The 64,213-nt window shown below is 31.7% G+C and overlaps 6 protein-coding genes and 2 long non-coding RNA genes across 13 annotated transcripts; 5 read left to right on the top strand and 3 right to left on the bottom strand.

Annotated features, from left to right (window-relative positions):
- Positions 1-3,425: 3,425 nt before the first annotated feature.
- On the top strand, positions 3,426-6,975 carry LOC107893288 (remodeling and spacing factor 1). 2 transcript variants are annotated; one of them, XM_041085554.1, is made up of 4 exons: positions 3,426-3,674; positions 4,090-5,277; positions 5,369-6,326; positions 6,496-6,975. In XM_041085554.1, exons 2-4 carry the CDS (start codon positions 4,096-4,098, stop codon positions 6,747-6,749), a joined length of 2,394 nt encoding a protein of 797 aa, XP_040941488.1. In that variant the 5' UTR covers positions 3,426-3,674; positions 4,090-4,095; the 3' UTR covers positions 6,750-6,975. The 2 variants fall into 2 exon arrangements, with proteins under 2 accessions (XP_040941488.1, XP_040941487.1); XM_041085553.1 differs by having other exon boundaries at positions 3,510-3,674; positions 4,019-5,277.
- Positions 6,976-17,008: 10,033 nt separating this feature from the next.
- LOC107893289 (protein DEHYDRATION-INDUCED 19 homolog 3) lies at positions 17,009-20,190 on the bottom strand. Its single transcript, XM_041085555.1, has 5 exons — positions 19,812-20,190; positions 19,493-19,635; positions 18,924-19,001; positions 18,320-18,573; positions 17,009-17,404 (listed from the first exon to the last, which is right to left on the bottom strand). The coding sequence occupies exons 1-5, from the start codon at positions 19,885-19,887 to the stop codon at positions 17,296-17,298; spliced, it is 660 nt and encodes a 219-aa protein (XP_040941489.1). The 5' UTR covers positions 19,888-20,190; the 3' UTR covers positions 17,009-17,295.
- Positions 20,191-20,862: 672 nt separating this feature from the next.
- LOC107893291 (GATA transcription factor 15) lies at positions 20,863-22,423 on the bottom strand. Its single transcript, XM_016818235.2, has 3 exons — positions 21,849-22,423; positions 21,657-21,761; positions 20,863-21,462 (listed from the first exon to the last, which is right to left on the bottom strand). The coding sequence occupies exons 1-3, from the start codon at positions 21,873-21,875 to the stop codon at positions 21,067-21,069; spliced, it is 528 nt and encodes a 175-aa protein (XP_016673724.1). The 5' UTR covers positions 21,876-22,423; the 3' UTR covers positions 20,863-21,066.
- A 698-nt stretch (positions 22,424-23,121) lies between these two features.
- On the bottom strand, positions 23,122-27,148 carry LOC107893290 (importin subunit alpha). The gene is made up of 10 exons (XM_016818234.2): positions 26,806-27,148; positions 26,097-26,193; positions 25,924-26,015; positions 25,709-25,840; positions 25,390-25,575; positions 24,913-25,076; positions 24,735-24,813; positions 24,439-24,567; positions 24,183-24,310; positions 23,122-24,085 (listed from the first exon to the last, which is right to left on the bottom strand). The coding sequence occupies exons 1-10, from the start codon at positions 27,013-27,015 to the stop codon at positions 23,713-23,715; spliced, it is 1,590 nt and encodes a 529-aa protein (XP_016673723.2). The 5' UTR covers positions 27,016-27,148; the 3' UTR covers positions 23,122-23,712.
- A 10,243-nt stretch (positions 27,149-37,391) lies between these two features.
- LOC107894445 (transmembrane emp24 domain-containing protein p24delta9) lies at positions 37,392-41,084 on the top strand. The gene is made up of 6 exons (XM_041085556.1): positions 37,392-37,619; positions 37,696-37,905; positions 38,059-38,135; positions 38,274-38,713; positions 38,811-39,473; positions 40,634-41,084. The coding sequence occupies exons 1-4, from the start codon at positions 37,407-37,409 to the stop codon at positions 38,461-38,463; spliced, it is 690 nt and encodes a 229-aa protein (XP_040941490.1). The 5' UTR covers positions 37,392-37,406; the 3' UTR covers positions 38,464-38,713; positions 38,811-39,473; positions 40,634-41,084.
- A 1,029-nt stretch (positions 41,085-42,113) lies between these two features.
- On the top strand, positions 42,114-43,982 carry LOC107920120 (uncharacterized). 4 transcript variants are annotated; one of them, XR_005907844.1, is made up of 5 exons: positions 42,114-42,295; positions 42,429-42,495; positions 43,184-43,280; positions 43,559-43,633; positions 43,721-43,982. It is a non-coding gene; the product is annotated as an uncharacterized lncRNA (long non-coding RNA). The 4 variants fall into 4 exon arrangements; XR_005907845.1 differs by lacking the exon at positions 42,114-42,295 and adding an exon at positions 42,301-42,360; XR_005907846.1 differs by lacking the exon at positions 43,184-43,280 and having other exon boundaries at positions 42,139-42,295.
- Positions 43,983-45,237: 1,255 nt separating this feature from the next.
- On the top strand, positions 45,238-48,214 carry LOC121212552 (uncharacterized). Of its 2 annotated transcripts, none has more exons than XR_005907848.1 (7): positions 45,238-45,565; positions 45,794-45,898; positions 46,191-46,279; positions 47,274-47,374; positions 47,483-47,656; positions 47,746-47,858; positions 47,969-48,214. It is a non-coding gene; the product is annotated as an uncharacterized lncRNA (long non-coding RNA). The 2 variants fall into 2 exon arrangements; XR_005907849.1 differs by having other exon boundaries at positions 45,238-45,500.
- An 11,182-nt stretch (positions 48,215-59,396) lies between these two features.
- On the top strand, positions 59,397-60,637 carry LOC107893234 (uncharacterized). The gene has a single exon (XM_016818171.2). It carries the CDS (start codon positions 59,510-59,512, stop codon positions 60,536-60,538), a length of 1,029 nt encoding a protein of 342 aa, XP_016673660.1. The 5' UTR covers positions 59,397-59,509; the 3' UTR covers positions 60,539-60,637.
- Positions 60,638-64,213: the final 3,576 nt, after the last annotated feature.

Below are 64,213 nucleotides of genomic sequence, written 5' to 3' on the forward strand. Positions count from 1 at the left end.
TGGATGAAATTTGTCGGCTCGTGTTAAAAACGGAACACCCTTCTAAAAACCGAAAAACTAAAATTTCTCGTCTTTTCAATCGAATCACGACTAAATGTTACATTGAACTCTTATTTTTGAAAATCAAGACGACACGTGTTTTACAAGATACCAATTTTGGGCGTTGCGAGGGTGCTAATACCTTCCTTGCGCGTAACTGACTCTCGAACCCTACTTTACTCTGATTTTCACGTAGACCTAAATTTAGCCTTCATTTTTGTTTGAGAATAAATTTTCTTTTCAAAAAGATGATTTATTAGGTGTCCGATCACACCTAAAAAAGGATCGGTGGCGACTCCTTCTTTTTATAAAATCGAAGGTTAGTTTTCAAATTTGCAAGAAATCGCCTCAACTAGCGACCCAAGCTAAAATTTTACGTCGCTACAACACTTATCATCACAAAGTCATACACAATTTCATTTAATCAATTTCCCAATTGAACTCTTCGGAATAATAACAGATACGCAATCGTATCGCACACAGCCCACCTTTAAAATCGAAGCTCTCTTGTACACATAATGGCCTTCACTTAGCACCACTCATGTGACCTAGCTTTATTGTACACATAATTTTGGCTCTCTTGTACACATGGTGAACACTTAGTACCACCCATGTGACTTAGCCAGTTTATCTCGTAGCTCTCTTGTCTACATGGTGTACACATAGTATCACCCATGCGACCTAGCTACATCATAATGTCTCGTAGCTCTCTTGTACACATGATGTGCACTCAGCACCATACATATGACCTAGCTACATACCATCTGTATCATCCAATCTTTCCGAAGGTTCAACCGAGATTTCTCTCTCTTTCTAATACTTGATTCCATACTTTCAATAGTTAATTATGATTCAAAAATCAGCTACAATACATAAAATATACTGAAATACAAAAACCTAATAAAGATAATGTATTATTTACATACAAACTTACATACTTTCTCATTTCCATATCGAATTAATATTGAACATTTAAATCATCATAATTATACTTACTTTCAACACCTCGGAAATCATAGTAAATATATCAATTTTACATTGAAACATGCATAAATTAATGCTTATTATACATATGAACTTACCTCGATACTAAAACGGCCATTTTACTAACTTTTCTGATTTTCGATTTTTCTCCCATTCTAGATTCTAATCTCATTTTCTGGGATCTAAAACATCATATTTTACTTAGTTAATTAATTTAATATTCAAAACAGTCCTTAACTCAAACTTTGTCAAAATTACAATTTTGCCCCTAAACTTTTGCATATTTACACTTTTGCCCCTAGGCTCGAGAATTAAACTTCATCCCTTATTCTTATTTTTTATGACATGATGATCATTTTTCCCTTCTATGGCAACATCAAATTCTTACTCTAACACATAGTTATGAACAATAACAACTTTTACCGATTAAGCCGTTTTACTATTTTTGCTTAAAACCGCTTAGCAAAAGTTGTGTAACATAATTTCAGCCTTCATATTCTACCATAAAACATCAAAATAAACAGATTTCACCTATGGGTATTTTTCCAAATATGAATCCTAGCTTAAATTATTGCTAGAATAAGCTTAATCAAGTTACTAGGATTCCAAAATCGTAAAGAACTTGAAAAATGAGGCTAGAACGGACTTACTATTGAGCTTGGAAAGCTTGGAAAGCTTGAAAACCCTAGCCATGGCTTCCCCTATGCTAATTTCGGCCTCCATGAAAAAAATGAGTCAATTTTGGCTTTATTTTCCCTTTTTATTTCTTTTAATTACCAAATGACTAAAATGCCCTTAAAGCTTTTCTTTAAAATTTTGTCCTATTCATGCCCATTTTTGTCCAAACGAAATATAATGGTCTAATTACCATTTAAGGACCTCCTCTTTAAACCCCCATTTCAATCAAGTACTTATGAATTAGAACACATATTTTGCAACTTTTGCAATTTAGTCCTAAAAGTCCAATTAAGCACTTTATCAGTAAAATTACTTAACGATATTTTTACACAATATTTTAATCAATAAATAAACCTTAAAGCTTAATCAGAATAAATTTTTAGACTTCGAATTCGTGGTTCTAAAACCATCGTTCCGTTTAGGCCCTAAATTGGGCTGTTACAACAACTTCTGCAAATAAGCCCTAATAGGCAAATTAAACATGCAATCTATAAAATTTCTTATCAATACTCTAACACATGCATCTAATCACTCGGTAAATCATAAAAATTAATTGAAATAAACTTTTCTATCTCAGATTTGTGGTTTCGCAAGCACTATTCCATTTAGGCCCTATTTCGAGATGTTACATTTTATTTTTTATTTTTTTGGAGTTTTGTAAAATAGGGAAGAAATTCTTGTACAAAGATGATGGTTTTTGGGTCTCGACTCGAAAGTTTGATAAAAATTTTAAGGTTTTTTAAAATATTTTATATTTTTTACATATATATTTTGAATTTTTAGAAATTTTTATTTTTAAAAATAATTTAATTTTTTTAGAATTATAGTTAATTTTTTTAAAAAAATTAAAATGATATTTTAGTTATAATTTAGGGACTAAATTAGTAATTAACCATTTAAATTAACATTCACATCATCACAGATAAAATTTAACAAAGGGTTTAATTTGCACGTTTTGAAATGTAATGATTAATTTATTCATTTTTTTCAATAGAGGAGTCAAAATGCAATTCATCCTTAAGTACAGGGGCTTCCTTAGTACTTTTACCATGTTTATATAATATATAAAGAAAATGGGTTTTATTCATGTGATAAAAAGGGAAAATATAAAATCATTTATTTCATTCCTTTCTTGTTAAAGTCCTCTACTTTTTCACAAATTGCTTTTCAAGAATATTTGTTGTAAGCTATTCTAAGATGATTTAGCAATTAATTGGTAAAGAAAAACTACCATAAAGGGACCAATAAGTTTTGAGGACAATTAGTGAATAGAAATGTGATGGCCCAAAAATAATTAAATAAGATGGGATTAGAATATACATACATACATACATACATGTATAGACGCAAACATAGTCCTATTAGAGGGACCCTATGACATGGCTATGCTCTTAAATGGGGAATGTAAATATTTTTTTATTTTAAAAAATTTAATTGATAACACAATTTTAAATTTAACAAAAAATAAATTAGGAATTGGATTTTTAAAATTAAAAGTAAATAAGTTTAATTTCATGAAGAGTACCCTAATTTAAATAAATTTATACTAATTATCTGTATAATATTTTATTTATTTATTTGATTCTTTTAATCAATTATTCCATTTCTACTTTTGTAATTACTTATTACTTATTTTATTATTGAAAATATTTATTTTATTTATTGGATTGCAAATTTATATTTGTATTTATTATAGATGTAAAGGGCATGACCGTAGCCTCGGCGATGCGGTGACGGAGTTGTGTATGCCATAATTGTTTACAAAAAAAGAAATTTACCAACGTTCATATTTCCATTTAATTTTGTTACTAAAAAGGAAATTACTACACGTAAAAAAGTAAAAAAAAAAATTATCTGTTTATATCATTATCAGACAACGAAACGCTACAGCTGAAAATTATTATCAGACATTGCAAAATCCAAAAAGAAATACACAATTTTCTTTGTTTTCAGTTTTGTCTTCCTCTTCCCAGGTAATTACTCTTTTTCTTTGTTATGAGTATTTGAATGCTTATTTTGGGTTTTAATTCTGATGGAAAAAAGGGTTGTTTAGATTTTTATGGGTGCTTTCTTTTTGATAAATTGGATGAATTTTGCTTGATTTTATGCTCCTGGAATCCTGATTTCAATGGTAAAAGTACTGTCTTTTTTTGCTTTTTTCTCGAGAAAAAAGTTTAATCTATAAGAAATGCTAACGGTAAAATTTTTTTGTTTTGTTTTTGGGTAAATTTTGAATAATTTTGTCAATTGGAGCTTTAGTTATTTGATTTTGTGATCTGGGTTTTTGCGGTTGTTTATGTTTTGTATGGTGATACAGATCGATGATGATAAAGAATATGCAAAACAGGTTGTCTTTGTTTAAGTTTTTTTTTTTGGTTTTGGGTACAGTAATAGATGGTAAGGGGAGGGAAGGTTGGTCAAAGAAGCAATTTTAAAAGAAGGGTCAGATCAAAAGATGAGGCTTCGGATGATTCAGATGAAGATTATGTAGTTTCACTGGAGGGAAATGATGAATCTGAGGACGATGTGGAAGATTATTGTTCTTCCTTAGATGAGTGTGCATCGGAAGAGGGTTTTGGGAGTTTTGTTGATGGCGAGGATGATGATGAGGAAGAGAAAGAGGTGAGGAAGGTTGTTTGGTTGAAAGCTAAACCGATGTCTTCAGCAAGGACGAGGAAGATTGTGGATAGAAAATCACAAAAGCGGAAAGTTGTATCCGATGAAGAAGATGACGATGAGGATTATGAGATGGAGGAGGAGGAGGAGCAAGAAGAGGAAGATGATGATGATTTGGAATTCACCCTGGATGAAGAAGATTGTTTGGATGAGGAAGAGGAGTTGACTATGACAAAGAAGAAGAAAAACAATAAGAAGGTTAGTAAGCAAGGTTTGCGGGAAAGGGTTCCTTCCAACCATAGGAAAAAGAGGAGAAAATCTGCTGTTTCTAAGAAGCCTTTGAGAAAAGGAGGAAAGAAGAAATGTCGGTTGAAAAGGAAAAGGAGAATTGAGGAGGAAGAAGAAGATGATGATGATTGTGATTTCATAGACAAAGCTCCAACTGTGAGAAAAAAGAGCAGAAAAAATGGAGGACTGAGGAAGAAAGCGTATGTTATATGTTCAGATTCAGATTTTGTTTCATCTGGATCATCTGATTATGAGTATACAATCTCGGAGGAAGAGAGGGAACAGGTGAAAGAAGCCAGCCATTTGTGTGGAAGTATAAAAACTAGTTTGAGGAGCTCATCATCCTCAAAGAGAATTCAGGAGGTTGAGGAGTTAGGCCAGTGTAAGAAACCTTCAGGAAAAAAGGGTAAGGAGAAGGTAGAGGAAACAAAGGCTGAAGTAATAAAGTCAGTCTGTGGCATTTGTCTCTCCGAGGAAGATAAGCGAAGATTGAGAGGCAAGCTAAACTGTTGCAGTCATTATTTTTGTTTCACCTGCATTATGGAGTGGTCAAAAGTGGAATCTCGATGCCCTTTGTGCAAGCAAAGGTTTGAAACAATCAGTAAGCCTGCAAGATCAACAGCAGGAGTTGATTTGAGAGATGTGGTGATTCAAGTCCCTAAACGGGATCAGGTATCTTATATTTGCCCTGACAATATTTTTATGTTGGGGTTTTCATTTTCCGTGCTTTTTATGGTTTTAAATGGCCATATTTGTTTTGCAGGTCTACCAACCATCTGAGGAAGAACTAAGAAGCTATCTTGATCCATATGAGAATGTGATTTGTTCTGAATGCAACCAAGGTGGGGATGATGAACTCATGTTACTGTGTGATCTTTGTGATTCATCAGCTCACACCTATTGTGTTGGTCTCGGGCGAGAAGTACCTGAAGGAAATTGGTACTGTTATGGTTGCAGGCCCGTTGCCCTCGGGTCCTCTAGTTCCCAAGTTCAAGATCCCTTACCTGATCAAAGGACAATAAACAATTTGTACAATCGATTCTCACCCATTGTAAATGTAGGAGAAAGTTTAGACTCCATTGTAGTGCCTTCACCTCGTACGCCATTACCTCCCGGTTTTGTTGGTCTTTCATCTCCTAGATTTCCTACTGCAGATTTTCCATCTGTTTCTCCAGTATCTGGAGTGGCAGCTCAAACTCTGACAGGAAGACGATGGTTACACCGCCAGATTCAAAATCTTCGTTCCATGAACAGGATGAGTCTTATGGTTGGTAGGACTGATGGGATATCAACTGCCAATATGGGCATTGATTTTGTGAACTCTCACGTTGATCAGAGTAGGCAAACAACAATTCAACAAGCAAGGACACAACAAATGGGTCAAACAGTAATCACAGAGGGGTTACACGATGATCCCTCTTCTTCACTGCAAAGTAGGGACTTCTTTTCACCGAGGTTGAGCCATTTGAGAAGGCAAGCAGTTCAGGATTCAACTACCACAACATTAAACACGTCTGTTAATTTGATGTTATGGCCTGAGCTTGCTGGTATCAATTCAGATGCTCAACTCTATCAGTGCCGCAATGGACCAAACATTGGGCCTGATGTTTTTGGTTCAGCATTTTCCGTCAGAAATGAGGACAATTCTTCCATGGCCAAGGAACAATTGCAAGTAATGGTTAGAAGCCAGTTGAAAGCCTTGTCCAGAGATAGTGATTTGGGTAAGTGAAACCCCATCTTTAATAAACTTTATGTAGGGTACATTTTCGTGTCTAGACTTTGTCGTTCGCAGTTCAGTTTGGTTTTTTGGTGACATTAATGTTAGTGAATGATTTGTAGTAGTGATTAATTGAGTTCTACCTTGTGTTCTTTATTTATAAATATATGCAGACAATGGTACTTTTACGGACATAGCAACAAGTTCCATGCACACCTTATTGGCTGCTTGTGGGCTTGAGCATAGGAGGAGTGAGGTTCACATGGTACCACCACCATCAAATTGTACACACATTGAAAGAGTGGCAGCCGGTCAGGCGAGCTTAATGAAAGGTTGTTGCTTAACTTGTTTCGATTCTTTTGTAAAAGATGTAGTGAAGAGGATCATGGATACAAGATCCAGGCAGTGGTTAAGTTTAGGTCTTTAGATATTTGATGTAGTTAATGCACCTTTCTGCATACTTCTTTTTTTGGTTAGGATTTAGTAACCAAATTTTTTGAACACCATATTTCCCCCCCTTATGTTGGTTTATACTTACAATTCAGACATTGAGCCTGCAAAAAGTGCTCTATTCTCTTTTGATCACCATAATAGATTATTGTTAATTGAAGACTTGAGCAATGTCAAAATTTTAGTACTGAATTTTCTTTTCACTGTGTTCCCCTGTTTTGACCTTTTGGTTTTGCTTTCAACTTTGTGCTTGGAACTATCAAAGCTTCAATAACCAATAGAGAGATTGCTTGTATGTATTGAATTAAATCATTGACTTTTATATTTTAGGTACACCTTGGATCCGTTTTTAATTTCTTACCTAGATTCGGATTTCGGACTCATTAAGCAACTATAATTTTATTTTATTATTTATACTTTTAGTTTTCATGAAATTATACTTTAGAGCATGGTCAAATCATCACAAAATCTTACCTTGTTAGGAAAAAGTATTGACTTCTACACTCATGGATATCGAGTTCAAGCTAGTTAATTTTGATTGGAGTATTTATTTGTCCATTTACCCAATCAACTTATTTAATACAAGGAACTCATCACCTATAAGTGTCGAGGTAGTCTCATATAAATCCCTCACTCTTTCCTCTTATATTCACCTATGTATGTCATGTCAGAAAAGTTAACAAATGTTAACTTTTTCATCCATTTTGAGATGATTTGATAAACAATGCAAATTTTTAGGAGTGAAAAATTAAATAAGAGGCTAAAATGAGTTTTTTTTCTTGTAAAGTTAGAGGCTCAAATAAGTCATTATGCCTATTTTAAAATGTAAGAGAAATACTAAATTTTATGTGAATATCAATTTGATTTAGATGATTATGCAAAAATTTTAAATGAAAAACTTTATCCAAATTTATATAAATTGTCTTATTGCAACAAGTAAAGAATCAAAATACATACCCAAAGTTAGGTGACTTAAGAAGATATCTAAACAGAAGCCTATAAAGAAAAATTCTATGATGAAAAAAGATGAGCATCTGTTTGATATTTATATATGCTAAGAGAACACCATAAAGTTCTTGATATTTATATATGCTAAGAGAACAACATAAAGTTCTTATGCTTGTTTAAAATTCTCCTATAGTTGATTTCTCCTATTTAATTTAATGGACTTTATGATTTTTAATATCTCAATGCATTAGTGAAAGGAATACCAATTAATGGCAACTAATTCTTTTTGTTCAAAAGGAATGATTAAATAGTGAATTTCATGGCAATCATTTTGTCAATCTTATGATAACCCTTCCAGTTAACCTTTCCATTGAGGTTAGCACTAGAGCCACAATTGTTGTACTCAACATAGTAGAGGGTTTCTTTGTATTTGACTTTGTATGTCCTTCAAAGCTCATCTACCCTTTAGGCTTAATGAAGTCACCCAATGTGGATTCCATGATAATAGTTGCAAAGAATTTCTTTCTTGGCCTGCCCAAATAAGTCGCGATTTTGAACATGTCATTGAAGAGCTTTTGTCCAAGGACAATCTTGCAGTTTTGGATCATAGGACTAGCAGTCTCATTAATGCAGTCTTTGTCTTATGATGTCACTGTGCTTAATTAATTATCCATTGGCCTCCTTACAATGATCAATGAGTTTTGTATAATAGTAGGGGAGTCATCGAAGATGAAGTCAATGGTTCTAAAGATTACACAATTGCGAAAGAAATTATGATTTTCTTGATTGTGCAAGGTGTTTTGGTAGGCATCTATCCTGCAATTGAAGAAGGCTGACTTATCTGATTGAACGCACAGAGCCACTGCCTAGTGCTTTTTAGGACCAACAGCGTTCTGGAATCCCATAGATTTGGCAATGAACCATTCCCAATAGCAATTACACTGTTAAAATTATGAAATTATTTTATTACAAAAAATTATCGTGGGTAATAATTATGATGGATTAACTAGCCTGAGTTGTCTCCTACAAAGGTATAAAACTATATATAGGTTGCTCCATAATTATGTGTTACTTATGTTATTGGTTAAGAGTGACAAAAAAACATAATGGTTAAAAGTTCTTAGAAACTTACAGGATGTGGCAGTCTGCAAATTGGTAATTCCACCACCATTTTTGACACCCTTGTGACTAGTGACAATAGTTTTTCTCGAGCCATCACCATACATAACGGTGTTAGTGTATTGTTTGTCTACAGTGATGTACTCAGCATAGATTTCACCGTTGATATAAATCACATATCGGATATTGGAGTTCTTGAGAGCAACAACTAAGGTTGCACTAATGGTCTTTAGTTAACTACTACCATCCTTGACCACAATAACATTTGGTTTCAAGTTGCTATTATCAATCTTAGCCAGAAGATGGCGATCTTTAGCTAAGAACCATGAGGGATATCTATTCTTCTCAACGAAAAGAAGTCTACAGGAGTTAGTAATATTTAACTAGATGTCGAATTTGGAAAGAATGTTTGACAACTTTGTTGTTATTGTCAAGGCATTACTTGTGAGTTCACTAGCAGTGACAATATCCTTTTGCATGGTTTCTTTCATGTTGTTACTGTAACACCTTGATACCCAACTCAATCATTGGATCTGAGTTACAAGATGCCACATTCGATATCGTAGCTACTATGATCAAATTACAAACCATTAAACATTGAAGCTGTAACCAGAACAAGTGTATAAAATGATATATAATCATTTACGGGTTTTATACGAGCTTATGAAAGCTCTTTTGTTAACCTGAGACTAAAATAAGACCAAATTGTAAGGATTACAAAGTTTCAAGTTAACGTCGTGATGCCGAGGGTTCTTCGTCGTGACGCAACTCTCTGTTTGCTGCTCATCATGACCTTGCGTAATGACATTGCCACATGGACTTTACCCTATATCTCGTCTCGACGTCAGAGGTTCATCGTCGCAATGTGACTCACTATTTTCACAAGAATCAACCTGGTATAAGTTTGGACGGCCTGTAAACATGTTTAAACACCAACCATAGTACCATATCAACACTTACCAAAGCATACAATACAATTTGTGCAAAATTGGTACCTCTAAGTACCATCAAATTACACACTTCTAATACCAACTAATCAAATTGACATATACCATTCATATTTCCAAAACCAACCAAAACATATTTAAGACTATATTCACAACCTTAAGGCTTAAAACTAACTAGATGAACACACCCAAATACAAATTCAAAGCATTAAGTTATATCGTATACAATTTGACCATTTGAACACTTAGCCAAAATCCTTATGTACATGCCATAATACCAAAATGAAATACAGTTTACAAACTTTATTGAGTCGTAAACGATAGTTTGGATGTTGGCTTCCAATTCTAGGGCTTCAAAAATCACCTGAACCTGCGCATTGAGAAAATAAACTGTATGTTGAGCAATAGGCTCAGTAGTACATTTATAATTCAAGTACATAACATAAACATTAACAATCAATCCAAACAAAATCATGTATATTTGCATGCACATATCAACCACCTACTTATAAATTGGAGTTACCACGCTTTACATCTTTAATCTAAACATCTTATGTGTATAAAATAAGCATCAATTCACTCCAATTCAATACAATATATATGGACAATCATTTTGCTTATAATAGCAACAATTCAAACATACCAATATCAAAATATTCAATTATAAGCCCTTTTCTGAAATATCATTTATAATATCACATATTTCATTTGTTTTTTGAGTCTACCAACTCGTTCGTATTCGTTTCGACCCCTAGGGCTCAATTTCATTTGATTTACAAGATCAACTCTATGTTTACAACACTTCATTGGCATTTAATCACAATTCATTCCAAAGGTACCAATTTATAATTCATTTATCAATAATTTGTAACCTCTATTAACCTCACTCGGACTCGGACGGATACTCGGATCGTCCAACTAACAAACCAAACTGGCATCATAATGCATTTTGGCGTGCAAAACGCATACCTTGAACACAAAGTGCATACTAGCGCATAATCCTGCACTCAATCTAATCTTATGGTATGCCAACTATATCTGATTCAGCCCGATTAGTTAATAGGGTATCAACATTCAATTCCTTTTAACAATTTAGTACACATGTCATATTTCAATCATTTCCACCATCATAATCCAATTCAATATTTCACCTATATTTCATAGAATTTCCATGGAATTTAACATATATAGAGCAATTCTTACTATTTAACAATTTATTCAATTTAGTCTTCTATTCTGAAAAATCATTCAAGCTCGATTCAAAAACTCATGTAATCATTTTATACTTACCTTGGTACTCCTATATGCAAATGACATGATATACAAACAATTCATACAACTTAAATTATAAATGTACAAACCAACATTTTCACATGCCACTTATCGACGATTTTCACTTTTCTTTTCCCTTTCAGTCGTTCGATATTGTTGTTAGCTATGAATAATCATAAAACACATCCTATTATCAGATTCCAATTGAAACAAAATCAAATACCAATTTTCACAAATTTTACAAATTATTCAGTTTAGTCCCTAAAATTGGGACAATCATAACTTTCAATTTAAAGCCTTGGATTAAAATCCAATTTCACCAAAGCTTATTAGGGACCTTCTATTTTCTATCCCTACCAATAATTCATGACATTTTTTCATTTTATTCAACTTGGTCCCTAATGTACGAAACTAACAATTAAACTTTACAATTTGGTCATTTTCACATACTAAACTTAATTTCTAACAATTTAATACCAAAATCATTCAATTCTCTATCATGGTGACTCTAAAAATTTAACATTTTTTCAAATTAGAATATGGGTTAGTTAGATCAAGCTCCCATGGTTCAATTTCCATAAAATTAAAGAAAAATGGCTAGGGACTTACTTGAAATTAAAGCAAAAAAGCTCAAAACCCTTTGCTATGGCATCAAGCTCTTCTTTCTTTCTCACATTCAGTTGGGGAAAGTGGAATTCTCTTTCTTCCCACCAAACATACATATATATAAGGATTAGTTTATAATTTAATTTAATTTAATTAATCATATTTTTACTAAATAATTCTTAATTAACCTAAGTTAATAACTAATTAAGAATATTGTCCACTAACATATGATTTAACATGGTATAATTGATGTTTAAAACTTTTGGTCAATTGAAATTTAAGTCCCCAAGCCATTTACTAATTAAAAATCCATAGCGATTGGACTTTACAATTTAGTCCCTGAGCCTTAATTAACCACAAATTTGACTCAATTGACTGTCCAAAATCCAATTCAATAATACACTAACTTTTTAAATTTCTCTATTAAATATTTACAAACTCAATTTACAGAAACGAGGTCCTGAAATCGTCTTTTTCGACACTACTGAAAATTAGGTCATTCCAGTTATTGTGTTTGAAACTATCTAAGTATGATTAATGGTATGATATAACAAAGCTCAACCAAGTTCTAAGATTATTTATGTGATCATTAATGTTGTACAATTCACTATCATCGATGTTAGAGTATGATGCTTGAAGTGAATCAACAACATAGTTCATCATATCCTTACAATCATCTAAGGACATCTTTGTGAGGTTGTTGTTCTTGACTTGAACTATAGGGAATCAAAATAGTTGAAGAACTTCTTGATTGCCTCCTCAGCTGCCAAGATAGCCTTCATAATGAACTGTTTAGGAAAAATACTATTGACATAACTGAGAGTCTTCTAGCAAGATTTCGGATAATGAGTAAACGAGCAAAAGTTAGACACTGCCTTCATTTGTGGAGATAATATTTCATTATCACTACGAGTCTGATGAACTATAGATGCAATGCCAATGACGACTCCTACCACAAGAATGATTGAAACCCCAATATTTATCACTTTTCTTGACATCTTTTTTGTTTTTTAATGAAGATACATTATATGGCTACCGTTGTTTAGTCGTGTCAAATAACCATATAATAGAAAAACTATATGATTCCAAACTAACCAAAATGAATAAGGAGAAACCCTTTCCTTCCCTTTGTCTTTGTTATTATTGTTTGATGAAATTCATTATACACGATGAATGAGTTTTATATTAAGTGGGAGCCCTATAAAATTAGGGCTCTTTGCATGGAAAACGAAAATACTGACTTATGGGATTATTGTGGATAAGTTACAATGTATTGGTTTTAGACAAAGTATTTAACTAGTTAGTTGCTATCATTTTTAAATTTAAAAAATAAAAAGTTTGGAATTGCTATTTGTTGGAGTAGAAAAAAATTGTTTGTTTGTCTTAACTTTGTTTGTTTGAATTGTCAATATTATTGAAAAGATGTACAAAAATTATGATTTTTATCTTCTTGGTCATACAAGATATATTTAGGCTTAGTATGTATTTGCTTTCCATACAAGAGGAAAATTATCAATTGCTACATAATATTTTATAATTATAAAAACATCTCGATTTATAATAAAAAAAATGTTTGTACAACTTTTTATAATAATAAAAATCATACAAGAAAAATACTCAACAGAACTCATAAAATTATTGAAAAATACTTTATAGAACTCATAAGAGGAGCTTTAAATTCTAAATTTTATTAATTTTAAAGTAAATTAATATAATGTGAACTCTATTTTGAGATATTTATTCATTTAAATTTAAATAAAATAATAAAATTTCATGTAAAAATAGGATATCTTTGCTAATTTTAAACTTCAAAATGATATTTTAGTCAATCACTTTTATTAATTTATTTGGAGTTGAGACTTATATATATGATATACTTAAATAAACAGAAGAAAGACAACAGTCCTCAATAAATTTATTTTAGTTAAAATTTTGATATTTATATATATTAAAAATTATTTTGATTAAGAATTATATCAAAGAGATTAAGAATTAAAAAATTAAAATTAAAATTTTAGTAGTGAAATATTTATATATATTAAAATTTTTAAAAAGATGAGGAGATCTAGGAAGCTGCTTCATGCTGGGGCATTTAAAAGCACCTAGGCTGATGGCAAATCTGCAACTTTTTTTTTTCCGGAAAATTGGGAGTTTATGAACAAGCATGTCAGAGTAATGGTGAAGGACTTTCTTCAAAAAGGTTGTATGTTACAAGAGATGAACAAAACTCTCGTTACAAGAGATCAACCGGACAGACAAGAAATTCCCATGTAGAAGTTCACCCGAGAAATAACGTGCAATACAAATCATCAATTTCCTTTGAATATTTGAATAAGGCTTTAATGCTAAAAGCTCGATGTGAAGTACCTATAAACAAAAACTGGGATGACCAGAACAGATCCCATCTCCTTTCTCAAAGAATGACATCAAGTCTCATCTCCGTCTCATGACCAAGTCTAATTCGTAAATACTATGTATTCATTTGAACACTTAAGGGAACTGGATAATTAACACTATCGCAGAATTACATAGCTTACACTAACAATTTTGCTGCATATACCAATTTGCGAAACTTTTGAAGTGAGAACAACATGTCAGAAGATAAAGCCAATGGTGTCCTTGATTAAAGATATAGGGCCGCAGAAGTCACTAGTCTGGACCAGCAGCATATATGTCACCCAGGTTAGTTTTTCTTTAACAAAATACACGATACGATCCAGAACATCTTGTTCCAATAATGAATGTAGGCATTTGTACATGCATAAAATTAAGTTGTACCATGTTAATAAGAGTGATTTGTTGAATAAGCTGCATCTTTTCAAACTATGACTTGAAAGATGGCTTCACATTGAGAAACAGAGCTTAAAGGTAGAACTTTGAGAGATGTTTATACCACACAAGGAGGCTATGGTAAGATTCGGTAGTTTGTCTAGGATTTCCAGTAACAAACAGATAAAAGACCATGCACATTCAAAACACCTGCCTCAAGCAACATGGGAACAAAAGGAACGATCAGATTCTAAAAGACAGTGAAACTTACCTTTTTGAATTATTCACGTCCGGACTTTTCTTAGTTGTTCTTGTTTCACGAGAAAAGTTAGGCTGGACACTAACAAAGTCATCAACCATGGGTAAAATAAATGAAGACAACAACGGATCAGGTGCTGAATTGGAAGACACTGTACAAGAAGAACCCCCGAAGATGGACTGTACATTTCCTTCTCGCAGCTCTTTCCTCAGAAGAGAAAGCGTGGAATGAGATCCACCTTTACGTGATTTCCTCTTGCGCTGCATGTAACCAACAATTAAGGAAATCAATAATATATAAGTCCTTGGATTGATGCGATGGGGAAACGAGGAAGCTCCACGAACAAAGCTAGTAATGCTACTTCTACCACATTAATGAAGTAGAGGAGCAAGTCATCTTACATACTAACTTAAATGTTTTTAAAATGGTCCCAGCAATCAAAAGGAGCAAAGAGGATAAAACTTGCAGGTGAAATGGAGAAACATTATACAAATTTAGCAAAATGCGATAATGATTTTCAGGGTGCATGTGGTGCGTGAAAAGAAAGAACTTATTCTATACAATTTAAATAGGAAAGTAGAAACACAAAAGATTAACTCAAGGATATCTTAAATATATTTCCATGTTGCACCCACCCTCACTGCACAGACTGCTGTCATAAGTGAATCCAGTTCAGCAATCAATTGTAAATGATGTGATTTAAATTGAAATAAAAATTAACAAATTATTGATTGAAGAAGTAAAAAGAATATATATATATATATAAGTCAAGTTTCAATATAACTAAAAAAATTGTAAAAGTTAAATTTAAACTTTTACATTTAATATCACTCTTTAATTTATACGTGAGCTATAAAATATTCAATAACTATTCAAAATTTGAAGTTATAAGAATGTTATCAGCTTAAAAAGGAAGTGAAGTCAAATGATAATAAATGCTTGCTTTAAATAATAAGATTAGATATTTTAAAGATAGGGTTAATTAATAAACAAATACAAACATACTACAGTAATTCAATTAATTGAATTAGGAGAGAAGAAAAGTGATAGTAGCTAACGTTTTGATTCATTTTCGACTTTTAAAAACTTATTAATTTATTTATTTAATTTTAAAATAAAAAATATACTTATATTTTTAGAAAAAAACTAAATTAAAATATTTTTAATTAATAAATAAAAAATTAAGTCAACTTAGGATCAAAATTACACAGTGTCTTGTCCAAAGCTCAACGGGAGCCATTAGCTAACCATTGGATAGGAGTATCAGTGAGTTAGATTAGTTTAAAATAATAATAATAATAATAATAAATTTAAATATTGAGATTGAAAAATGCTATAAAAAAAATGTGCTTCTAAAAATTATTTTTGAAAATTTTGATAATATTCATTAATACTATTAAAATGTGCCTTTTGAAAAGATAGAATATCGTGATATTGTAAAATCAAAGATTTAACGAGGGATAAAAAGATAATTTTCTTGAAAAATATTTTTTCAAAAATCAAAAGTTAAAATTTTTGGCTTAGATTAAAATCTTAGTTAAGATTTAATGGATTTAATGGTGGATTACAAAAATCTAATCTTGTACCTCCACTATTTGTTTCCAAATTTGAAGTAAATGAAGATCCGGTTGAATTCATCATGCTTAGAAGAGAATTAAGACAGAAATCCGTTACCCTATATTTTCATTTTATACCACAATGTGTTGTCTTGTGATCTACTACAATCGGAGGAACACTCTTTGATTCATGGTATTGAAGTTAGTTAGAACAATATCCCCATCTCTAATTTGTTCTTTCAAGCTAATATTGAAGAATGTAGTGTTATGAAATCATTTTTTATTTAAGATGAGTGCTTAATGTTACAAAGCCTGATCTAACAGTTAGTCCTTATTCTCACTCTTAAGTTACAAAGATTCCAAATGCCAATGTTTCTAAGCAACCAGGCACCTATTCAGGATTTATATGAAACATCTATGGGTTAGAAGAAAGTTCTTTCAACCTATCTTCATTTACCCTAGTTTATCTAATTAAAAGAACAGACAAATAATTGCCCTTTTTTTTAATATATATACCACCATATTTATTTATACACATCACCGTTTGAAATATATCAAGAAAACCTATTAAATGGATAGAGTTTTGTCAATCCAAGCACTTGGGACCAAAGGCCTGGGAGTTATTTTCAGACACCAAGTTAACCAATTGAACTTGTCATTCAGACATGTACCTAAAAAAATAGTCCACCAAAGTAAAATACCACTGATATACATGCATCATCATATGCCGAGTATAAGCGAGTTTCAGCCACATTCCATGTTGAAAACAACATTTTTTTTTTAAATATTATCATATCATATGACCTGAGAATAAAAGATGAAGTGGAAACCATGATCAGGTCTAACAACAACTAAAAGAGTCCACATATGCAACATAAAATTACATTCATTCCTACCAACCTTATTTCAACATTTTCACTACACAGTAATGAACCGTAGATTTGCAAGTTTGCTTGCCAGGGGCTCTTCATCGTCAACCCAATTTCCCCGTGGGATTCAGGTTCACAATTGCATTGCAGCAACCGATTTGAACCTGAGAATGCTGTTTTATAAAATTTCATCAGGCATTGTGGACAACAGCAGCCCTTGAACAAACTCGCATCTTTTTGCCTTCTCTTCCTGATCCTTTAGTGAAAGGGGAGACGACTTCACATTTCTGTCATCAAAACCAAATATCAGAACGAGAAAGCTGATAAAAGCATAAACATCATCCACAGGTAGGACAGGCAAGAAATTCCCATGTAGAAGTTCACCCGAGAAGTAATGTGCAATACAAATCATCAATTTCCTTTGAATATTTGAATAAGGCTTTAATACTAAAAGCTCACTAACGTGCAATACAAATCATCAATTTCCTTCAAATATTTGAATTAGGCTTTAATACTAAAAGCTCGATGTAAAGTACCTAAATAAATAAACAAAAACTGGGATGACCAGAACAGATCCCATCCCCTTTCTCAAAGAACAATATCAAGTCTCATCTCCGTCTCATGGCCAAGTCTAATTCATAAATACTAAGTATTCATTTGTACACCAAGGGAACTGGATAATTAACACTATCGTAGAATTACATAGCTTACACTAACAATTTTGCTGCATATACCAATTTGCGAAGCTTTTGAAGTGAGAACAACATGTCAAAAGACAAAGCCAATGGTGTCCTTAATTAAAGATATAGGGCCGCAGAAGTCACTAGTCTGGACCAGCAGCGTATATGTCACCCAGGTTAGTTTTTCTTTAACAAAATACATGATATGATCCTGAACATCTTGTTCCAATAACAAATGTAGGCATTTGTACATGCATAAAATAAAGTTGTATCATGTTAATAATAGTGATATGTTGAATAAGCTGCATCTCTTCAAACTATGACTAGAAAGATGACTTCTCATTGAGAAACAGAGCTTAAAGGTAGAACTTTGAGAGATGTTCATACCACACAAGGAGGCCGGTAGTTTGTCTAGGATTTCCAGTAATAAACAGATAAAAGACCATGCACATTCAAAACACCTGCCTCAATCAACATGGGGGCAAAAGGAACGATCAGACTCTAAAAGACAGTGAAACTTACCTTTCTGACTTATTCACGTCTGAACTTTTCTTAGTTGTTCTTGTTTCACGAGAAAAGTTAGGCTGGACACTAACAAAGTCATCAACCATGGGTAAAATAAATGAAGACAACAACGGATCAGGGGCTGAATTGGAAGACACCGTACAAGAAGAACCCCCGAAGAAGGACTGTAGATTTCCTTCTCGCAGCTCTTTCCTCAGAAGAGAAAGCGTGGAATGAGATCCACCTTTACGTGATTTCCTCTTGCGCTGCATGTAACCAACCGTTAAGGAAATGAAAATATCTAAGTCCTTAGATTGATGTGATGGGGACATAAGGAAGCTCCACGAACAAAGCTAGTAATGCTACTACTACTACATTAATGAAGTAGAGGAGCAAGTCATCTTGCATACTAACTTAAATGTTTTTAAAATGGTCCCAGCAATCAAAAGGAGCAAAGATGATAAAACTTGCAGGTAAAAAGGAGAAACATTATACAAATTTAGCAAAATGCAATTATGATTTTCAAGGTGCATTTGGTGCGTGAAAAGAAAGAACTTATCCTATACAATTTAAAGAGGAAACTAGAAAGGAAAAAAAAAAAAAACTAAATAGACAAGGATATCTTAAATATATTTCCATGTTGTAGGGTTATATGCGCAACCATATCAACGCCCACCCTCACTGCACAGACTGAACAAACCTGCAAACGAAAACAACCATAAAGAAAGGAGATTAGATTCAATAAACCCATTTCCTCATTAGAATAAAAGAAACTCATACAACTCGTGATGAGACAATCTATAAACAATAACTATAAAACTCCATTTCTCTGTACCTGAGTTAATTTTTCCGGTTAGCTAAACTTGAGTTCACAGTCCAAAATTAGTTCATCTAAATTTTAAATCTCATAATGAAAATACATAGTCTAACAATCACGAGACTCAATTAAGTAAAATAACAGCTGAATTGTAACTTAAGTCCATAAAGCTTATAAATTTGAAACTTGGCAAAACACTTTTTATTTCCTTTCAACAGGCTATACGCATTCAAAAATCAACTCGGTTAAGTGAGCTACGCTACTTTGAACAAACATTAGTTACAAAGAGAACGATCACGTCAAAACTCAATCCAATATACATAAAAACAAAAAGGGTATTAAGAAATTAATTGGGGGGGGGGGGAATGCGTTACCCCATTTTTAGCCTCCACTGGATGCTCATCATCAATGTGACAACACAAGCCAACGATGTCGAAATACTCTGAACAAAAAGGGCATCGAAACTCCTCTCTTATTTCATCTTCTCCATCAATTTCTTCAAACCCCATAAACATATCTGCACTTTCAACCCATTTTCATACAATAAAACCATTTTCTAAAAAAATAAAGGCAAAAAAAAAATTGCTTCTCCTAATCGATTAAGTTAAGCGACTTCCTTTTCCTTCATTTTCCACCACACCGCCCCCCCCAAAAAAAATAAAAAAAAAGACAGACGGGACTTCCAAAGCTTACCAGATCGTAATTGAAGAGCCGATTGATATCTCTTAGAAGCTGAAGAAAGACGAGCACTCCATGAATCAGCATCCATTGTTTCTAAATCACCCTCTTGCTTATATAAATTTTCAACCCAAAAGGCGAAAAAGGAAGATTTTAATTTGAGGGGTTAAAAATTCAATCTTTTGGAGCTCTGGTCTTAGATTTGTGAAAGCAAATGAAATTAAAGTAAAGAGGAGGAGGAAGAGGCCAGTTAAGAGTTTGGGGTTTGATGATGAGACGCAGAAAAGGAAGAAGAGCTGCCTGTTGTTGTCCCTCTTCGAGAGTGAATTTCGTTCGAAAGAGGAAATTTCATCTATCAAGTCTTTGCCTTTTATATTACTCTTATTTTCTTTTGCCTTCTTACGTTTTAATTTTTCTAATTTTGTAAAAATAAATATAAAAAATACTCCCACTACCTTAATCAGATTATAAAAATTTATTGGTTCAGCCAACAATTTTTTGAGTGGATTGAGTTGGAATATTTTAATGAATTTTGTTTTATTTTTCATTCTTAATAATGGTTAATATATGATGAACTAGATGCTAAAGTAATGGATAAAAAGATATTTGACAAAATCCCAATCCGATTAGTAGATAGTTGATACAATTATGCAAGTTATAACATGTACAAGAACTTTGGCATGATATTTAAATTGTTAATCATCCTAAATATAGCTTAAATTTGACTCACGCTAATCACTTTATTGTTTCTTTACCCTTCTCTTATAATTTCCTCCTTATCCATTCGAAATAAAGTTTAATTTTGCCCATTTTGAATTGTGCTTTCTTTTGCTTTCTCTGTTCATTTTCAAACCATGAAATTAAGGTAACCATAATAATAACACAACCCTTCTCTCAGTTTTCTTTCCATTTCCCGGCAACCAAACAAAGAGGGCCGTGCCTTGTGTTAGCTGCGATACATGTTTGTGGAAAACGTTCTAACACAAGTAGTTTATATTTATAGAAACAGAGGCATAACCATAAGCAAGGGTTAAGATCTTAATATGACATATAAACATTGTATAAATAGTTGAAAGCGTTAATACTTTTCTTAATCATATATATAGTTAAGCTGATCCTATCCTCAAAGGACAATGTCTTAATCATGACAACAGAAGAATATTCACTTGAGACGGGCAAGTAAATAAAGTAAACCACTCTCATTTCATCATAAATACATTGATTTTTCAATCGAATTTCGCTGTTGATCAATTCTGTGTTTCTCTAGTTGTCAAGCAAAAACTAAGCCATAGGACATGGCCATCAAAGAAAAAGCAGCAAGTTCTTCATCCTCTCCTACCTTCCTTCTCCTTTGACACCTTTGCTTCTTCACTACCCATGTTAATGATAATGAACTTTGCAACAAAACTTCACCGCTCAAAGCAAGTAATCTGATCTTGACAGTCTCACCTAACCCACTAAATCTACCACTAGGTTTCATGTCATCAACAGACTCATCATTTGTTGTAGCAATAGAAGCAGAGCTTGTTGTGATGGTGCTGGATGATGACAACGACGACGATGATGATAAATGCCATTTCACTTTCTTCTTCTCTGATGCTTCGTTTAAACCCAACATTGCTCTTCTTCTCTTCCTATATTTTATCCCACATGCATTGCACAATGACTGAAATTACCAAAAAGGAAACATACATACCCCCATTAATCGACAATGACCTAATAAATTGATTATTGACCACAGAAAATCATGTATGGGAAAAAAAAAGATGAAAACTTTACAGGTGAAGGGTTTATAGTAAAGCTAATAAATGACATTAAAAGAAGACAATAAATAAAACCAGAGTTCAAATGATGAAATACCTTGGGGCCAGAAGGGCCACCTCTCCAAAGAGGGGTCTTTGTGGTCTTGCAGTCAGTACAAAACTTCTTCATGGTCTCACTCATTGTATCTTCATTCAATGATTTCTGAATCATAAACAGCAACCAAATCAGTGTTTAAAACGAAAAAGAAAGAAAGAAAGGTTTGAATTGAAGTTGATTTTGTTGACCAACCTGTTCTCTAAGATCCATAACCCCCATGAACCAATTCTTCCAACAGATCTTACATTAAACAGGACAGCAAATGGGGGGGGGGGGATAAAATGAATATTGGAGCTTGAAGAACAAAGAAGTACCAATTTGCAACTAAAATAAATGTAAAGAAGAGAGGTAAATAAAACAGAGAAAGGAAAGAGCTTTTCGTCTTTCACAGATCAAAACCCAAGAACAGAGAAAAGCTTTTGTTATGAAAACGAGCAAGGAAAAAACATATTCAAAAATGAAAAGAGAGACAGAGAGATAAGAGAACCGACAGGGATAGACACAAAAACCCTAGAAAGAGGGTTACGAAAAGACGATAATACCCTTACTAACACCAAAGCGCCGCCTCCTCGATTGATCAAAATGAAAAAACACCCGCCAAAATTTTTTTAGGATGGCGCAATCCACGTGGCAACATGGAGGGGAGTGAGACAGAGATAAATATAATTGACTCCATTGTTAAATTTCTTTTTAGTACGGTTTTTGTTTTTTTATAAATATGATTTAACATTTTTTGTGGTTAACTACAATAACTAATATAATTATTTTAATAAATTCTAAAAAATAGAAATAATTTTAAACATTAGTGAATAAATTATTTAATGCAAAAATATTATTTTACCTTTTAGGTTAAGTGGAAATGTTCCTTAGCAAAAAAAAAAAGTGGTGCCGTACAGTTTCTGCTAAATTAATTGAAATTATTGTACAACTTGAGTACAAGTTAGAAAGCTTAAATTTAAATCAACGATAATTGAAATGAATTCCAACTAAAGAGCATGTTTGCCTTAAGTAGTTTAAAACTTGATAAATAATAAAATTTAAATTTCAATACATGGTCGAACTCAATTTTATTGAGAATAATCGAAAAATTAACAATTATTTGTAATATATCAATAATTAATAAAATCCTTTACATGAAATGTAGTTGAAACATCGAATTACTTAAGAGAGAATTACAACAATAATTTATCATCACCTTCAATTTTTTTTTAAATTAATTACATTTTATCAATAAAACACGACATAACACCTAAAAATTCTTTATAATTAGAGGGCATACCAACTAATAATGTCAGTACCTAATATTACACTTTTATGCAATTATTTGTAACACCCAAAATAAACACACTTTCATTTAAAACTAGTTAAATAAACCGACTTAATTTTAGCCTAAAAGCAAGCTTATATTTAAAAGTAAATTCCACTTCTCACAACACATTTCAATAAGCTAAAATGAAAAGAAATATCAAACCAACAATTATATGTCTATTTCCACTTCAAAGCAACATATAAAACAATCTAAATGGAGTCGTTCGGATTTACATGGATGCAAAAGGATATTCCCCTGTGAATCATAATTGTTCTGGGCATATGCCAAAATCATCAAACCAAGCTTTTGCAATTGCAAAGACACAATATATTTGTTTTACGACCATTAAATATAGACTCAGTCTGGGTTCCTCAATATACTGTCCAAGCTCTATTCTGTCTCCATTACCCCTTCATGCATAATATGAACCTGGCTGTGCTGTTAACCCACAGCCAGCCCGCTACCATTCACACTGTACCTTCGACCATACCCGACTGTGGACACAACCCAAAGACTAGATGCCTCCACTGGAACCCCCCCCCCAAAAAAAAAAAAAACTATTGTCCCATCATCTCCGTAAGGAGTTCAATACTGGACCAGATAACTCCTGGAATACTAACAGCTTTTATAGCTCAAAAGCATACAAATGGTAGTCAGATATGCAGTCCCATCTCAAACGACATAACACGCTCCCACTAGTGCACCAACACAAAAACAAATGCATGCAAACAGCAGCACTACATACCTCTAACTGAAACTGAATCCCCCTGAAGGAACAGGAAGCTCACCCCCGCCAAAATGAAACCCTGTTTGAGAGGCATCACCTGGCGGCATTGTCTCATCCTCCTCCTCCAACCAATATGTCTCGAGAACTTTCACAGCCTTTTCATAAATCTCAGTGTTATCGTGGGACTGTAAATTCTCGATCTTCTCCAGACCCTCAGCATCATCAATCATTTGTGCATAGAGATTCACTCCTCCGGTAGTGCCCAGGTTCTTATCAGCTTCTCCTACCTTCAAAATGTTTTCAAGCCCTTCTAAACAGACTGTAACAATCCTTGGATCAGGGCAGTTAAGAAGATCACACAATGGCTTTATACAACCTTGACTAACAAGGAATCTGAAACACATGACATGCCCAAATGAAAACTAGTTTATCATTTAATTCTTTACCAAGAAATTATTCCAAACAACTAAGATGGTAATAGTTTTCATACTTGATCTGATCATGAGTACCACCAGATGTGGCATTTGAGATGGCCCATGCCGCTTCTTTCTTGATATCAAATTCAGCATTTTGAAGCAGATGAACCAGTGGAGATATAATATTAGCTTCAATTACAGCCTGTAAAATCCATATCATTTACACACCGTTTCTTGTCATAAATACTACAGACAAAACCACAGATCCAAAAGCGATAAAACAAGATAAATATAAAGGCAACAAGAAAGTGATACAGTTCCAAATTTTACCTGTATCTGCTCCTTATTTCCGGCTGTGATATTTGAGATTGTCCAACAAGCTTCCTTCTTGATGCTCTTTTTGAAATTATTTGTCAAGAGGTTTAAAAGGCATGGCAACGCTTGATGATTGATAATACACTGTGTGCCAAAAAGATTTTCTCAGAAACGAGAAAAGACAAAATGGTTATACCATATAAGCAAAAAGATTACCTTTAGCAACTAAATTCAAAAAATTTTGACTAAATGGCAAGAGACTTATATTCCTAGTAAGATCTTTAAAAGACAACCTGGGAAGTAGTTGATACCTGGGTTTGACCATCATCACCTGTGACAATATTTCCAACTGTGCGAAGAGCTGGTATTAGCACTGAAGGACATGGGTGCCTGTGAAAACCAAGAATTTTAGATTTAGAAGAAAACAAAATAAAATTTAATCACAGACAAAAAGAATGAGACTTAATCAGCAGCAGAAGTCTAGCTCACATCAATAGCTCCACCAGACGCCCACAAACACCTGCTTCTATAACAGCTTGGATTTTGTCATTTGTACCATCAGAAAGATATGAGAGCGCCCAACATGCATCAGTTAAGACTTCTTCATCATTTGAATGAATAAGGTGTGTCAATGCAGGAAGTGCAGGTTTAACCTGAACAATTAATAAAGGAAAAGCAATAAGATAGATAATTCAAACCCAAGACTGGTTGCATACGTATTTGTGGTTCAATAATAGTACTTGATATAAGAGATGTGCAACACCTCACTTCCTAGTACACTTAGCAATCTATTGCAAAGCATAATTTTCATGATCCAACATGCAATCCACTATCTCAGATTTCAAAGGCAGCCAAAGGACAATGATTTTGCATTGTAAGTCAATATCAATGAACATGGAACAGACTTGGGAATCCTTGTTAAACCCACAACAATTCCCCAAGAAAAGAAGGGAAAGAGGGTCAAACCAGATCAAAGGGAGGCTGGGGCTTTCCCCGACAAAAGTTTGAGAGAGTCCATGTTGCATTCCTCAGCATAGAAAGTTTAGCATGCTCATTTAACTGTGCCAACAAAGGAAGCAAAGCACCATGACTAAGAACAAGGTCACGACATCTAGGAGAATCTCCAGCAACATTTCCCAGTGCCCAGACAGCCTGAACATTCAGAGTGAAAAGAGAATAAGATTGTATACAATATTTCATTCTAGCTTTTGCCAAGTAAAGTTCATTGTGCACACTTCTTAATTCTGTCGATCAAAACTATGCTGAATGCCTTCCATATGCTTACCTGCTCACGAACATCATCACTTGGTGAAGCAAGTAATTTCACAAATATAGGAACAGCCCCATGATCAATTACCACCTTTGTGTTCTCAGATGTCCCAGAAGCAATATTAGTTAGGGCCCAAGCTGCCTCAAACTAAGAAATATGAAATCAGTAAGAATCTTAAATCTAGAAATTTGAAGTCATAAAATAATGTTTAAGTTAACAAGAAATCCAACCTGAAGCTGTGGGAAATCATCCCTCGCAAGGAATTCAATGAAGCGAGGAACAACTCCTGCTTGTATCACTTGGTCAATAGGTGGGCTGCGTTCTGGGAGAAATAACAAAAGATATTATTAGTTCAGAATTTTTATCACTATCAAACAAAATTATTACGTGATTAAATTCTAACCTATTGAAAGCAACTTCCTAAACTGTGTGGTTGCCTCGAGCTGCATATTACTATCATCAGCCCAGACACCAGCAACCATGGCTGGCAAATTTTCCAACTGCAGTCAAACAGTTGAACAGGATCAGAACAATCCAATGCGATTTAACTGTAATAGAGTAAACCATGGCAAAAGAAAAATTCAAGGAACATGCTGCCAATTACTAAAAACATTTTGCTTTGAAATAAATTAAAAGAAGAAACCCATGTTTACAACTCTAATTAATTAAAAACAAATTAAGAAAAACGAATTAGAAGCACTAATTTGAGAATTCAAAAACCAACCCCGAATATTTGTTGCAGAATTTAAGATAACTAGCTAACATAATCTTTAAGCTTAATAAACGAAAAAAAGAGCCATGATATGAGAAAAAAATAAAATGAATTGCTTATTCGACAACTCATGTTACAGTCTACCAAAACATTTAAACAACAACAGAGTTCCCAATCAAATCAACGAAAATACACCAAAAAGTATAAATATATGACCTCATCAACACAATCGAAACCTAATATATGCAAAATTCTCTAAATTTTAAAAACCTACCATAATCCTAATCCGATAAGATTAATTAAAAACCGAAAAATATCTGAATAAGCAAGCTTCAACAACTTAAAGCAATTTATGAATACTGAAAAACAAACGAGAAAAATAGAACAATTGAAAATCGACCTTTTTCTCAACGGCAGAGGAGTGAAGAGAAGCAGGCATTGGCTGCGCTTGAAGCCCTTCACGCCGCTTCTTCTGCAAACTCTCTTCACGGCGATTCTTCCTAATCTCCACCATGTTATCCTCTCTCCTCCGCCTCCCTTCCTCAGCGTCCACCGCCACCTTGTACCTGTTCCTTCGAACCTCCGTCCTCGAGTTTGGTCTCAATGACATCTTCTCCGATTTTCAGGAACAAAACTATAATTTAAAAGAGAATCGGAATACAAAACACTATTTTCCTTCTTCACTGAATATCCCAGAGGAACAGAAAAATCTTTTTGAGGGTTTTGATTAGATTTTTGATCGATTTTAAGAAGGGAGGAGGGATAGAGGGTTTATATAAGATTGTAGCGGAAATCGATTTCTAAAATGGTCGTGAATTGGGACATAATTACAATCCTACCATTTTCCAGTAATTGGTAAAAATGCTGCACCAGTCGGATAGGGCCCAAAAATAAAGACCCAAATCAAACGAAAGCAAGTCCTTTCATAAGCCCAACCCATAATAGTTGAACCTAAGTAGAAGTCAGCGCAAAGTTTGAGCAATGAGAGAAGTCATGATCCAAAAAATAGCCTTCAACCACTCATGCCAAAAGATGAATACTAGTGTGATGGTTCAATTGAAACTCAAACCCAAACATCAGAGCTACCAACACTCCTTAGACATGGACAAGGTTTTAAACCTCCTTAGCTTGCCAAGGGGCACAACCAAAACCTAGGGGGAAAAAAATGGAAAAGCAGCACTATCAAAGATGTCACAATGAACGAAACCGTCATAGACTAAAGGCACCTTTAGATGCTCGTTTAATGTCGATGCAATGTGGTTCCTATGAAAATCTATCTGGTCGCAATTTTAAAATGTGTTTGGATGGCAAAGCTGTTGTGCAGTGTAAGCACTACACTGTAGAATTCTCATTGGGAGATTGGACTCTTTTGAGTCCCATTAAAATTTTTAAAGTTGAGTTTACAGCTTATATCCATAAGGAAATTATTTGATATAATATCAGTAGAGTTTTGTGAGTGTGAGTTATATTTATTTATACTAATTTATCTGTCATGTGCGTTGTGCATAATTTTACATGTTTATTTTTAAAATTTATTAAACAATATGATTTTATAATTTTTAAAATATATATTTGCTAATTAAATGAGAATTAGGCTAATTTATAATAAAATCTATTAAGTCTAAAGAATAGTTGAGAGAATAAAATAACATTTTAAAAGTAATAAAAAAAGTGGGTAACGATCGACAATAAAATATTAAGTTATTAGATAAAATAACTTCTCATTGGAATATAAGTCAAAATTTCATTTAAAAAGAATCATTACTTTAACACTTCATTGTCTTTGACATAATATAAATAACATTCACAATTATGTAAATATTATTAAAATCAAATAATAGTAAAACTATTGAATATCAAATAATAATATTGAAAATCAAAATACTTAAATATTTATAATTCCATTATTATTAAGAAAATATATAAATTAATTGGATTCAAGTTTTTCATAGTTTTTAATATTATTATGTATTGTTTATTTTAAAAGCATTTTAAATATTCATATAAATATTTTATTAAAACTAATATTAAATTTTTTATTATAAATATATATATAAACATTTATAAAACATAAATTAAATTAATATTTTATTGATTAAATATTTAAATAAATAAATAAAGTAATAAAGTTAGAATTTTGTTTAAAAGAATAACTGTAGTAATCTGATTTAAAATATACATATATATATTACTAAAATATTACCAATATGGTTGTACAAATATAAATGTGAAAAAAATATTTTAAAGTTTGGTAAAGTAAATAACCATATTTGGTTTTTAATATTATTATATGTTATATTTTTTTTAAAAATCGTATTTATTATATTCTATTAGTGTTAGATTTATATTTTAATATAATGTATAATTAATAATAAATAGCAAATAACTTTGGTTATATCGATGAGCATTGGACGCAATCTTTTTACTTCAGACATTCTGATGAGGCACTGTGTGTCAAATTAGTGTCTTGATTGAGTGCCAAATTGATGAGGCACCAAAGAGCACTAAAGTGCTAAGCAGAGAGCATTGGAGTGCTGAACAGAAAGCATAGTACTGAACACGTACAAGCATGTGAATAACCCTATTGACATGCCAATCATAACCTAATTGTTTACTAACTTCACACGGGCATTAATACTGTATTCGCAACATTTAAATCACTGTAGTGTCATCATGTACATATCATCCCATTATAAAACATTTCATATCCACTTGGTACTTCATATATGTTTATAAATGTCACATATGCAATACTTTATAATTTAGTCCTTAAATGTTGAATATCATTATATTCACATCAACTCAAATAAAAAGCAAAATAAAACATTACAAACATAAGAAGAACTAACATAGTAAGTTCCATATGAGCTTACCTGACAAAAACAACAACAAACAAAATAACGAGGACTATCCCGCAATTTTGTTTTTTCTTCGATTATCCTTCAATTGATTCAAATCACGATCTATAATAATAATTCATTTTAATTATCAATTCCAAATACTTTATACCATTCTACTATATGCACATGACATTTCAAATTCACTTTTTGAATATTTCCTAAAATTTTGCATTTTATTCAATTTAGTCCCTAAAACCAAAATTGTTATAACTTCCAAATTTGAGTCTCGATTTTGAAATTGATTTCAATTCCATCCTTCTACAGCCCTCTAATATATATAATTGCAGAAATTTAACATCAATTCTGAATTATTTACACTTTAGTCCCTAAGTTCAAAACTAACAACTTTCACTTTACAAATTAGTTATTTTTCACTTCTAAGCTTCAAATCTGACCATTTAACACTAAGAACTTTAAGAAATCATCAATGAAAACTTTTATAAACTTTAATGGTTTTACAAATTGGTACACATGCTAGCTAAATCAAGCTCCCAAGACTTCAAAAACATAAAATTTACAAGAAACGGACTTGAAATTGCTTACTATTTAAAGGACCAAAGATTGGAGGCTTCAAACCCTATTATTTTCTATAGTTTCGGTGGAGAGATGAGAAGAAAAAGGAAGAAAAAATGGTTTTGTTTTAATTTTAATTCCTTTTATACTTAGATTAAATTAATAAATCTTAATTACTTAAATTAAACTTTAAATAACTTAGCTTAATGATAATTAACAAATTTTGATAGATGCAAGTTTTCATCCACCACCGTTTGGTGGTTTAAGAAATGTCCAATTGCTCAACTGGTCATTCAATTAATTAAAAATGTATATCAATTAACTTTTATCATTTTTATAATTTAGTCCTTGTAAATTAACTATCTAACTGACAAAATTAAAGGACCAAACTTTAATTAACCTTTATACTAACCTTGTAAATATTTAATATTTACGGACTCGATCATCGAAAATGGGATTTCGAAACCACCATTTTCGACACCACTAAAAAACAGGTTGCTATATTATTGTTAAGCAATATATACATAAGGAACTATATGTGAGCTTAGATGCATACTTGCTATGCTCAAGGTGCCTATTGTTGGACCATCCTTCACTATGGATGGTGGTGCCCATATTTGTGAAAGCAAATATGACTCTAGGCTTTGGCTTTCATGCAAGACCTAGGTACATTGTATTGTTGCTTGAACCCATTATGTTGCAGTAAAGGAATTTAAACCCATAGTCATCCTCCACTATTTCCCTCACTTGTACTGTGATCACACCTGAAAATTTTCCAACCGAATAAATCATGGTGCTCTACATCAAAAACTTACATCATCGCAGTAATAAATGTATATCTTTTAATATAGTACGAGGACTAAATCTCTGATTTGAGGATAACAGAGGGACCTAAACCATAATTTAACTAAGAAAAGAAAAAAGAATTTTCAAATAAATGGATTTTCCATTTTTGAAAATGAAATCAACAGTACATCCAATGTAGCAGTCTTTGAAGAAATGCATGCCCCAGTCGTCGTACAATATATCTTGAATCCTTATGAACTTGCAGTTATAAAAGGCTACGTTGTCCCTTGATATTCTCATGGCAATTGTCTGTGCCAAGATTTTTATACCATCCAACATCTAAGTTAAATTCTGTAACTAAAACAAGCCATGAAAGGACCAAGAAACCCTTTTAATATTCAATTACAAACCTAATAATATAACGCTGAAGTCACTTATAGTACTATAAATTAATACGAGAGAACTTGTAATAAATGGAAATGTTATCACAAAGGTAATGTTAGTAGTAAACCTGCTTATGGGTCGGGCTGCCTGACCCAGCCCAAAGGCTCTCCCAAAATGTGGGAGGGTTTGGGCAAAAATATAGGCCCGAAAAATGGGCTTGGATAAAAAAATAAGGCCCATTTAGAAAATGGGTCAGCCTCAAGTAAAGCATTTTTGGCCCCAGGCCCGGCCTAGCCTGTCCCAAATTCACTAAAGGACAAAAAAAAATTTGCTTTTTATAATATGTCAAAATTTGATATTATATTTTTATAATGTTATTAATTAGTTCAAATAGGTAATAATATTAATTTTTCGATTAAAACATTTTGTGGTAATATATAATTTTTTACCCCAAAAGGCTTAGAATTTGACACATGGCTTCGCATTTTTTTTAGGTTTGTGTCACTTTTTTTACATTATAAGACAATTGTCAAAATTTAATTTTGATCTCTAAACCATGTTAAAACTTGAGATTTAATTTATATATTTTAATTTTCAACATTATTTGGTCCCTCTACTTTTATAGTGCCATTAACTAGTCTAAATAGTTAATACTTTTAAATATTTCAACCAAAATAATGGCTTCAATTTTTCATATGAAAACTATTTCAACAAAAAAAAATTGATCTTGATGATTTAGAATAAGTGTTTTTAGGGGGAAAATCCTAATCAATATTTTCAACATCATTTTTTTTTGTTATATGACTATCAAACAATTTTTTTTCAAATTTCAAAATGTCACACCGGAGAATTTAATAGAAGAATTTTAATGGTGGTAAGAACTGGACCTGAATTTTTAAATTCAAAAAGTAGAGGACTATATTCTTGAAAAATAAAAGTAGTAAGACTAAATTTCAAATATAAAAAATATATAGGGACATAGAGCATATTTTAATATTTGAATTTTTTACTCAGTAATTTGACACAAATAGATAATAAACCTAACACAAAGCGTGGCCCAGAACCATACTAGTTTTAAATATTATTAGGATAAAAAATACAAATATAATATAAAGATGTGAAGGTTAAAATGTGCCATAACTCCTTATACTCTTCAAAAACTTAGAGTTTAACCCTTGTCTTTTATTTCAAATAATTTAGTCCCTTTGCTTTTCAAATTTAAAAATTCAAGTTCAATTGTTAATACTGTTAAAATTATTTTATTAAATTTAGGTTCATTAGAATTAGAGGTGAGTGTTCGATCGAATTGAGTGAAAAAAAATTTCGAGTTAATCAAGTTCACGAGTCCTATTTTATCATCCTAACTTAATTTGATTTTTTTTTGAATCAAGTCGAGTGAAATAAAATTTAAGTTGAGTCGAGTCGAATCGAGTAAAATTTTTTGAGTTACATTAAAAAAATTAAACATGTCAAATAAAATTATTGTTACAATATAACTAATTCAATGTTAGAGCATATAAATTTGAAACCATATATATTTGAAAAAAACTTCAAAGCAAAATAATAAAAAATTAAGATACTTGAACATAATAAATTTGATCGAATCGAGTGAAAAAAATTTCGAGTTAATCAAGTTCACGAGTCATATTTTATCATCCTAACTCAATTTGATTTTTTTTAATCAAGTCGAGTGAAATGAAATTTGAGTTGAGTCGAGTCGAATCGAGTGAAATTATTTTAGTTACATAAAAAAATTAAACATGTCAACTAAAATTATTGTTACAATATAACTAATTCCGTGTTAGAGCACATAAATTTGAAACTATATATATTTGAAAAAAAAACTTCAAAGCAAAATAATAAAAAATTAAGATACTTGAGCATAATAAATTTGAATCATTCATTAATTAGGTCCCAAAATTATTATTTTATAAAATTTTTAAAATTTTAAATTATATATATTAGAATTTTTATAATTTTTTATAAATATAAATTTTGAATTATTTAAAAATGTTCTGAAATTTAAAATTTATTTTGAATTTTTGTTGAGAGAGAGATTAATTTAATTATTTTCAAAGTTAACAGGCATTAAAAGGATATTTATACAAATCTGTTATTCGACTTATTCAAATTATTTGAGTGATTCGAATTGTGAAATTCAACTCGACTCGAACTCAAAACTTGAATTGAGTTATTCGACTTAACTTGAATAATTCGAATAACTCGATTCAATTAACTTAGAATTTAAAAAAAATGATTTTTTTGAATCGAATTGAGTTTTACTCACCCTTAATTAGAAAGTCATTTTTTAGTTCCATGACTACCAAGTGAGTATTTTTTTTTTAAATTTTAAAATATCACACGAACAAATTTAACAAAAAACATGTTAATAATTGGACTTGAATTTTGCAATTTGAAAAGTAAAAGGATTAATTTTTTGAAAATTAAAGTATATAGATTAAATTTCAAATTTGTAAAAAGTATAGGGACTTATGACATATTTTAACCATATGTGAATTGCCATAAAAGGGGAGCTATAATCTCGTTATTCTATGGTGCACATATGCCTTAATATTGAAAAATTATTTTGTGGACTCTTCCTATCACATCATTCATGATCTCTTTCTAATTATTTAATGATATTTCAACAATTTTTTATGTCATTGACACATAATTTTGATTTTTTTATCCTAAACCCCGAACTCAAAATCACGAACCCTAACATTGAACTCGGTATTTGTTAGGATTGACCTAATTAAGCAACAAACAAAAAAATAGCGGAATAAATTAAGAAATTGAGCACACAAATTTAACGTGGAAAAACCCCTCCAAATAGGATAAAAAACCACGGGCAAAGATAATTTTACTATAATGGCAAAAGAACGAAGAGTACAAAAGATGGAGATAAAGACTAAACCCCGAAAACTCGAAAATAAAGAATCCTTAAAATGTAAACACAAAATTCTCTAAATGTGTTATGAGTTCTAATCTCTAATGGGTGTATTTTTCTAAGGTTGTAAAAGAGCCTATTTATAGGCTAAATTCATAGGTCAAATAATAATAAAATAATCTAAACTAATTAATGTTTGATTGAAACAAGTAAACAGCAGTTAACTGAAAGATTATTTTTCAAATTTGACCGAAAATAGGAGTCATATTTAACAAATCTCCACCTTGACTCATATTTCCACAACGCCATCTTTTCCAAAGCCCGCCACGAGCCTAACTTGAACTATGCAGGGAATTAATTGAGTCAAATTTGTGCTTAGAAACTGGAAGACTTCTAGCCTTCGACTTGTACACTATCAAATCAAAACTAACCTGGGTCTGATTTTCACGAACACAGTGCTCTAACTTTTCAAAACCTGCATCCAAAAGAGAACCTCTTTTCAATGAAACGATCATACCTTTTCCCCTCCTATGACCAAGTTGCCTCTGCTCTAAACGAGTTGACTTCAACTTCATAACGGACGAGGGACGCCCAATTTCACCGGTCACTGTAGAACCTTCCAGATTATAAAGACTGCCGGTTCTTTTCCCTTTCAACAAAACGAGAGCTCCACGAGATACTTTAATGCCGCTCGACTCGATGTTAATTCTGCATCCTTTCAAGTCTAAAATATTCAAGGAGATGAGAATCTTTCGTAAATTAGGTACATACCTGACATATGAGAATGTCCTAATCGTCTCATCGTGCGTCTTAATTTTAACAATACTAATACCAATTACCTTACTAGATGAATCGTTTCCCATGCGCACAACTCCACCTTCAACCGAACTGTATGTGGAGAACCATTCTCTATTGGGACACATGTGGAAAGAACTTCTTGAATTTAGGATCCACTCGGACGTGAGCTTGGAGTTATCGCTTGTTGACACTAATAAGAAATCATCACCATTTTCATCGGCCAAATTAGCACCAGCTACATCTTCCTCGTTACTCTCAGCAGCTCTTTTAGTTTGCAGTTTATAACAATCTGCTTTGACGTGACTTAACTTTTTACAATAGCGACACCTTTTGTCTCATTTCTTTGATGCTACCAAAACGAAAGATTGCCCATCTGTCTTGATATCCAAATGAAGCTCATTGTCGATTTTGTCTCTACTCAACAAATAACCCTTCACATCTTTGAACGACAGTTTGTCTCTGCCATAAATTAGGGTCTCCCTGAAAGACTTGTATGAAGGAGTTAAAGAGCACAATAATAGCATAGCTTGATCTTCATCATCAATATGAACCTCAGCGTTCTTTAAATAATTTAAAAGAGTAATGAATTGACTGATATGATCTCTAAGAAGCTCACCTTCATTTATGCAAAACGTAATTCAACACTAAACGGTTAGCCAGAGACTTAGTCGCATAAAGAGTTTCTAACCTTTTCCACAAGGCAGATGATGTCTTCTCCATCAATACCTCCTGCAATACCGTATTCGCGAGGCACAACTGGATTACAGACAAAGCCTTTTCATCAAGCTCTTCCCATTCTGTTTTATTTAGATTCTCAGGCTTTTTCCCGGTAACAACCTTTTTCAAACCGGATTGAACTAGAATTGCCATCATCCGAACTTGCCACAGATTGAAATTTGTCTCACCATCGAACTTCTCAATTTCAAACCTTGTTGTTGCCATATCTGAATGACCTGATCTATGAAAATTGAACTAGCTCTGATACCACTTGTTAGAATCAACCCGATTAAGCACGAACAAGAAAAATAGCGAAATAAATTAAGAAATTAAACACACAAATTTAACGTGAAAAAACCCTTCCAAAGAGGATAAAAAACTATGAGCAAAGATAATTTTACTATAATGGCAAAAGAATGAATAGTACAAAATATGGAGATAAAGACTAAACCCCGAAAACCCGAAAATAAAAAACCCTCAAAACGTAAACACAGAATTCTCTAAATGTGTTATGAGTTCTAATCTCTAATGAATGTATTTTTCTAAGGTTGTAAAAGAGCCTATTTATAGGCTAAATTCATAGGTCAAATAGTAATAAAATAATCTAAACTAATCAGTGTTTGATTGAAACAAGTAAACAGAGTTTAACTGAAATATTATTTTTCAAATTTGACCGAAAATATGAGTCATATTTAATAGTATCTCGAACTAAAACTCAAACTCGAACCCTAAACCCTAAAGATTGAACCCAAACTCAAACCTCGAACCCTAAACCCTAAGCGATTTGGGTTTGGGGTTCGGGTTTATGGTTTCAAGTTGATGGTTTATTGTTTAAGGGTTGGGTAAAAAAATTACCAAAATTATGTGCCAATGACATGGAAAAAATTGTTGAAATATCATTAAATAACTGGAAAATGATCATGGATGATGTGGTGAGAAAGGTCCATAAAATAATTTCTCCTTAATATTATTGTTCCTTCCATAAAAAATAAAAAGGAAAAAAGTATGGAGTTGTTAGTTAACAATTAACTAATTTAGGGTTTAATCTTATATTAACCCTTCCTTTATCCTTCACTATTCTTCTTTCAATGCTTACCAAGAACGAAATCAGTAATTTTATTTAAAGGATGAAAATTAAAAAAAAAATCGTGTTAAAAGTATTAAATTAAATTATTAGTTTTTAAAGAGAGATTTTAATTGGGTTAACAGACTTATTAATCCACCCTTACAAAAATGCTTACTAAGTATTCATAATTTGTATGGTATTTATTTTGTGGCCCAGTATTATGAAATCCTATAGGTTCAAATAAGAAAAAGGAAACATGGATACTCCTATTCACACCTAAAAGCATGGTATTATTAAATGAGATGGGCAGACATTGAGTTTTAAATTCTGGGTGAAGTTGAATTTCCAAATAACTCTAAAAGTAAAATGTCAGTCACAATCCTGGTAAAATTACTCATAATGTTGTAATATATATGGTCCCTTACTATCCACTCCATCCATTCGCCATTTCACCTCTATAAATGCTTCAATAAACACTCTCTTCACTACCAAGCTTTTCTGATTGATAACATTTGTATAACACCAGCAATAAACAAGGCTTTGAGATATGAAATACATACACATTATGTATGTAGAAAGATCGAGTTTGTATTTCAAACCCTTGGTTTTGTTGCTGCTGTTGTTTTGGAGTTGTGCATGAACATATTATTATTATTAGAATGGAATTTGTGTTTTATGTATGTTCAGAGTATAGATTATGTACAAATGGTAATGTTTGATTGGAGAAGTCTTGGTAACAAATTTAAATGAAAAAAAGAAAAACATCTAAATTGTCGTGGTGGACTTTAAAAATGATACAAAATTACCAACTTTGTATCAGTTAAAGAACTTACATCCTATGATTCAGCCCCTAAAATAGATCTCATCCCAAGTTTGGGAAGTTTCATATTAGAACCCAAAAAGGAAAAAGCACAGGGATTATTGGTTTTGGTTAATCTAAGACAAGAATGTGTGGATTAAATCTGGGTTTCATTGTGATAATGATAGGATTAGTGGTGGAAACAGAGATAGGGGAATCGATGAGATTTGAGCTTGAATCTGGGAAAACCAAATGCATTGCAGAAGACATAAAGGCAAATGCAATGACGGTTGGGAAATACAGCATTGTGAATCCAAGTGAAGGTCAACCTTTTCCTGATTCTCATAAACTGGTAGTCAGGGTATGTTGTAAACAATTTTGATGATTTTTATGTTAAATGTTTCTGTGTTTGGGAAATTAAATAAATGATGAAATAGGTGAGTTCATCAAATGGGAACAATTATCACCTAGGAGATCAAGTGGATTCAGGTACATTTGCATTTACAGCAGCAGAGAGTGGGGATTACACCACTTGTTTTTGGGCAAATAAACACAATCCTCCTGTCAAGATGACCATTGATTTCGATTGGAAAAGTGGTGTTGCTGCTAAGGATTGGTCCAAGGTTGCGAAGAAAGGCCAGGTTGATGTATGTGTTTTCTAACTTTTCTCATTATCTATTATTGTTTGTGTTTCATTTTCTTGAGTTTCTGCATTTCTAAAGATAATTTATTTGAGAATGAATGTCAAATACGTCTTAGACACCGCTAATGACTTAATATTTGGTTTCATTTGATGCTAGACAATGGAAATTGAGTTGAAGAAACTGTATGACACAGTCGCAGCCATTCATGAAGAGATGTTCTATCTTCGTGAGAGGTATGAAACAATCATTGCTGTTATTATAGCTGCGAATTCATGACTACCCTAGTTGAGGACGAAGATAGTTTAGGATCTGGATAACATGATCATAGGCTTGGATTCCATGTTTTCTTATTCAACTTGTATGTTTTACAGGGAGGAAGAAATGCAGGAGCTAAACAAAGAAACAAATTCAAAAATGGCTACTCTTACAGCATGTTTGGTTGGGTGTATTGGCTACAAAGAAACAAATTCAAAAATGGCTACTCTTACAGCATGTTTGGTTGGGTGTATTGGCATAGCCAATACACCCCTAATCGATGGGCCCCACATAATCCCCATTTAATCTGTTGTTTGGTTGGTTGTATTACCATTACATCCCAAATCTGTTCCTTCTCTAATACACCCTGTCCCGTAATAGTTATTCCTCCCATCCAGCGCCGATTAGAGAATCCTTACCCCATTTCTTATTTTCGTTTCCTTTTTCTACCCTCATAGATTTCTGCTTCTTCTTCCATCGGCATTGCAGATCTATCCTCATTTCTTTTGCTTTCATAACAAATCCTCAACATTGTTTCATCGGAGGCCGATTTCAGGTATGAATCTTTGTTTTAACATTGTCTTCGGCTTTCTCTGTTTTAATTTTTCTCTTATTTATTCGTTTTTTTCGTTTGGGTTTTGTTTGAATGCAAGCTTTTGTTCCATGGATTTGTTATCTCAATCGGCTGACACTTCATCAACGCTCTCTTTAGGGTTAGTTTCATCTTCGCCGCAGTTTATACTGGGTTACTATTGCCCGGAGATAGGATCATGGGATTGGATACTCCATCAGGAGGGAATACCAGTCATGGGTATTATACCCCACATGGTAGAAAAGTATCTTCTGCTTCAATTTTCTTTGAGAGTTTGCCATATAAAGTGAATCCACAAACTGGGTATATAAATTATGAGAAGTTGGAATAGAGGGCGCTTGATTTTAGGCCTAAGATATTGATTTGTGGTGGTAGTTCGTATTCGAGGGAATGGGATTACGGAAGGTTTCGACAGATTACGGATAAGTGTGGTGCTGTTTTGCTTTGTGATATGGCTCAAATTAGTGGACTTATTGCTGCTAAGGTCTGCAAGCTGTGAAGAACTGTAATTATTTGATAGGTTATTTGCTTTATGTGTTGCACTAAGGCTTTATTCATGATTTATAGCTTCTGAAATATACCTGTTTATCCTGAAAGTTTTGGTATTCATGTGGTAGAATTTGCCAATTTTCCTGAAAGTGTTGTTGCTCTTGCAAGAGAAAAGGCTGCTGAATTGGAAGATTTCTCACCGACTTCAATCATTTCAACTGGTGCTGGACAAGAGGTTTGGCTGTTATTTTTTTTGTTATAATACTTGTCACAAGGCTATAATATGCCTGCATTCTGGTTCTGGACATGCAAAGCCTTTTGTTTAGATGATTTTCCTGCTTCAACTATGGTGTTTGGACTCCAGCTTCTTTTTGTCTTTTCTTTGGATGGACCAACTTCGCCTTCTGTTGTTGGATGCCTCCCTTAAATTAGTTAATAGCTTTGATATTACTTGCATCAATACAGTTGGTAGGGCATAGGACTACTATTATAACTTGCCTTCCAGTGGACCATCCATTCATTTCAAATATGATGTTCATATCTGTTGCTGTTTGCTCTGAATGTTGTAGCTAAAGATAAAAAATTGGCATTACCTAAGGAGAGGTGATCGGTGACTCTGGTAGCATTTCTCATTGCTTAAATTCATAAAATTAATAACACAGTAGACCATGTTGAGAACGGTGATGAAGCCGATTGTTTTTCATTGTAGCACATATATTTGAGTTATATATGTATATAGTTTAGCTCTTATTCTAGAATTAGTTTGCTGTCATCAGTTGGAAAATTGCCTATGCTTTTGAAAAGGAGCTTTGATATGCCCTTTTCATCTAGAACAGTAGTTGCTTGGAATTCTAGACTTGCAACTTTTATTTCTTTTCTTGAAGTATTCATGGCTGGCCTTTTTTTGGTATATCTCTGGATACGAGTTTGAAGATGTCTCAAAAAACTTAAAAAACTGAACATACTCGAGTACGAGTAGCATAGCTTGCAAATGCGACTCTATGGTACTCTTATTTATATGTGTAGTTGGTGATGTTGAAATGGATGACTCATTAATATATCAGAAAGTTAATCGGTTACTACAATGTTTAGCTCTTTCTTAGTATTTTGAATTTGCCTATGTGTATAATGTGTCAACTGATGCTACTGGTGTAGAACTTAAGGCTAAAACTAAATTTTATATGATTTCTTCCAAGAGTTGAATAAGATGAAATTACTTTTTTTTAATCTTTGCTTCTTCTTTGCTGGAATTTACTTTTTTTTATTTGGAAATTATTTGTTTGGTTGTTGAGAAAGGAAGGGAAACTAAATCATGATATATGTATATATTTGTTTGGATAAATCATGATAGTTTGTTTTTTTGTTATGTTGTTTAACTTAGTTATTTGGTGCCAGAGCTGAAAACCCGAATCAAGAAGTACTTTGAAGGGGATGAAGAGGCACTCCCTTCAGTTCTTGAGGCCATTTTGCGTAGAAAGTTAGCTGGGAAGCATGAGGAGACCGATGATGAATTGATGGATGAATTGGAGGTGCAACCACGAGACGATGTGGATGATGAAGAGTTCGAGTCAGATTTTGATAATTTGTACTCGACTGATGAAGAGATACTTGCAATGTTTTTGATGAAATAAAGTGTGGATAGAAAACCTGTCAATACTTGCAATGTTTGTCCATAATGTTTGTAAATGAGAAAATGACCCTAGTCTACATCATTTCTCAAAGCCTGCGATTGCATGTAAATGTCACTAGAAAGCTGTTGCTAAGGCTTAAGAATCTGTTTTATGAGTCAGTGTTGGTTGTTTCAAGTTCACTTTAATGTCACTCTGTTTACTGCTTTATAGTTTAACTTTTGTATGGTAAGTGATTTGTATACTAGTTGTTTTTCTTGAATATGCATGCAGAACTTATATATTAGAAGTTACAAACACAGATTTGCTGCTTGATAACATATAGATCTTTTTTTTTTATAGTTTACCATGGTTGCTTTATGCCTATGTGATTGTTCATAGAAAATTTTTTTTGGAAGAAGCCTATGCTTGACATTTGTTTAATCCATGTTTTCTTAGCAAGTATCTACATTATTAATCTATATTATATAGTATTATATATTATGATTTTATTAAATTCATATAAGAATATTTAATATTAAGAATTTTATTAAATTATATATTTTTATTAAATTATATTTAATAATAATTATTTTAAATTATATTATATAGTATTATATATTATGATTTTATTAAATTCATATAAGAATATTTAATATTAAGAATTTTATTAAATTATATATTTTTATTAAATTATATTTAATAATAATTATGTTAAATTATATTTTATAGTATCATATATTATGATTTGAGTAAATTCATATAAGAATATTGATTATTAATAATATTATTAAATTATATATTTTAATTATAATATATTTAATAATAATTATGTTAATTTATATTTTATAGTATCATATATTATGATTTGAGTAAATTCATATAAGAATATTGATTATTAAGAATTTTATTAAATTATATATTTTAATTATAATATATTTAATAATAATTATGTTTAAATATGATTAAATTATTTATTATTGATATTAATATCTTATTAAAATTTAAATAACAATAACAATAATTATTTACCAAAACAAATTTATGGTAAGGGTATTCTAGTCATTTTAGTTTTTTCCATTATGCTATTACACCTCTATTTCATTCAACCAAACACAAGATTACTATTACGCCTCTATTCCATTATATTCAACCAAACAGTTGATTTGCTATTACACCTCTAATCCAATACACCTCTAACCCAATACAGCGAACCAAACGTGCCCTTAATTTTGAGACCAAAATAGCCTGCCTTCTTCTCCCCAAAAATTTCCCGTCGATTTCATATCCTCAAATCAAGCCAAATCGATTCACCTTCATGTTTTCACATCTTCTTCCAGCCAAATCGATTCGCCTTCATCTTCTTCCAGCCAAAGGTACGCTGACAGTCAAAGGGCTTCACCATTCTTCCGCTTCTTGCAGCGACTGAGAAACAGTAGCGGGAAGGGAGGTAATCTTTTTCTACCCTCATCAAGCTTCATCCTCTCCGACGTTTCCCTTCCATTGATTGCAGAGGTAAACTTAAAACTGATTTTTGCCCTCAGCTCCATCTTCTCATACGTTTTTGCTCTTTATTTTATCAGGACCCAAAAATTTCATCACTTTCACAGATTTGAACTTCCAGCACCGCCGCCTGCGCCTCTACTACCAGTTGCATGACCTTAGTCTAGGCCTATAGGGTTCTCACTTTTGTGGCATATTAGGCATGTTTTTTTCAATAGGCTGTTAATTTTCGAATCCGGATGAAGTTGGAAGCTATGAAGCTTTCTAAATGTTCACTATGACACTGCACTATGGTCAGTTAGAACCCAATTCTACTTCTTTGCTTGCTTTATATGCAGCTTGAAATCGCAATTAAGTTTTTGTCGTAAAGTTGCACCATGTTCATTCTTGTAGAATCAAACCTCTGCTCAATAGGCCTAGATGATTATCCTTTTTTGCAATGTTATGTCTTAAGGTTTATGTATGCTATCTGGTTTGCTTATCCCATGCAAAAACATGGTCTTATTACATTTCGCAGCATGGGATTCACATTCTGTTGCTTGTTCATGGATTATACTACCTGTTTTTCAACCCGATTCTTATCATTTTCGTTCTTGCATCAATAATCAAATCAGTTTGTTAACATGCTCAGAACCCTTTCAATGCCACACTATGGGGTTGAAATTAATGCATAGATATCTTCTGCCTTAGCTTGATGAATACAAGGTTTGCTTAGGTCAATATATTCCCTAATGACGCAATAAATATTGCGTAACTAAGCTCTGCATGATTATTTAATTGGTTATTATTAATTAACAGCTGACTCTCTCTTTTTCTTGTAAATGTTTAATGGCAGTTGGTTAAGAACATCAAATTGGCATTAAAAATGCGGTAGAAATTTGCTTAAAAAATCAGGTTATGGTGGTCAGACCAAACTAGTGTTCCACAAGAAGGTAATTCCTCTTCACTTGTCTTTTGTATCTTGCTTGGTGTTTAGTTATATAACCAAAATATCTAGAATTCTTATGCCGAATCTTCTAATACTAGTTAGTAAAGGATGTTTAGTTATTGCTATTTCTCGATACACCGAGAGAGGATCTAATATCTTATGCTGCATCTTCTGGTACTAGTTAGTAAGAAGTGTTAACTCATTTTGTCATTCTGATCATTGCTATTTCTCAAGACTCCTAGCATGTTATATAATATTAATGGCATTGTATGGTTTGAATAGGCCAAGACCACCAAGAAGATTGTGCTCAGGCTGCAATGCCAGGGTTGCAAGCATGTATCCCAACATCCAATCAAGGTTTGTGCATTGAGAAAAACCCTTTGTTGACCAATGTGTTTGCTTGATGAGCTAATGTGTTGGTGTTTGTGTCTTGTGTTGTTGCAGAGGTGCAAGCATTTTGAAATTGGTGGCGACAAGAAGGGGAAGGGAACATCTCTTTTCTAAATGGTGTTTATTCATTTCATGTCATGTCATGTTGTTGGGAACTTTTTAAGACATTATGGAATTCTAGTTTTTCTAATGTATTGTTTTCTGAGGGATATGGTGTTCTTTAAGCACTTAATAGGTAATGGCATCGTTTGATCTATTGTCGCCATTTGTTTTAAATACTGTATTTTAATTTAATTGTTTTTGGTAACTTCAGTAATCTCTGCTATACTTTTCATGAACGAGGAATTCAATTCAGCACTCTTGATCCATTTTAGCTCTGGAAATTGAAAGATAAATAAGATCTCAACGCAAAGCAATCTGATTAGTTAAGTAAAACAGTTGGATATTTTATTTCTTTTTGCAGAGTTAGATCTTTTTGGAATTTTTTTCTCATTAAAGTTTGTTTTTTGGTTTAATTAAGTAAAATCGATGTTCAAACTTTTTGATGTTGTAAAACTATATAACATATGGATTATGATGTAGAATTTCATTTTCATTTAACATTTTCTTAATATAAGTTAATTATGTTTATGCAGAATATAATTCTCAAGTTATATTTTGATTTTAGTAAATTCATATAAGAACATTTTATTATTAAGAATTTTATGAAATTATATATCATTATTAAATTATATTTAATATTAATTATTTTAAATTGTATAAATTCATATAAGAAAAATTATTATCAATAATTTTATGAAATTATATATTATTATTAAATTATATGTAATGATAATTATTTTAAATTATACAAATTCATATAAGATAATTTATTAGTTATAATTATTTTAAATTTTATTAAATCATATATTTTAATTAAAATATATTTAATATTAATCATTTCAAATTATCTTTTATAGTATCATATATTATGATTTGAGAAAATTCATATAAGAATATTAATTATTAAGAATTTTATTGAATTATATATTTTAATTATAATATATTTAATATATTTAATAATAATTATGTTTAAATATGATTAAATTATTTATTATTAATAATAATCTTATTAAAATTTAAATAACAATAACAATAATCATTTACCAAAATAAATTTATGCTAAGGGTATTCTAGTCATTTTAGTTTTTTCCATTATGCTATTACACCTCTATTCCATTCAACCAAACACAAGATTACTATTACGCCTCTATTCCATTACATTCAACCAAACAGTTGATTTGCTATTACACCTCTATTCCAATACACCTCTAATCCAATACAGCGAACCAAACGTGCTCTAAAGAACAAAACGGTGAATAGCTATTACAAACTAAAAGTCAAGAATACCTATTACAGTTGCTGAGGGAATAGGCAAGGAATAGCAAAACCTCCGATTTGGTAAACGGTGAACCAAACGGCATATTGGGTGGGGCCACCGAATCGGGGTGTAATGGATTAGCCATTACAAATTATAGAGTTAGGGTTTGTTTGGTTGGGTGTAATGGCTAATCCATTACACCCCGAATCGGTGGCCCCACTGAATACAGCGTTTGGTTCGCTGTATTGCCGTAATACAGGCTTATTACGTTGCGGACGGATTCGGCATTTTCTCTGCTTCAGCGCCGATTTCTAATCCCTTCCAAAAACAAAGATTAGCTATTACGTCTCTGTTTTGATTTTCTTTTTCAATTTTTGCCCTCAGCTTCATCTTCTGCTTCTGTAACTTTCTTTCCAACCATCTCTACGTTTCCCTTTTTTTCCATTGATTGCAGAGGAGACCTAGATATTTAAGGTAATTTTTATTTTTTCCTCATTCTCCTTATTGCGTTCTTCATCTTCTTCTCCTTCTTCATCCAGGTAACTTTCCTCCTTCTACTTCTTCCGTTCTTCATCTTTTATTTCCAATTTTCCTTAGCTTTGTCCTTCGCATATCTTCTCTTCTCAAGGCTGCTGTTTTGTTTCGCTCAAATCTATGGCTACTTTCACCTCTTTCTCTCTTTTTTAGTACTCTTTTATCTGTTTATATTTTGTTAATGTTAAGGATAGAGTGATAAAGTATTGATTCTGGGTATTTAATTTGGACAGTAATTATGCAACGACTGGAAGGATTGTTGCAATTGTGAGAGCCTCACCACGACTCTCTTCTTCTCTCACCTCCATCAATTTTCTAACACCAAATCACTCACGCAGGTATTTTTATTTTCTTTTTATTTGGTTGGGAAGTTCTCTTATTTCGGCATTCAATTGATGAATCTTCTTTTTCCTTTTTCATGTCGGTTTCCTTTGTTGATAGATAGTTCGAAACCATCTGTTAATGCTAATTATGGTGTTGTTATCTAGAATTTATTAGAGAAATAAGAAAATTTAAGTGAAAGAAAAATTAAACATGGGGTGGTCAGTAATATTCCTTGTGTTTCGATATGTAAATAAGTTGAATCAAATTATTATGGCTTGATCACCAAGTTTGTAAATAAGCATGCAGGGATGGAAATGGCTCAACTCATATGTGGAGGTTGTCGAACATTTCTAATGTATACATGTGGAGCAGCAAGTATAAAAATGTTGCACCAGGTACAATTTAATGATTTTGTGCATGTGATATAAATTTGTGGTTGTAATGTTTGGAATTGCAGAAATGATTCTGTTAAAGAAGAATGGAAAATTATTTTTGTGCTTTTAAGAAAATATAATGCTTGTGGGTTGAAGATCTGTTTCTTCAATTTGTTTCTGTACTGTAAACGAGTTTAAGGAATCTTATTCATTTTTCTTTTCTAAAAAAGGGGGAATGCGATTCCATTTCCTGATTAGTGCTTCTTTGTGCTGTATTTGGTTTTCCAGCGTTACAATGTGTCGAGCATGAATGTCTTTTATTACCTTTATATTCTTTGTTTCTATTGTCATTGTCATCTTCGTTTGGTAGTCTTCTGAGCTACTTTAGTTCAAGATATCACTGGTGGATAATGGCTGTTCTAATCAAATTTGAGAGTGAGTACAAACCATATAGTATTTTCTGTTTTGTTTCTTCATTCATCTCATACCATTGGTTTTCCAGGTTGCCTTGCAATACGATTAATAGGTTACCTTATGTTTTGTCAGTTTTTTCTCTCTTTTTTCACCTTCTGTTCTGGGGACATACCTCTCAAATTTGGTCTTACTGGCCATTCACTTATCAAATATTTAAATTTTATGCAGCCTTTCATGCTGGGGTATAGATTTTCTTACATTGCAATATATTAGACATAAATGGTTTAATGGTATTGATTGCCCTTGGTCAAATAAATATCAGTCAAAAGGCTTTTTCTTTGCTAAGTTTTCTAAATTTAATCGGAAGGATTAGAACTTATTATCCGCTTTTGCCCATCCAATAAATATTTTTTAGAGAACCTTTGTGAGATACTGTATATGCATGAGTATGTTTATAAGGAAAAAGTTAGAACTGTCATTGGCATAATTTATGTTCTTAATGGTAGTGTATGTGATGCAGAATTATGCAATTAGTTTTGAATTTGCTCAACTGTTTAGTTTTTATGTTTGAGCTGCTTCTTACTTCAGCTTTGTTAAGCAGTGTTTCTTGCTGCAACTTATAAGTTCAGGACAAGCTGAAAAATCAACGAGCTTCAGCTCTTCCATGATGAGAATTTTTCAGCGTGGTCTTTTGCGTCAGAGGTGTTATATCATGCCATGAACTTTAGCTTCATTTCTTTTATGCAATAGATATTGAGGGTTCTATATCTCACGATTGGTGTCATGATGTATTTATGTCTATTTCTACAGAGATAAAGAAGCTCCAAGATTAACTGAGAGTGGTTTCCAATTCTTGGTCATAAGAGTAATACTTGTTGTAAATCTGTTCATAAGGAACTCATAAATGCTATGGCATTTACAACAATTTTCATAAGTTGTTCATAAGGATGAGGATGCCAAGGTTCGAAGCTATGGAGAAGGCTGGTAAGGACGACGACAGCTTTCACCAGCATTTGTAATGTTGTTTCTTGAAGATATGTTTTCTTTCTTATCACTCTTATGTTAACTTACAGATGTTAAGAACAAATGGGAAAGTAGCTCGTGGGGTAGAAAGTTGATTGTCCAGAAGAGAAGAGCATCTCTCAACGACTTTGATAGGTTCAAGCTTATGTTGGCTAAGATCAAGGTCAGTTTCCGATACACCCCCTATACCCGTTTTATACCAGAGTTCTTTTCTTGAAAGCACTTCCTCAAAACTTCAATCGAAGCTTGACGAGCTGTAATACGGTTTTGCAGAGGTCTGGAGTCATCAAGCAAGAACTTGCTAAGCTGAAAAAGGAGAATGCATCTTGAATTTGATATTGAATCATTGATTTTTGTTAGTTTTTGTCATCAAACATTCTGCAGGTTGTTCTTTTTTGTAATTTTTTCTTTTATTTACAAATGATTAAAAAGATTAAAGATCAGTTGAGAGATCTTTGTTTGCTATATTACATATTTTATAGTGAGTTTAATAGCAGGATATTGCTTTGCTTGCTGCAATTTTTCGTATCAAAATTCTGGTATTTATTTATATTCCCTTTATAGCATAATGAAAAATAAGACACTTAAGCTGTTTAAGTTTATAAGCTTCAAAATAAAAAGTTTTGATGTATTGTTTAGACAAACTCGAGCTGCTCAAGCTAGATATCGAGTTAATTATCTTACCTTAATTTATGTGTGTATATACTAAGTTTTGCTGATAATAAATATTAACCATTCATTCAGATAATTTTCCTATACATATGTATTTGTGTATATAAAATCATGCATTTATAAAGTAATAAAACACTGTCCAATACAACCAAGCATTTGGTTTAAATGATTGATACATGATCAAAACAAAAAGAATAAGAAACAAAGAATGAGTAACAAACAGTTACATATTAATTTTAATATTAATTATTTCAAATGATCTTTTATTAAATTCATATAAGAATTTGAGTAAATTATAGTATCATATATTATGATTTGAGTAAATTCATATAAGAATATTGATTATTAAGAATTTTATTAAATTATATATTTTAATTATAATATATTTAATAATAATTATGTTAATTTATATTTTATAGTATCATATATTATGATTTGAGTAAATTCATATAAGAATATTGATTATTAAGAATTTTATTAAATTATATATTTTAATTATAATATATTTAATAATAATTATGTTTAAATATGATTAAATTATTTATTATTGATATTAATAATCTTATTAAAATTTAAATAACAATAACAATAATCATTTACCAAAACAAATTTATGCTAAGGGTATTCTAGTCATTTTAGTTTTTTCCATTATGCTATTACACCTCTATTCCATTCAACCAAACACAAGATTACTATTCGCCTCTATTCCATTACATTCAACCAAACAGTTGATTTGCTATTACACCTCTATTCCAATACACCTCTAATCCATTACACCTCTAATCCAATACACCTCTAATCCAATACAGCGAACCAAACGTGCCTTAGGTTTATTATCTATTTGTGTCAAATTATAGAGTAAAAAATTCGAATGTTAAAATATGCTCTATGTCTCTATATACTTTCTACATTTGGAATTTAGTCTCTCTACTTTTATTTTTCAAGAATATAGTCCTCTACCTTTTGAATTTAAAAATTCAGGTCCAGTTCTTACCGCCATTAATCTATTAAATCCTTTGGCGTGACATTTTGAAATTTGAAAAAAAAATGTTTGATAACCATAAAACAACAAAAATAATATTGAAAATATTGATTAGGATTTTGCCCGTAAAAACACTCATTTGTATTCATTAAGATGATTTTTTTTTGTTGAAATAGTTTTCATATGAAAAATTGATGCCATTATTTTGATTGAATATTTAAAAATATAAACTTAGACTAATTAATGGCACTATAAAAGTAGATGGACCAAATAATGATGAAAATTAAAGTATATAAATTAAATCTTAAGTTTCAACATAGATTAGAGGTTAAAATTAAAATTTGAGAATTATCTTATAATGTAAAAAAAAACGATACAAACCTAAAAGAAATGCGGAGCCATGTATCAACCTCTAACACTTTTGGGTAAAAAATTATATATAACCAATAAATGTTTTAATCAAAAAATTAACGTTATTACCTATTTGAATTAATTAATAATATTATAAAAATATAAGACCAAATTAAAATTAAAATAATAAAATAAATAATAAATTTAGACACATTAGAGGAATTAAAACCGATATTTAACCTTTTTGTAAAATGCAAAAAAAAAAAGCAAAAATGGTTGATGTGCTCGTCTTATCTTCTGTTTATATATAAGTGTTACCTTCCTTTTATATATAAACTGTATAGATATGGTTTAGTATTTGATAGTGAAACTTTTATATATGCGTATAGAACGAGAAGCCACCATCATTAATGGCTTCAATTGCACCCTTTTGGATCCATCTTAGTTTGAAGTTTAACATATTAAAGTATCTATTTTTTTAAAAAAAATATTTTAAATTTATGTGTTCTGACATGAAATTAGTTATACTGTAAAAAAGATTTTATTTTGACATGTTTAATTTTTTAAATTTAACTCGAACAATTTCACTTGATTCTATTCAACTCGACTTGAATTTAATATCACTTTACTTGATTCGAAAAAATTTCAAATTGAGTTATGATGATAAAATAGGACTCGTCAACTTGATTAACTCGAATTTTTTTCACTCGATTCTTTCAAATGCTTACCTCTACCCCTAGATATGCTCAAGATAGTGTTTAATGGGACGGTGAAGCAGTTTGGTACGGTGAATAGTGTGATAGTGGCGGTGGAAAGCGATTACTTTTTGGCTGCCAAAATTGCCTTTCTGTAACACCCCTAACCCACTTTTGTCGTTAGAATAGGGTTTCAGAGCATTACTGTAATATCCTGAATTAGGGCCTAATCGAAATAGTGGTTTCGTGACCACAAATCCGAGATAGAAATTATTATTTTATAATTATTTTGAGGTTTATGATATGAATGCATAATTGTGTGAAGATTTCGTGAAGAAATTTTGGGCATAACGAGTTTAATTTAAAGTCAGGAACTAAATTGAATAAGTTGCAAAATTTGCATTCTAGAAGTTTTTAGTATGAAATTACTTTGAAATATTAATTAGGAGGTCTTAAATAACAATTTTACCAATTTTAAGTTCATGGACAAAATTAGGACATGGAAGGAATTTTTGGAAAGTTTAGTAGTAAGGGTATTTTGGTCATTTAGTTATTAAAATGAATTAAAAACAAAATTAAAAGCTAATTTTTGTCCATCTTCTTCATTAGGCCGAAATTTCAAGGGTTCTCCATAGCTAGGGTTTGTTTCAAGCTTCCAAGCTCCATAGTAAGTGATTCCAAGCCCCGTTTTTAATGATTTTTACGTTTTTGAGATCCCGGTAACTCGATAAAGCTTATGTTAGCCGAAATTTGTTATTTAAGTGATTCCAAGGCCGAAATTTGTGTATTTTGATGTTTTATGATAGAATATGAAGTTTTAAATTATGTTAGACAACTTGTACTACTCGATTTTAAGCAAAAACGAGTAAAAGGGCTTAATCGGTAAAAATACCTAATAGTCACAAGTACATGTTAGAGTGAGAATTTGATATTGCCATAGAAGAGAAAAGTGATCAGCATGTTGTAAAACATAAGAATAAGGAATAAAGTTTAATCCCGAGCCTAGGGGCAAAATTGTAAATATGCAAAAGTTTAGGGGTAAAATTGTAATTTTGCCAAAATTTGAGTTAAGGATTAATTTGATAATGTGAGTATTAAATAAGCTAAATGTGTTATTTTAGATCAAGAAAGACGTGGAATCGACCTCAATCGAGGAAAAGAAAAGATTGTGGACTAGATTGCAAAATCCTTGTATTTTGGTACCAAGGTAAGTTCATGTGTAAATAAAGTAGCATAATTGTTATTTTTAAGTTATTGATGTTAATTATATGCTATGCTGAATTTAATTATGAAATGTATGCTTTGTGGTTAATTTCAAATAATATGTAAATTATGCGAGCTACTTGTTAAATATAATTGTTACCGAGTATTGATTTCGGCATTCTACGGAAGACGGCAAGGATAAGTGTTCAAGGAAAAAGCCTGTTTGAACCTTAGGAATAGATTAGGATACAAGTGACATGTCACTAGGATGGTTGAGCATCCGAACTCGTTGAGTTGAGTCCGAGTTCACTTATGGATGCGAATGTCCGAACTCGTTGAGTTGAGTCCGAGTTCGTGAGATGTAACTAGGCATCCGAACTCGTTGAGTTGAGTCCGAGTTCACTTATGGATGCGAACGCCCGAGCTCGTTGAGTTGAGTCCGAGTTCGCTTATGGGCGGGTTACATGATTGCTTGATTGAATATGTGGCACTTATATGCAAGTTATCCATGTATCCGAATTATATTCCGATGTGTTCAACGGGTAAAATTTTACTCAAAGGGAGGAATATTTGAGATGTAAAGAGACGTATTGGTAAGTGATGTGAAATGGATATTTTGAACAGGTATGTATTTAACCCTCGGGTTGAGTATTGATACAATCACGATAAGGTAATAAGATGATGAAAAATGATTTGAAATGTGACATGTGTTTTAGTGATGCATGCTAATGTTGATTGGTATGACTGTTTATTATGTTATTATTTGCATATGAACTTACTAAGCATTTATGCTTACTCCCTGCTTCTTACTCATTGTAGTATTGGCCAAGCCAGCTCAGGAGTCGGGATAGGTCGAAGGCTCAGTCTCACTATCCGGAAGACTTTTGGTAAAGGCTTGTAAATTTAAGTATGGCATGTATAGCAATATATCTATTTTGTGTAAATGATCTTATGGTATGGTAATGGAATGGTTGAGGAAATGTTTGATAATGATAAATTATGAAAATGGTTAGTTTAGATTATGTTTGATGATAAGGAAAATTAATAAGATACTTAGTGTATAAAAACTCATCAAAAGGGATGAAATTTGCCATAAACAGGATACTGCAGCAACACTGACGCGAGTTTGAAAATTTACTAAAAATCATAGAAATTGAATTTGGTGATGGAATACATATCAAATTGAAGCTTATTATGTCTAGTTTCACAAGAAACAAATGAAACAAGAAAAGAAATTATATGTAAGAAGATATTAGAATTTTAGTGAAACAGGGTCATAGCAGTTTCTGAATCCCCTGTTCCAACTTTAGAAATTCACCATAAATTGTAAAGATATAATTAGGTAGTTTATTTTATATTCTCAGAATCCTTATTGAGTCTAGTTTCAGGAGAAATAAACCTCATATTCATATGAATTTTGTACAGAGAGAAATGTGGTTCGTAGTAAATAGAGGTCAGACCAGTCAAGTCCTGAAACAGGGGTAATTTTAACTAATAAACTGTACTAAATGGCCCAACCAAAAATTCTAGGAAAACATTAGTAGATAGGTATATGAGTCTAGATTCAGGGAAAATTTATGGATCTTGATTTCGAGTTTCGTAACTCGAGATATGATTTTTCTTGTGACTGTGATGCAAGTAGCTTAAAAGCTGCGAATGTAGAAATAAATAATCCAAAGTTCTAAATATGTTAAATTAAGCTTAGTAACACCTCATACTCGACTCCGACGACGGTCTCGGGCGTGGGGGCGTTACAATTACCGATCAAACAAACATAATTTCAAAACATTTCATATTATAAAATATTCAAGTCAAAACCAATCAAACTCAAACATATTGTCCCTTATTCGAGCCCTCGAGGCCCAAAATACGTGTTAGAAAAAAATCGAGACTAATTCAGAAACTTAGAGAATTTTTTGCGAAATATTAAAATTTTCAAAGTTGCAGGGTTCACACGGTCAGGAGACACGTCCATGTCTCAGGCCGTGTGGGTATTCGAAATAGGGACACATGGCCATGTCCCAGCTCGTGTCTATACCCGTGTAACTCTTTGACTTGGGTCACACGGCCAAACCACACGCCCGATTGCCAGACCGTGTGCCCTTTCGAAATGGCCTCGCTCGCACGCCCATGTGCTAGCCGTGTGTCTCACATGGTCCAGTCACACATCCGTATAGACTCAAAATGAACCATAAACAACAAGTTTACCATTCCCTGCAAGCTTGGACAATAAACAACTTAAAAGTCATTCATTTAACCAAATCAAAACACAATCAAACACATCCATTTCATATCAAAACATACATCTCAGGTGTCTAACCAATGTACCCCTATTGGTACCACAATTATATCATCAAATCATATCATCAAAGTATCATTCAAGTCTAATTTGTAAACATGCCAAATTTAATCTATTCTGCCTATTTCATGTTCATTTAAACATTAACTTAAACATGCCATAATATGACCTCAAACATAAACACATATTTATATGTATATAACCAACCAATATTAATTTATAATCTTATTTACAATCAATCCACAAAATGATTAATAGTTAGACACCCTAGGTACATGTCGAAAAAAAAGGATAAACATTACCACGTTTGAGATCGGGACCGTTGTTGGATGCTGAATTGACGATCAAAATTAAGTACCTAACTTGCGCACGGAAAACAAAATAGTACAATGAGTAAAAATTCAATGGTATTTCTATAATCCAAATCTCAAAAGATATAAAATCACAAATATACAATCTAAGTATTACAATAGCCATATCATATTTCATTTGTTTCACAATATCGCAATTCTCATACTTGCTATATAAATAGCTTTTCACAATATAATACACATATCATCTAACATCAATCATAATGCAATTTCAATTAATTACCCCTATTAACACGACTCGGACTTGGACGGATACACAGGTCCAACCAAAACACACCAGTTTAGCACCCAGTGCCTCATCGGATAATTCGAAGTAATAATTTGACACCCAGTGTCGCATCGGCTAAACCGAAGTAAATTGGCACCTAGTGCCTCATCGAATATATCTAAAGTAATAATTTGACACCCAATGTCTCATCTACTTGAAGTCGAAGAAACCCTGAACTCTTTCAATCCTATGACATGCCATCTATATCCAACTCAGTTCGATATAATTAATTGGGTTTGAATTCACTTTTCAAATACAACCAATATTCAATTCAATTCAAATAATCAATATATATATTCAATATATATACCAATTCAATCAATATAAATTCATCACATACTAAATCAATCCATTTCAATTGCAAAACACAATAATTCCCACCTCAACACTTACCATACACATTAAATTAAATTATAACAATTAACAACTAAATTCGGATTATAGAAATACAAACCAGAAATCCTGAGCTATTCCTCGTCGACTTTATCTTTTCCCTTTTTAGTCGAGGGTTTCGGTATGATGTTAGCTACGGAATTAAAACAATTAAAAATCATCAATACAACACAATTCAATTTCATATTGAACATCTCAATTTTTTTACTCAAATATTGCCTAAATTTCAATTTAGTCCCTAAACCAAGACTAACTTTTATTCTTCACATTAAATTCTTTATTTTCATTCAATTTTCATTTTAAACTAGATTTAACTCCCTATTTTCACATAAATTCCTAAATTTTAAAATTTTCACAATTTAGTCCCTATTACACAAAAATTACTATTTGTTCTACAATTTAATCCTTTTTCATTTCTAATTTAAAAATCTATCAATTTAGTCCCTAATACTAAAATTATTCAACATTAACAACATCTAAAAACTCAATAATTTCTAAAATTTTGACATGGGTCGGGTAGTATTTAATACCAAGATTCCAAAAAACATAAAAATTACAAGAAAAATGGACTAAATTGACTAACTAATTAAGCTTGGAACTTTGAAACCCTAGTTTCTCCTTTCTTTCTTTTTCTTCCTGCTTCATTTGTTCTTTGTTTCTTTTTCTTTTACTTGTTTGTTTTATTATATAATATAATATAATATATATAATATATATACATACTTAAACATTAAGAGTATATATAATAATATATAAACTTATAAATATCTATCTTATGCTTTTATAAGCAGTGGCATAATTACTTCTTTGGACCCTTTAATTTTTCTTTAATTTATAATTTAACTTTCACTCTTTATGCAATTTAGTCCTTATACCTAATTACTCTTAATTCATGCAAATTCACCCAACCAAAACCTAATTAACCACACAACTAACTTCGTAAATATTTTTAGAAATGTTTACGAGTCTAATTTATGAAAACGGAGTTTCAAAAATACATTTTCTGACACCCGTGGTATCAGGTCGTTACAAAAGTGATAACGTTTCCATTTATTACAACTTTTCTCATATTAATTTATAGTACTGTAAATGACTTGAGCATTATATTATTAGGTTTGTTATTGAATCTTGGGAAAGTTTCTTGGTCCTTTCATGGCTTGTTTTTGTTACAAATTCAGCTGAGATACTGGATGGTATAAAAATCTTGGTATAGACAATCACCATGAGAATATCAGGGGACAACGCAGCAAGTTCATAGGGTTTCAAGATACATTGTGCTACGATAGGGGCATGCATTTCTTCAAAGACTACTACATTGAAGATACTATTAATTTCATTTTCGGAAATGGCAAATCCATTTATTTGGGTATTTTTTCCTTTTCTTAGTTATATTATGGTTTAGGCCCCTCTATTATCCTCAAATCAGGGATTTAGTCCTTGTACTATCTTAAAGGATATACATTTATTACTGCAATGATGTATGTTTTTTTATGTAGAACACCATGATTCATTCGGTTGGAAAATATTCGGTGTGATCACAATACAAGTGAGGAAAAGAGTGGAGGATGACAACGGGCTTACATTCCTTTATTGCAACATTACAGGTTCAGGCAACAATACAATGTCCCTTTGTCGTGCATGGAAGCCAAGACCTAGAGTCGTATTTGCTTTCACAAATTTTGATGGATGAAAGCAAATACGACTCTAAGTCTTAGCTTCCATGCACATATATATAAAAGTTTATTGATATCAAATACTAAGCCATATCCATACACATATATAAAAAGAAGGTAACACGTGACACATCAACCATTTTTCCTTTTTTTGTATTTTACAAAAAGGTTAAATATAAGTTTTAATTCCTCTAATATGTCTAAATTTAATATTTAATTTATTATTTTAATTTTAATTTGGTCTTATATTTTTATAATATTATTAGTTAGTCCAAATAGGTAATAATGTTAATTTTTCAATTAAAACACTTTGTGGTTATTGTAACAGCTCATTTTTTAATAGTATCCGAAATAGTGGTTTTGGGGTCACAAATCTGACGTGTGAGTCTGTAAATATTATTATTTAATATTTACAAGTAATATATGATGTAATGATAAAATTTGATTTAATGATTTATGTTAAATGAAAGAATAATTAGGTTCAGGTGGTAAGATTCTAAGGTCAAGTGATTTTAGAAAGTAAGGTATCAGACCTCATTTCTATAAATTGAGATCATAAATATTTTTATTATATATTTACAGAGCAATTATATAAGTATATTGAAAATTTGTTCAGAAATTTTGATGTTTGGTTATTAATTAACATTCTAAGTGGGCTTTAGGCCCACTGGACACATGTTTCACTCTAGGTCGCCGAGCACCTTTGGTATATGCGGACTGGGGCCGCGATCCTTACTCGGTTTGTGCGAGCTGGACTTGCGAGCTAGATTAGCAAACTCCCCTGCTGTATAAGAAGATTTAATTTATATAATTTAATTTTCAACATTGTTTGTTCCCTCTACTTTTATAGTGCCATTAATTAGTCCAAATAGTTAATATTTTTAAATATTTCAATAAACATAATGGCACCAATTTTTCACAAGAAACTATTTCAACAGAAAAAAATTATTTCATCTTGACGATTTCGAATGAGTGGTTTTAGGAGAAAAATCCTAATAAATAATTTCAACATTATTTTTGTTGTTATATGACTACTAATTTTTTTTTTAATTTCAAAATGTCACATAAGAGAATTTAATAGAAGAATTTTAATGGTTATAAGAACTGGACCTAAATTTTTAAATTCAAAAGGTAGAGGACTATATTCTTGAAAAATAAAAGTAGAGAGACTAGATTTCAAATGTAGAAAGTATATAGGGGCATAAAGCATATTTTAACATTCAAATTTTTTTTTTTTACAATTTGACACAAATAGATAATAAACCTAACACAAAGCGTGAGTTGAAACCATACTAGTTTCAAATATTATAAGGATAAAAAAATACAAATATAACATAGATATGTGAAGGTTAAATGTTCCATAAGTCTCTATACTCTTCAAAAATTTAGAATTTAACCCCTATACTTTTATTTATAAGAATTTAGTCATTTTGCTTTTCAAATTTAAAAATTCAAATTCAATTGTTAATACTGTTAAAATTATTTTATTTAGGTTCATTAGAATATCCTTTTTTAATTCCATGGCTACCAAGGAGAATTTTTTTTTAATTTTAAAATATCACACCAACAAATTTAACAAAAAAGAGTTAATAATTGGACTTGAATTTTGCAATTTGAAAAGTATAAAGGATTAAATTCTTGAAAATAAAAATATAGAGATTAAATTTCAAATTTATAAATAGTATAAGGACTTATAACATATTTTAATTATACGTGATAATTTCGTTATTCTATGGTGCACCTATGCCTTAATATTATTGTTCCTTCCAAAAAAAAAATTAAAAAGAAAAAAAGTATGGACTTGCTAGTTTAACAATGAACTAATTTAGGGTTTAATCTTAGATTAACCCTTCCTTTATCCTTCACTATTCTTCTTTCACTGCTTTCCAAGAACGAAATCAGTAATTTTATTTAAAGGATGAAAATATGTTAAAAAAATTAAACTAAATTAAATTATTAGTTGTTTAAGAGACATTAGATTAACAGAATTATTCATTCACCCTTACTAAATGATGGTGTATTCATAATTTGTGTCGATACAATCACATATCGATATCGTATTTATTTTGTGCCCAACAATGAAACACCTATAGGTTCAAAAAAAGAAAACATTGATACTTGTATTCACACCTTCAAGCATGGTATTATTAAATGAGATGGGCAGACATCGAGTTTTAAATTCTGGGTGAAATTGAATTTCAAATAATTTTGAAAGTTGTAGGACTCAATCAATGTCTCCCCCTTCCATTTTTTATTTCTTATATTAGTATGTGAACCCATTCATTATGATTTAATTACTAATGCATTTACTAAATTACAAAAATAAAAAATAAAAATTGTTATTAGTATATCATATTTATAATTTTAAAATCATTACAATTTGATGTTGTGAATAAATTATTAAATTGTCAATGCCACTCTTCACAAATAATTGAGTTATTGTTTTTGGTATAATAATTTATTTAGTCTTTTAATTTTATTGAAAAAAAAATTTAGTTCTTAAATTTGTATTATTTATCAAATTACCTCAAAATAATAATTATTTTTAATTAAATTTAAAATTTATCTTTAAGGGCTTAGGATTTTAAAACCAAAAATTTAAGATTTTAGAATTTTATACAATATTAAATTAATTTTTTAAATATCTTAAATCTAAAATAATAATACTTTATTATAATTTGAGGGCTCATGATTGTGAGGGACTATAGCTCCAAAAATACAATATTTATTAATTTATTGATGCATAAAATTTTGGCGTATTTGAGGATTTATAAAGCACCCCCATTGATGAACAAAATCTCGTAAGGCATTCACTTTCTCATTTCTATCTCATTCTATTTACGAACATTTCCACAAATTTTCCTCCGTTTTTTTTTCCACCAATCACCGCAAAAACCTTCTAAAAACATGGAGTTCCAAACCCAAAATGGCCAAACTTTAGTTCCCCACCCTGAGCCCCAAGTTTTCCCTGAATGCTATGAAAGCACCAGCTCCACACCCTATGCCAGTGCTCCTTCAAGCCCTGGACGGGCGCCTGGACCTGGACCAGGGTTCATCAATAGTGGGTTCTTTTACAGTGCACCAGCTAGCCCCATGCACTTTGCAATGGCATCATCAGTTGTTGCTTCTTCAAGGGTGTCATCATCAACACAACCCTCTTCTCCTGATTTCGAGTTCTCTGCGAGGTTCGGACCTACAGGGTCGGGTCAAACAGGATCCATGAGCTCAGCTGATGAGCTTTTCTTGAACGGAAAGATTAGACCCATGAAATTAGCCACCCATTTGGAAAGGCCTCAGGTATTAGCTCCATTGCTGGATCTTGAACATGAAGATGATGATGATGATGAAACTGAAGATGCAGATAACAAAATAAGGGGCAGAGATCTGAGGCTGAGGGATAAGTCCCTAAGAAGAAGAACAAGATCCATGTCCCCATTCAGACATGCTGCTTTCGGTGATGACCAAACCATGTGCTTGGACAAAGATTCAGGCAACAAAGCTGACACCAATAATGGAACAAGTTGTTCATCAGCTGGGAGAATCTCAAGGAGATGGGTTTTCTTGAAAGATTTTCTAAGGAGCAAAAGTGAAGGAACAAACAATAACAACAACAATAGTAAGCTGTGGTCAACAATTTCATTTTCACCAGCGAAGGAAAAGAAACCAGGGAGCAACAAAACCAATGGTGTGGTTCATGAATCTAAGAACAAAAGGCCAAGCAAGACCAAGGCTGTGAATGGGATAGGTAAAAAGAGGGTTCCACCATCACCACATGACTTGCACTATACTGCATATAAAACACAAGCTGAAGAAATGAGGAAGAAGACTTTTTTGCCTTACAGGCAAGGCCTACTTGTGTGCTTGGGATTTAGTTCTAAAGGTTATAGTGCCATGAATGGCTTAGCTAAAGCTTTGAATCCTGTTTCCTCCAGGTAAAAACTATATCAAGTTAACTAGGGACCCTGGGACTAGGATATTAAAGAAATTGTATTGTTTTTTCTTTTTTCTTTTCAGGTTTATCAGCTTAACTTTGGACATTCTTTTATGTTGTTTATTATTACAAGACATTTACTAAATCGATTCTAAAAACTTATTAAAAATATTCTGACAAATGTTGAAAAACCAATCATTTTGGAACACTACTTTCCATCATTCATCCTTTTGTGTAAATAATTGGAAGTTGGGTTTATAAACCTACCAAAGGTTTCAGGCATGGATTTTGAAACTACATACACAATTCAATTAATCTCATAACTTCATTTTAAATAAATTATTTAAAAAATATAAAAATTATAAAATTCATTTTAACCTACTCAATTGTATTCTTTTAATCTTAATTCATAGTCATTTGCGATCCAACTGATTTAACCCCTCTATTAGATTACTTACCAATTCTCTATTTAACTAATTTCTTACAAAAATAACAGTGATCCACACCCACATGTATGGGTTTGTTGGGATTTTCAGAAGATATGAATTTGACATCAACCTTGATCTCCATGTTTTGCCTCCACCATACACTGGGATTTTAGGGATTATATTTGTTAATCCCTAAAAGTTTAAAAACTCCTTGTATGTTGAAAATGAAGCTTGATTAATAATCTCAAAATTAAAATGAAAATTTATGGTTAGGAAGGGTTGAGTGGGGTCTTATGGTTGGTAGATAATGACACAAAAGGTGTAAGATTAAGTGACAATGACTTGATTTGGATAGTCTCGGCAATTAATTCTAAGCCTTCTTTCTTTGTCATCATCATATATTTGTATGTATAAGCCATTTTCCCAATATCCAACATTATGTAGTTCATTAGAATTGGTTTGTAGATAAACTTTGGTTGTTAACCTGTAAATTTAAGAGCACAACCCAAGCTATTATTGAAATTGAAATCAAAATTATTAAGGAATGAGAAGTGTAGCAATGTGTGGGGGCATTTCATTTGTAGCCTGGTAGTGCAAATAGTGGCAAATTCACATCAATATTCAAGCTCTCCCACAGCTAGCTGCATTGTCTTTTTAGTTTTCATACAATTTCTGTGCTATCCCAACTCTATCACTTAGCTACTTTCATAAATAATTTTGGGTTAATTTCTCCAAACTTCCCTAACTATTGATCAAATTTTGAATTGATCCATAAATTTCAAAACATTCTAGTTGAATCCTCAAAATACCAATATTTAGGGGTAAACGAAACCCGATTCAATTCAACAAATTTGATAAATTTTTTTTCAAATTTTGAATTAAATAGTTCGAGTTAATCAAGTTAATCGGATCAACTCGAATAAAAAAATTAAATTTTTCGGTTTAACTCGAATATGAATTACACAATTCAAGTTATCTAAAATTTGAATTAGAAAAGGCAAAACTACGTCATTTTGATAAATGTTTACCTTTTCTAGAGTTTAAAGTTAAAACCATTAAATTAAAAAGCAAAACTATGTCGTTTTGATAAATATTTACCCATCAACCTTACTTATGTAGTTAAATAATATTATACTTCGTCTACTAGTTAAATAATTCATCCATGTAAACACAATATTGAGTATAAATAATAGGATTTGTTAACTCGACTCGATTCGAAAAAAATTTCAAATTGAGTTCAGTTGCTAAAATAAGATTTGTCAACTCGACTAACTCGAAGTTTGTTTACTCGATTCGACTCGACTAAATCGAATGCTCGCCCCTACCAATATTGCTTTAATCAAATTCTTATATCAACCTAACCGTTAATTAGGACATTAAATGTCAATTCAAACTTGACCTGTAATGTATTTAAAATATGTGAATCAAATTGTAAATACGTGTATACTTATTGTATAGATTATTTAAAATTGACATGTTAAAAAAAAACATAAAGAGTCAATAAAATATTTTGTTTAATATGCCATATCCAAAATACTCAAATTAAAGACTAAGTTGGTAGTTGATACGATATTATAATGATACATTATGCAATTAACCCAATAACTTAAGACGTGATCAAGAGGGGGAACTATGAGTGTAAATGAAACATTCGTGCTCATAAGCTACTCGAGTTTAATTCGAAAAAAATTCAAACTCGATTTGGTAATTATCGGGTCAAGTTATCGATCGAGCCAAATCCAAGCTTAGTAATACTTGACTCGAACGACTCGCGAGCCTTATCGAGTTTTTCATATTTTATATTGTTAAATTACATTGTTGCCCTTAATATATTATTAATATTAAGCTTAATTATTGAATTGAGCTTGAGTACAAAAATTGATAACCGAGCTTAATCTAACTTGAGCTTGAGTAATTCGATTATATCTTAGGTTAAATTTAAACTTAAAAATAAATGTTCAATCGAATTCGAGTTGAGTATCGAGCTCCAAATTTTGAGTCAAACTTGACTAGGCTGAACTAGGAACCAAGTAAATGGAATTTTAAGTTAAAAAAGGAATAAGAAGGGGAAGCTGAAAGTCAACAGCTTATTCAAAAATCAAGTAGGCAATGGCAATGGAGGGGGAAACCATTTTTGTCTGCTTCTAACAGCGGAATACTGATAATAATAACAATAATGATAGTTCACATGAATTACCATCACTGGACAGGAACGTGGGCGAAAAAACTGCTGCAGCTTTTGTCTTCCCACCCACACAACTCACTCCTCTGCAACTTCATTACACCTCTCCTTACCATATATATTTATATATTTGTAACGGGAAAATAAACATTTGTAATGAAAGCACTAAGGTTTTGTCCATCCTGGAAATATAACTGTTAAGGAACTGCAACTAAAAATTCTGAGCATTGCTATAATGATATCATAAATGCAGTAGTCAGATGAAAACTGTTAATCTATACCACCCACCTGCATTCTCACAGAGAATAGAATCTATCAAACTTACAGTCATCTGTACAACATATTACTTACTTCATCCACCACCCATTTCCATGACTTTCTATGATACATCTTATTGGTTTTAATGTCAGATTGATTGATTGCATCTTCACGGGAATTTGATTATAATCAGTGTTGAAGTTGGTTCAGCTTACGACCTAATATTTTGTTCTACCTCAAGTATAAATCTTAATAATTTTAATAATCAGGAATCACAGCTGATTTTTATTATTTTTAAGAAAAAAAAACACAAGGCAAGATATCTGTAATTTCTGAAAAAATTGAATATGAAAATCTATTTTAAAATCCACGTTATCTATCCTAATCAAATCCGAATATTACTACATTTTTAGTTTACAGGTTTGTTGTGCAGGTTCACTAATTAAGCAATGGTATGACCGCCAAACTCAACAGTTAACAGTGGGAAAATAAGACTCAATTGGATCCCTAAACTTGGGTAAAATGCAGTAAATTAGTGGTAAGTTTGATTAGATTCAAAAAAATTTTAAAAATTTCGAGTTATTTGAATTATTTAAGTTAATTAATATAGCTCGAGTCAAGTTTTGAGGTCGAGTCGAATTGAATTTCACAATTTGAATAACTCGAATAATTCAAATATATTGGTGTAAATATCTTTTTGATCTCTATCAACTTAGAAAATAAGTAAATTGGGTCTCTCTCTCAACAAAAATTACAAAAAAATTTTAAAATAATTTTTAAAATTTAAAACATTTATAAAAATTCAATATTTA

This window comes from Gossypium hirsutum, chromosome A13 (genome assembly GCF_007990345.1).
Source record: "Gossypium hirsutum isolate 1008001.06 chromosome A13, Gossypium_hirsutum_v2.1, whole genome shotgun sequence".
NCBI lineage: Eukaryota > Viridiplantae > Streptophyta > Magnoliopsida > Malvales > Malvaceae > Gossypium > Gossypium hirsutum.

What these genes read in the sequence shown, in the direction of transcription:
- LOC107894445 (XM_041085556.1), top strand. Translation starts at nt 37,407, where the DNA reads ATGTGTGGATTAAATCTGGGTTTCATTGTGATAATGATAGGATTAGTG. An exon ending in CGAAGAAAGGCCAGGTTGAT is followed by an intron (nt 37,906 to 38,058) that starts GTATGTGTTTTC and finishes ATTTGATGCTAG; the next exon opens with ACAATGGAAATTGAGTTGAA. An exon ending in ATGTTCTATCTTCGTGAGAG is followed by an intron (nt 38,136 to 38,273) that starts GTATGAAACAAT and finishes TATGTTTTACAG; the next exon opens with GGAGGAAGAAATGCAGGAGC.
- LOC107893290 (XM_016818234.2), bottom strand. Translation starts at nt 27,015, where the DNA reads ATGTCATTGAGACCAAACTCGAGGACGGAGGTTCGAAGGAACAGGTAC. An exon ending in GTGATGATGTTCGTGAGCAG is followed by an intron (nt 25,576 to 25,708) that starts GTAAGCATATGG and finishes CTGAATGTTCAG; the next exon opens with GCTGTCTGGGCACTGGGAAA. An exon ending in GTGATGATGGTCAAACCCAG is followed by an intron (nt 24,568 to 24,734) that starts GTATCAACTACT and finishes TTTGGCACACAG; the next exon opens with TGTATTATCAATCATCAAGC.
- LOC107893234 (XM_016818171.2), top strand. Translation starts at nt 59,510, where the DNA reads ATGGAGTTCCAAACCCAAAATGGCCAAACTTTAGTTCCCCACCCTGAG.
- LOC107893289 (XM_041085555.1), bottom strand. Translation starts at nt 19,887, where the DNA reads ATGGATGCTGATTCATGGAGTGCTCGTCTTTCTTCAGCTTCTAAGAGA. An exon ending in GGCTCTTCAATTACGATCTG is followed by an intron (nt 19,636 to 19,811) that starts GTAAGCTTTGGA and finishes TTGAAAGTGCAG; the next exon opens with ATATGTTTATGGGGTTTGAA. An exon ending in GACGTGAATAAGTCAGAAAG is followed by an intron (nt 17,405 to 18,319) that starts GTAAGTTTCACT and finishes TTTTGATGACAG; the next exon opens with AAATGTGAAGTCGTCTCCCC.
- LOC107893288 (XM_041085554.1), top strand. Translation starts at nt 4,096, where the DNA reads ATGGTAAGGGGAGGGAAGGTTGGTCAAAGAAGCAATTTTAAAAGAAGG. An exon ending in AAGTCCCTAAACGGGATCAG is followed by an intron (nt 5,278 to 5,368) that starts GTATCTTATATT and finishes TTTGTTTTGCAG; the next exon opens with GTCTACCAACCATCTGAGGA. An exon ending in GTCCAGAGATAGTGATTTGG is followed by an intron (nt 6,327 to 6,495) that starts GTAAGTGAAACC and finishes AAATATATGCAG; the next exon opens with ACAATGGTACTTTTACGGAC.
- LOC107893291 (XM_016818235.2), bottom strand. Translation starts at nt 21,875, where the DNA reads ATGGGGGTTATGGATCTTAGAGAACAG. An exon ending in TTATGGATCTTAGAGAACAG is followed by an intron (nt 21,762 to 21,848) that starts GTTGGTCAACAA and finishes TTTATGATTCAG; the next exon opens with AAATCATTGAATGAAGATAC. An exon ending in GTGGCCCTTCTGGCCCCAAG is followed by an intron (nt 21,463 to 21,656) that starts GTATTTCATCAT and finishes TGGTAATTTCAG; the next exon opens with TCATTGTGCAATGCATGTGG.